The 64,872-nt window shown below is 40.5% G+C and overlaps 1 protein-coding gene across 2 annotated transcripts; it reads left to right on the forward strand.

Moving 5' to 3' along the window:
- Positions 1-9,171: 9,171 nt before the first annotated feature.
- LMNB1 (lamin B1) lies at positions 9,172-59,830 on the forward strand. 2 transcript variants are annotated; one of them, XM_069492044.1, is made up of 11 exons: positions 9,172-9,885; positions 32,247-32,403; positions 33,043-33,168; positions 36,216-36,386; positions 37,811-37,936; positions 43,550-43,770; positions 44,588-44,813; positions 46,942-47,046; positions 50,018-50,137; positions 56,287-56,394; positions 59,019-59,830. In XM_069492044.1, the coding sequence occupies exons 1-11, from the start codon at positions 9,527-9,529 to the stop codon at positions 59,058-59,060; spliced, it is 1,761 nt and encodes a 586-aa protein (XP_069348145.1). In that variant the 5' UTR covers positions 9,172-9,526; the 3' UTR covers positions 59,061-59,830. The 2 variants fall into 2 exon arrangements, with proteins under 2 accessions (XP_069348145.1, XP_069348146.1); XM_069492045.1 differs by having other exon boundaries at positions 9,172-9,289.
- Positions 59,831-64,872: the final 5,042 nt, after the last annotated feature.

A 64,872-nucleotide genomic window follows, 5' to 3' on the forward strand; every position in this document is an offset into this window, starting at 1 on the left:
GAATAAAGCTACTATGAACTTCTTGTACAAGTCTTGTAGTGGACATATGCTTTCTTTGTCTTGGGAATAGAATTGCTGGACCACAGGGTCCATTTTTACCTTTACAAAGAACTGTCAGACAATTTCTGAAGTGGTTGTACTATTTTACACTCCCAACAATATAAAAAGCTTCAGTTCTCCTCTACTCTCTGTATATGTAAATCAGAGAGGTCCCTATTTGTTTTCCAGTGTCATCTCTTTCCAGACACTTTAACAGAATATTTTTGGTATCGTTAAAACCCAGGTATATGAGTGATCAAATTCTGGATAATTCTTGTCCAGTTACCAAGATAAATACTCAACATATACAAATGCAATATAAAAGATCGAGTCATCGTACGTTATGTGATAGTTTTATTCCTGAAAAACTTGTGTGTAAAGCTAATTTTTGTAATTCAAATCATTTACTGAAATAACTCTTCCCCATGTCAATGTCAAATCTTCCACTTGTAGGATGTCCTCTCATGCTGTCCTTTGTCCTTTGGGCCTTTGTCATTTATGGCTTAATTGCTTAACCTAACCTATTCACATGTATATATTTCATTTCTACAAAGAGATCCAAGACAGTACCTTCACTGAGAGAAGGAACCAGATCTCATACTTTAAACATCTCAAAAAATCTCAAAGCATCCAGGGCAGTGCCTTGCACATAGAGGTCCTCAATAAAGTTTCCCGATTAATTGGTTTGCTATTTTTATTTTGCTTTAGGCAAGTGATAACTGTTATTTTATATTTCAGCTTAAGTAATTTATTTGTCTTAATCATATGGTAATTTCCTCAATTTTCCATTTTTCTTGACTAATGTAACCCAGGGCTAAGTTAGGGTTGTTGACCGAAATCCACTTCCCTTACCACTTTACTAATTCCTAGTATAAAGCACCCCCTACTTGGTGTGGTTTGAAATAAAAAGCACACCATAAGGAGATAGAGACTCCATCTGGGGTTTCCCTCTAATCCTCCCTGGGGACTTCTGCTTGCCATTTACAGGTCTCCACAAGGTGCTGAATCCATCTGCCAGTCCCCGAGGGCAGACATTCTTAGAAGCCCAGCTCAGAGATCCTCTTGTCTGCTCCCTTCGTCCTGACACAGAGACCTGCCCGGTCCTTGGCATTCCTGCACTACTTTGTCCATGTCTTTTTAGTACTTGGCACCCTGAGACATCATTTATTATACACGTGTTTGCCTGCCCGTAACTGGACTGTTGAGTGTCTCAAAGCAGGGATCATGTACCTTAGCCATTCCTTGCTTGGCATGTAGTAAGTGCTCAACAAATGTTTGTTGAGTAAATGCATGGATTAATGAATGAGCAAACGAGTATGCCTTTTTAGGTATACTTAAAATATCCTTTTCAGGTATCTTTAAAGGTAAAGAATTTCTATCTTAGCTGTTTTTGGAATATGCAAATTAATAACAAAGGTCTGTATTGGAGAATTTTAGTCCAGAAAAAGACTAGTTTAATTCTCTTACTCGACATCCATGAGGTAGTTATACAATATGTTGCTTTTGTTTGTCCAGAATCTCTTTATCCCTTTTTGGGATGAACTCCCCATTCTTGCGGGAATTCCATGCGGTTTGCTGGGGCCAGCCTAGACTCTTGACTCTCCCCTCCCCTGCATAGTCAGAAGGTGGTATTTGGTATTGGTACTCTGAGCAATCAGAGTACATCCTGTCCCTGGACACAGTAATTGGAAAAGGGCTGGGCACATGACCCAAATGGGCAAATCAGTTTTCCAGAGGTTTGTTACATTGTGAGCCAGCAGGAGAATTTAGACTTGAGGTGCCCAGAAGCCATCTTTCCTACTTTGTGGAGAGAGCTTATGTTGGAATAAAACCTACAAATGGAGAAAAGCAATGTGAAGAGATGGGGATTGAGCTTCTAGTCTAGATGCCAATATACTTGAATCCAGAGCCACCTTTGCAATCTCCCAGCAGTGTGGACTAGTTTAGGTTTATATATCAATCACATTCAAGTTTGATACCCACTAGCTGTTTCATCTTTTTTGTCCCATCTGAGGTTGATTCTAAGTCTTGGGATATGTTTAACTATGAGGATTGCTACTTGCTTCTGTCTTGCTGTCTCCATTCTGGGTTGGTGTGGTGTTATGATACATTGGTTTTTGTCCATGGTTTCTGGCTCGTAACTCCCATAGCCTTTGTTACAGTGTTTTGTTACAATGTTGGGTGTGTTAGGCCTCTGGAGAAGGGCTCAGGAAACAATCTTTCTGGCTTTCTCCTGCCCTCCTTTCACCTGCCTTAACGCAGAACTCTAATCTTCTCTTGCCCTTCTGATTGTGGGTCATAAGACCCTCATTCCAGATAGGATCCTGCCCCATGCCCTGGTGGTGACATGGTTGTCCATAAAAACCCAGGAGGACCGGGTACAGAGAGCTTCCAGATGGCTGAACAAGTGGTGGCTCCGGGAGTGTGGTGCCCCAAGAGGGCATGGAATCTCTGCGCTCCTTCCCCCATACTTCACCCTGCACATCTCCGTATCTGTATCCTTTGGAATATCCTTTATAATAAACCAGTAAACATGTTTCCCTGAGTTCTGTGAACTGCTGCAGCAAATTAATCAAACCCAAAGTAGGGGACATAGGAGCCCCAACTTGAACCTGGTCGGTCAGAAGTTCCAGAGGCTTGGACTTGCAACTGGCATCTGGAGGAAAGGGACAATTTTGGGGACTGAGCCCTCACTCTGTGGGACCTGATGCTGTCTCTGGGTAGATGGTGTTGGAACTGAATTAGAAGATGTTCTGTTGGTGTCCACTGGTTGGTGTGTAGGGAACCCCCCCCCACATTTGATCACAGAAGTCCTCTCCTGTGTTGATAATTATTGTGGTGTGAGAGCAGAGGAGAAATATGGATTTAGTGTTTTTCTGAAGCAATTGGCTTTCTCTAGATGCAACTGATCATGATGCTTGAGTGTGTCGGCCTCTGTTATGTCTGTTATCAATGCTGAGTTTTCTGTTCCACCATAGTTCCACCATGCCTCAAGTGGCCAGTCTAGCCAGGTCAGCCTGCACCATCCCTGCATCCCTGTCCCAGCCACTCATTCCAACCTGCCAGCCTTCCTTGGACCCTCCGCACCCTAGTTATGGGCATAGGGTAGATTAGTCAGAGTTCCCCAAAGGAAAGAGCCAATAGGGTAGGTAGGATGTGTGTGTGCGTGTGTATTATAAGGAATTGGCTCATGTGCTTATGGAGGCTGACAAGTTCAAAATCTACAGGGTAGGCCAGCAAGCTGGAGATCCAGGAGGAGCTGATGTTGCAGTTCAAGTCTGAAGGCTGTCTACTGCTAGAACTTTCTCTTCCTTGGGCCGGGGAATTGGTCTTTTATTCTACTCAGGCCTTCAACTGATTGGATGAGGCCTATCACATGATGGAGGGCAATCTGCTTTACTCAAAATCCACTAATTTCAATGTTAATCTCATTCAAAAACACCCTAACAGAAACACCAAGAATAATGTTTGACCATGTATATCTGGGCACTGTGGCCCAGTCAAATGGACACAGCCTAACAGAAGTTTGGCTGTTCTGCACTCTGTTCCTCATACCCATTGCTGCCATCTTTTGGGGCTGCTGACTAACATAGTTGTAGAGAGGCTGCTCTTGGATTTTGCTCTGCTGCACCAGGAGGGAGGAAACAGGGGACTTGTCTGTGAGGTACAAACCATCTCAACTCTTGGATCCTTAACCCCTACCCTCCACTCTGCGCAGGGCTGGGATACAGAAGCATGCATCCCACAGTGCATCTGGCTTCAAACTCTCTTTCCTTCCCCAGCCATGAGGCTTTACTGGGGCTTGGGTGGTGGGAGTGGGAAGATGATGGGATGTAGGGAACTGGTTCAACTAAGTTGCCTTTCTTTTTAAATTTTTTCTCATATCTGCATCAGAGCCATTGAATGAACTTAACAGCAGAGACAGGCCTGCTTATCTTTAGCCCTGGCTTGACAATGCTGTCATGGGAAGACTGGCACCCCAAAGTTGTGGTAATTGGTGAAAAAGAAAAGAGCACACTGACACCTGGTCGAAACTTTATTCTCTTATTTCACCATATTAGGTACGCAAATATTTTCTTTTTCTTCTTCCTTTGCTTTCTTCAACTCAGCTGCAGGGAAACAGTCCTCTTACCTTTTCAGATTGACCCCAAACCCTAAGTCTTATGGGGAAATTTTAGGCAACATTAGAGAGGAAGGCTGGTGGGGAAGATATTTTAGGGGAGAAGAGTCTAATTTCTATGGTCAAAGAAGTATTTTAATAAATTTAAATGTTATTGGGTCAGAAAGTCATACATCAACGTAAACAAACTGACCGACTAAAGACAGATAATGAAAAAGAAAAACTCTTAACTCTTTGAGCTGGGTCAATTCCAATCAGATCAGAAACAGCTTAATTATGTGAAACCTCACACTTTGACACCAGTCTTTATTGCTTTTCTTACCACTCTAAAGGCAAAATTGCAGACTATGGGTGAAGGGTTATACCTTTGTAAGGTAAAAACTGTTAAAAATCAGATGCATAAGTGCTAGTTTAAGAAATTCTTTAAAATACCTCAAAAATAATTTTTAAAAAATCTTAAATGTAATTTAAATTGTTATAGTGTTATGACCATATTTTGGCATGAAAGAAAACTAAAATGCAAGAGTACAAATTGCTCTTTCCTTTTGACTGAGCCAAAGGCTATCCATCAGTAAGATGGAACTACTGAGTTAAAAGAAAATGACTCCCCCAATCCTACTGCTGCCAAATGTCCAGATCTTAACAAGTATATTTGGAAAACAATTTTGAGCAGTATATAAACTTCAGGCGGCCCTGTTATGAGAACAGTCCTATTAAAGATGATGAACATATTTTAAAACTACTAAGCTTTTTTCTTTTTTTTTGAGACAGAGTCTCACTCTGTTGCCCTGGCTAGAGTGCCATGGCATCAGCCTAGTTCATAGCAACCTCAAACTCCTGGGCTCAAGCGATCCTCCTGCCTCAGCCTCCTGAGTAGCTGGGACTACAGGCATGCGCCACCATGCCCGGCTAAGTTTTTCTACATATTTTTAGTTGTCCGGTTAATTTCTTTCTATTTTTTAGTAGAGACGGGGGTCTGCTCTTGCTCAGGCTGGTCTTGAACTCCTGACCTCGAGCGATCCTCCCACCTCGGCCTCCCAGAGTGCTAGGATTACATGCGTGAGCCACCGTGCCTGGCCATAAGCCATTTAAAAAAAAAAAAAAAAAACACAAAAGTCACAATCAGAGTTGGGAAAGATTCTGGATAGTCACTTGACCTCCTGAAACATGATTTATTCTTATACTTTTATGATATCTGGAGAAAGTATCAATTTTACCAAGGATATTAAGTGAAACAACCTGGCCCAGTAGAAGTCTACGTATTTATTTCTTCATTCAATCATTTAGCAAACATATATTGAAGAGAGATCCTTTAGCAATTTTTGTTTCATTTTGTATTACAGGCCTAGCTATCCCATTTGTTTGCAATATACACTCAGCTAGCTGTCACTACCCTCTGCTGGGACAAAAGTGGGTTACTGCTAGCTTTCAGTCTTCCCTCTTCACTCCATCTTCCCACTCCCAGCCTAATCTGGCCACTTCTGCCCAGATCTCTTAAGTATCCTATATATTTTTCTGTCCCAGATCCAAATGACCTACATAAAGTACGACAAATATCAATAAAGTTCTCCATATGTAGTGAGATAGCCATGTATTATAGAAGTACAGAAGAGGGAAACAATTGCATGGCATGTTGAGGCTTGGTGGGGATGTATAAGGCAAGGCCTAAAGAGCATGTGCCCTGACAAGTAAATAAAGGTTTATGGCAAAAACAAGGCAGGATATTGAAATCACCACTATCCTAGTAAATGCAGTATTGTTACCAAACTTACATAGAATTTGTTACTTCTCTGCTAATTCATTGGGGGAAACTTGGGAGATGATTAGATTTCAGGAATTATTTGAATGAAAATGGCTGGACCAACTTATTATGAAAGAGTATGGAAGAATGGACCAAATAGGCCACACTCCAGCTAATCGGTATGGGAAAAACCCAGAGAATAAGGGAAGTGTACATTTAGTAAAGTACCTGACCAGTAAAGTGCACAATTGCCTAATTCTAAGTCTAAGAGATTTTCTATTCTTTTTGATTGCTTTGACTGGAGATTCGTGATTACTATTAGTAAGAGTTACTATTTAGCCATCACATATGTCTAACACGTTGCATATATTATTTTATTAAAACTTTACAAACTCCCTGCAAGGTAGGAATCATTCCCACTTTCCCAAGAGGAAACCAAGGAATAACTTTCTTAAAGTTATACAGCTACCAATAGCAAATCCTTAACTGTCTGACTCCAATGTATTTGTTGTTTCAGGTAATAGGAAATAATGTGAGTCTCCTTAAAGAATCTGAAGATTGAGGGACTCTTATCAAGAGAAATCTTCATGGGGTTGAGAGCAGTAGAAATCATTGCTGAAATCACTTCACATACAGTCTTTTTTTTTTTTTTTTTTTTTTGGAGACAGAGTCTCACTCTGTTGCCCAGGCTAGAGTGAGTGCCATGGCGTCAGCCTACCTCACAGCAACCTCAAACTCCTGAGCTCAAGGGATCCTCCTGTCTCAGCCTCCCGAGTAGCTGGGACTACAGGCATGCACCATCATGCCCGGCTAATTTTTTCTATATATATTTTTAGCTGTCCATATAATTTCTTTCTATTTTTAGTAGAGGTGGGGTCTCGCTCTTGCTCAGGCTGGTCTCGAACTCCTGAGCTCAAACGATCCGCCCACCTCGGCCTCCCAGAGTGCTAGGATTACAGGCGTGAGCCACCGCGCCCGGCCCACATACAGTCTTAAAACTTCAAAAATGGACACGGTATGATAGAAAAAAATAATAAAAAGAAAATTTCCAAATATTTTTGAAAGACTGAGGTAAAGAGGAGTAAGGAATGAAAACCTGGGGCTGGGTGTGGTGGCTCATGCCTGTAATCCTAGCACTCTGGGAGGCCGAGGTGGGAGTATCGCTCGAGGTCAGGAGTTTGAGACCAGCCTGAGCAAAAGCAAGACCTGGTCTCTACTAAAAAAATAGAAAGAAATTATCTGGCCAACTAAAAATATATATAGAAAAAATTAGCCGGGCATGGTGGTGCATGCCTGTAGTCCCAGCTACTCTGGAGGCTGAGGTGTAGGATCGCTTGAGCCCAGGAGTTTGAGGTTGCTGTGAGCTAGGCTGAGGCCACGGCACTCTAGCCCGGACAACAGAGTAAGACTCTGTCTCAAAAAAAACGAATGAAAACCGTAAGAGCAATGGATTGACCGTACCAATCCATCATAGCAGAAAGGGCCTCAGTGAATGAGAGCATGCAGATTTACATTTCAATTCTGATTCCACAGCCCTGGACCCAGCACTCATATCTTCAGGCCTCATTTCCTCATGAGTAATTTTTATTTATTTTTTTCCTTTTTTAGAGATGGAGTCTTGCTATGTTGCCCAGGCTGGCCTACAACTCCTGGGCTCAAAGGGCTCAAGGGATCCTCCCCCCTCAGCCTCCCCAGTCACTGGGACTACAGGCCCATGCCACTATGCCTGGACAGTAATATAGATTTTTAAGATTTTCTTAAGTTAGTAAGATTATCTGAATATTTAAATTAAAATCGAGGCTTTTCAACTCTTTAATCCTCAATGAGGTTAAGGAAGAAAGTATTATAGAAAACAGACAGGAAATGGAACCATTAATAAGGAGAGTATCATCAGAGTGCCAGAAATTCACTGAGGATGAACATGCTGCCCAGTGCGCTTTACTAATTCTCACATACGACTTGATTAATAGTTAAAGAACATCCTGGTCTCCATTGCTGCCATTATTAAGGTAACTAACCTTTAATTACACATACATTCCTAATAGGTTGTGAAGTGGCCGTCCAGTTAAGGTTATAGTTAAGGGCCAGACTCTCAAGTCAATTAGAGCCCTGGGTTCAAAGGCAGTCCTGTCGCCTGCTAGGTAGCCTTCAGGAAATTCATCTATAAAATGGATGCATTTTCAGAGATAATATAATTCCCACACCACAGGGCTGTTGTGAAGACGGATGGATAGTCCATGAATATTCCAGCGCAGGGTACATAGTAAGTCCCAATAAACGCTAGCCTAAAAATTAAAAACATTTCAAGAGGATTAATGGACTATTAGGAATATTAATAGCTGCCAAATGACAACTTCGGGGCCCCTTTTTAAATCAAAAACGTATTTCAACTTAAATTTTCACAAGTTCAGATTTTTATGCATCTGATTTTAATGAAATATGATAACAGTTTATGCTATTTACTCACAGTCACATGTTAATCGTTTGTGAGCTGTTTTTGATTTTACAAACCCTTAAATTGTTAAGAAACAAACGGATTGGGACCGCGCGTCAGCATGATTTAAAATCAGGGCTGCTGGCTTCAAGACACATTATCTCAATTTCATGGGGAGGAGGAGTTCTGATACACCGTTTTCCTCCGAGAGAAAAATAAAGACTTGCGCTTGGAACCTGCAAGCACCGAGCTTTGAACCTCGGACTCCAGCGTCCATTACGTAACGCCACAGCGGCGCGGCCAGGAGGCCAGTTTCCCGAGCCCTGCCGTGGGGCGAGGGATAAGGTTACTACACCGCGGACGTCCGGGCCTCCGCGAGTTTCGCCAGTGTCTGTTAGGGACGTTTACATTTGAATTTCCCTGAACCGCCGGGCGTGGGCGGCGGCGCAGACCCGCCCCGGAAACCCCCGGGCTCCTTCCCGCCACTCGCAGGCCCGGCCCCTCCAGGGGTCCCTGAGGGGCGGCGGGAGGCCCTGGAGCGCGTTGGGCCTACGGCCGCGGGGACAGCAGTGCCGGCCGCCCCTCCCGCTGCCCTCAGTCCCGACCCCGCCACGCCCAGCCCGGCGCGCGGAGCTGACGGTTGCCCGAGGGCTCGATTTTAAATTTACAGGCCCGGCCCCCGAGCTGCAGGAGCGCGCGGTCCGCTCCTCATTGGCCAGTGGCGGTCACGTGCAGGCGCCGCCATGTTGGGGAGTGCGGCGCCACGGCCCGCGCCACCTCCGCCCCTCGCGGCTCGCCTCCAGCCCGCCTCTCGTGGCCCTCCCCCCCCCGCCCGCCGCTCCGCGCAGCCTGCGAGGAAACAAAGTGCTGAGGGCAGGAGACTCGGCGGCGGCGGCGGCGCGCACCCTGCTCGGCCTCTCGGTCACCCTCGCTTCGCATCTTCCCGCGTGTGTGCGTGCATGTTTTCCTACAAAGGGCATTTTACAGCCGATTGATTCGCAGTCCTCCCCCTTTGCCCTTTGTGCCGCTCCTGCCATCCCAGGTGCTTCTCCGCTCCCTCCATCGCCGGCCTCTGTACGCGAGCGCAGGTCGCAGGTTTGTGCCTTTGGTCCGGTTTCGTCCGAGTGCTGCCCGCGGCTTCGCCGCCCCACGCCCCCGTCGGCCGCCTCCGCCGATCGCCCCGCAGCCTACCATGGCGACCGCGACCCCCGTGCCGCCGCGGACCGGCAGCCGCGCGGGCGGCCCCTCCACGCCGTTGAGCCCCACGCGGCTGTCGCGGCTGCAGGAGAAGGAGGAACTGCGCGAGCTCAATGACCGGCTGGCGGTGTACATCGACAAGGTGCGCAGCCTGGAGACGGAGAACAGCGCGCTGCAGCTGCAGGTGACGGAGCGCGAGGAGGTGCGCGGCCGCGAGCTCACCGGCCTCAAGGCGCTCTACGAGACGGAGCTGGCCGACGCGCGACGCGCGCTCGACGACACGGCCCGCGAGCGCGCCAAGCTGCAGATCGAGCTGGGCAAGTGCAAGGCCGAGCACGACCAGCTGCTCCTCAAGTGAGTGGTCGTTGGCGGCCGCGTTGGCGCTCGCCAGGAGGGGCGGGGGGCCCAGCGACACCCCGGGGTTCTGCCCTGGCCGGGAGAGCGGAGGCCGGGGCGCCGACGTGCTTCGGAAGGAGCAGCGTCTCCGTCTCCGGAAAGGGGAAAGAATCTAGGATTCATAGCGGGGCAGGGGGCGCGGAGGCGGCTCGAGTTGTAGCGATGGGGGCCGTGATGCCGTGTCTCGGTCCTGGATACCCAGGGGGCCGGGCGAAGTGCGCGCCCGGGGCTGCCAAGAAGGAGCGCCGGCTTCGGACCTCGGATCCCGGACGCGGGGAGCGAGAAGGGCTCTCCGCGCAGAGAGGCGGTGGAGCGGCCCCGCAGGCCCCAGGTGCGGGGTGCTGAGCTCGGGCGCGCGCTCGAGTGCGCGCCCCGGTTTCCGGCCGGCCTGAGACAAAGCGTCTGGTGGATTTGCCGTGCAGGGATGGCCGGCCGGGAGGACGGGCTGCCGGCCTCAAGAATGAATGAGCTCTGCGCGGGAGGAAGGGGAGGGACTGGCCCGGAGCAGCCGCGTCTCCGGGGGTGGGTCCCGCTTTGGCGCGCTCAGTCTTGGCCCTGTGACATTTTGCGATGGTTCTGCGCCTGCCTTGGGCGGGGAGGGCGGGAACGGGTTTGAAGTGCGCGCCTGCAGCCCGTCCGGGGCAAGGGAGGTTTTCAGATGGTTAGCTTTTTCTTGGGAGAGGTGTCCTGTCTTTCTGCGAGGACAGGCGCGGGCTCTTGGGTGCTTCTACGCAGAGAATTCCGAAAGCTGGATTTGTGCGTGTCACGGCCACCGTTCTTGGAGTCGAGCATCACCTACCCCTCAGGCAGTGGTCCCCCTCCCCAGCTATTGCCTTCCCTTAATATAGTCGTGTTTTCGGGTAGAGACCGTGCTTAGTCCCCACGTCTGTTATTGTGCTGAAAGTAAGCACATGTTGAGTGTTTGAGAGAGGGAGAGCTACCTTGTAATTATTTCACCCAAGGGGGTGTGAGTTTTCAGTCCGGGGCAACAGGATAAACTTGCACACCTTTGCTGACCTTACCTAGATTTTCTGATGAGCAAAAGCGGCGTAATTGTCATCACTAGGCAACAAGTGTTGATGTCATGCTTTAGGGATTTGCTAAGTTTGAGTCCTGAATTCATGGTGTCTGTCACCACTGCCAGTTGAAATTTCTGGAGGTCCCTTATCCTGACTTTCTGTCAGGATGTCACGTCTTTCTGTCTGTATCTGTATAAATGTCTCTGCCACAGTCTCTGTGTGAGTTGTGTGTGTGTGTGTATTTCTATTTCCCCTTCCTAGCAAATATTTTAAAAACGGTTCACAAAAAAGTATGTACACGTGGTAAAAATAAAACAGTATAGGCTGGCTTATAGTGAAAAATGAAAACTGTCCTGCCCCTTTGCAGGAGACAATCATAATTCTCCCTTCTTGGTTTTATTTTCTTGGATATTTAGTTCTATAACTCAAAAATAATACTATGCTTATGTTTCTATTTTTTGGACTTACCAACTCTTGGGGTCATCTTTTGAAATGAGAGGTCAGTCACTCACTATTATCTACATCTTCCTCCAAATTTTTGCTACTGAATTTCTTCAAATCTTAGATGCTGTTGCTTGTAAGACTTACTATTATGTGTACCATTTAGAAGAAAAAAACATCAGGGCCACCTATGTAGGATCCATTCTGTTGGACCCCTCCCGATTTCAAAGATGTTAAAATGTAACACAGATCACGTATATCTGGTATGTTACCCGTCACTGTTCTGTGTGTGGAGGATACAAAGATTAAAAAAAAAAATACTGTTTCTAAGATACATACCAACAAGCAAATAAATATCATCTTTTGCTGGTGTGAAGCATTTTGTTACTGGTGCTTTTATATTTTTCTAGGAGTTAGCCACTGAAGGTTTTTCACACAGTAGCAAGGCTGCCACCTGGCTGACAGTACTTGTAAGTGTATGGATTGTAAAATGCATGCTGGTTTCCTCAGAGTTAAAAAGTGAGAAGAATGTGTGTATTAGAATCCGTGAAATAATATATGTGATGTAATTTAATAATTGATGCTCGGGGAATAAAAATAAAGCATAGTGAAGGGATAGTGTGATTAAGGAAGGCCTGTCTGAGGAGTTGACAATTGAAAATATTCTGAGGTATCAAGTAGTGTTTTGGGATTATATTTCTCTTAGGTTTTGTGCTACTGTATGCGTATTCCTATTATCAATAGTAGATGTATTCTCTTTTCTAACATACTATCAATTGCTGAAAACATTTTAGTTTGTTTTGTATTTGGATCATGACTTTTCTTGTACAGTTTGTTTCTAAATAGCATTTTATTTTTCTTGTAAGAAAACTTTGCCTTCAGCAAATCTGTAAACTTTTTGAAGATATCTAATCAGAGTGTCTGTGATCTGAGTCTACTTTCATTCCTGGAGTTCTCTGCTCTTAAGATATGCTTTGCCCTGATATCCTGAAATTTACCTAAGACAGTTTCCTCTTGGATCACATATTTTCCTTTTCCTTGATTTCTTCTTTCATTTTGTTGGAGAACATTCTTAAGTAATTTATTCAGAAAGGATGGCAGGAGATAAATTTTCTGAGTCCTGTGTGTCTGAAAATAACTTTTTCTCATGCTTGACAGTAGCACTAGGTATAGAATACTATTAATAGTTTAACATTTTTCCAGAACTTGGAAAGTATTTTGCTCCATTATCTCCTGACATCCAGGGTTTTTAATGTCTGTCTAAAAATGCCAGTTATTTTCTTTTGCTGTTAATTGTTTTTTCTCCCCCTTCCTGAAAGCTTTTTAGTTTTCTCTTTAAACTACTTCCCTTCTGTTAGAGTATCTCTTTTTCCTCCTTGGTCACATGTTCTTTTTTTTTTTTGAAACAGTTTTACTTTGTTGCTCGGGCTAGAGTGCCATGGCGTCTGCCTAGCTCACCACAGCCTCTAATTCCTGGGCTCAAGCAATCCTCCTGCCTCAGCTTCCCCAGTAGCTGGGACTACAGGCATACGCCACCATGCCTGGCTAATTTTTCTGTGTATTTTTAGTTGTCTAGCTAATTTCTTTGTATTTTTTTTAGTAGAGACGGGTCTCGCTCTTGCTCAGGCTGGTCTCAAACTCCTGAGCCTCCTGAGCTCAAACCATCCACCCGCCTTGGCCTCCCAGAGTGGTACCTGCCTTGGCCTCCCAGAGTGCTAGGATTACCTGTGGGAGCCCAGCCCACGTGTTCTTTTTGTTTGATTTGCTCTTTTTCTTACTGCTGATTTTTGTCTCCTGATCTTTATTTGTCTACATTTGCAAATGAAGGACTAGGTATTGGTTGAGTATTACTGCTGCTGTTGTTCAGGTAGCTCCTCCCCCTTTCTTCTGAATGGGAGAACAAATTAGGACCTTTTTATATTTGAGTGGGGTGTGTTTTAGCCAACTTGCTGGTGAACCTGCAGTTAAGCTAAGCGGAGCTACGGAGAGCCAAGTACAAAGCTGTTCCATCAGTTAATCCCTCCATAGTAGGCCTGACTTACTTTCCCCTGCAGCCTCCTGTGTGCATGCTCTGTGATATGTACTTTTAGAGTCTGGTGGGGAGGCCAATGCCTGTGCTTAGTAACCCATCATATTGGAAATTAGTTATTTTTTTTTTTTTTAGCAATCACTAGGATATAATTTTGAAAAGGAAGAAATATTTTATTGTCTGTTTGGGTCCATTTAGCTTTTGTATTTGTTTAAAAATAATTTTCTATATTCAATTATTTGTTTGGAGCCTGAATGTTTTAAATTAGGTATAATCATCATTTAGGTGGATTTAGATTAAGAAATCAGTCTTGAGAGAATTATAGATTCCAAAATTACTTAGTTTCTTTTGGTTGTTCGGCACACTAGGTACTTCAAAGACAGAAGAATTCATGGAGACACTTGGTCCTGCTGGAGAGAATTTGGCAACAGCTTCCAGGCAGGTGGTCTCTGGATCCACAGGAAAGCAGATCTCATATCTATCTAAGATACAGTTGCTCTGATTGAGTCCAAGTGTAATTATATTTTACTGGAAGCTTTTTTTGGGAAACAGTTTCTAAGAATGATGATGAGTGCCATCAGTTAATGCTTTAAACAAAGAGTAAAGAAAAATTGACTTATTTCAGAATTTTACTATTAACTATGTGGGAAAGCTATATATAACAGAAAATTAAGTATGTTCATTAATCTTCAATAAATGATTTTGTGGATTTATACATTTTGCTACCTCAGTGATACCGGTTCACAATCTTTTATGTAAAACCCTGGTGGCCAGATGTACTTTGTAAGTAAAAGCCATTGCAATTTTAAGACGGTAATATAATGCACATGCTGTATATGATACCCCCAGTGGGGTCTGGAGTAGCCCTCCATCATGAATCATTTCTGCAGGGAAAGGTATTAATAGTCATAGTAAGTGGAGAAAGACAGACATACTAAAAAATAGCCTTCCACCCATTCAGGTCAGGTTTTGCCACCAAACAAGTTGATGAAAATTTTAGGTGTTAGAACTCTGGAAATGCAGATAAAAGATTGTGAATTTGTATTTTTAAATTGACTTCCAAGAAGTTCACTTGCACTCTAGCCCGGGCAACAGAGTGAGACTCTGTCTCAAAAAAAAAAAAAAGTTCACTTGACTTACCAGATTCTAGAAGTTGTCTTTTATTCATTTGGTTTATGATAGATATTAAAGCTTGAAAAGCTGCCAAATAAACCCTAAAGTTTCTCTTTCTGAGACCTATGAGTTAATTAGGAAAGTGGTGATAGGGATTTACTAATATATAACTAATATAATAGATACCGTAGGATTGTTTGATATTCTGAGCAAGTGAATTTACTGTCCCTTTATTTAAAAAAAAAAATTTAAAAAGGATATTCCAAGAAATACAGTTTTTTTTTTTTTTTTTTTTTTTGAGACAGAGTCTCACTCTGTCGCCTGGGCTAGAGTGCCATGGCGTCAGCCTCGCTCACAGTGAGCTCAAACTCCTGGGCTCAAGCGATCCTCCTGCCTCAGCCCCCCGAGTAGCTGGGACTACAGGCATGCGCCGCCATGCCCAGCTAATTTTTTCTATATATTTTTAGTTGTCCGTATAATTTCTTTTTATTTTTAGTAGAGACGGGGTCTCGCTCTTGCTCAGGCTGGTCTCAAACTCCTGAGCTCAAATGATCCACCCGCCTTGGCCTCCCAGAGTCTAGGATTACAGGCGTGAGCCACCGCGCCCGGCCAAGAAATACAGTTTAATGCATAATGGATGTTAGGCCTCAAGGTCATGTTTTCAAATTAATCTTTGAGATATATAAAAGTTTTGTTATTTAAGCAAAATTTCTTAACTTTTTAAAACAAATGGTACTTCTTTTTAAAATAACTTTAAAAACATTTTTTTTCTGAGACAGGGTCTTGCTCTGTCTCCTGGGCTAGAGTGCAGAGGCATGATCATAGCTCACTGGAACTTCAAACTCCTGGGCTCAGGCAATCCACCTGCAGGCATGTACCATCACACCTGGCTAATTTTTCTATTTTTTGTAGAGATGGGGGTCTTACTCTTGTTCAGTTTGGTCTCGACCTCAAGTGGTCCTCCCACTTGGCCTCCCAACGTGCTGGGATTATAGGCATGAGCCACCATGCCTGGCCAAAAATAACTTACTTTATGAAAATAAAAGGTTTTTTTCAGCAAATAGAATATTAAAATGTAACGTTGATTGTATTTTTTCATGGTATGTTTGGAGCTGAAGATTTGTAGACTTTCTAGCTCCATCTGCAAGCATTGCCACTTTGAGGAGAATGGATTTGAGGTTTAGGGATTAAGCCTACATATTATATTCCTTTGGGGAACACAGAATTCCTCTGATCTTGATTTATCACTGTATTAGTAAGGAAACTTCGATTCTTGCTCTTGCCTAGGCTGGAGTGCAGTGGTGTGGTCATAGCTCACTATAACCTCAAACTCTTGGGTTCAAGTGATCCTCCTGCCTCTGCCTCCTGAGTAACTGGGCCTACGGTGTACATGCCACTACGCCTGGCTAATTTTTAAAAAGTTTTTTTGTAGAGGTGGGGGTCTTGCTATATTGCCTTAGCTGGTCTCTAACTCCTGGCCTCAAGCATGAGCCACTGCACCTGGCCTAGTAAGGAAATTGCTAATGGGAAATTTGGATTTGTGTGTTTTCATTAAAAAATGCATATAGGCTGGCACAGTGGCTCACGCCTGCAATCCCAGTGCTTTGGGAGGCAAAGGCCAGAGGGATCACTTGAGAGTTTGAGACCAGCCTGGGCAACATAGTGAGACCCCTCTTTACCAAAAGGAGAAGAAAACTGCACAAAAACACTGATATGCTGCTAACAAGTGTAACATGGGACATTGTAGCCTGAGATAGGGTGGTATTAAGCAAAGCACTACATGAGAAGTTGCAACTTCATTCTTATGACTGAACAGATACTTTTTAAGTCTTTGAATCTGCCTTTCTTTATCTATATAATTGGGATAAAGAGTAAGTAGTAGTTTTCTGAATCTTAGAAAGAGTTATGAAAAATGAAACTCAGACTTTTTCTAGCTTGTCATTTGCTCAAATTACATAGCATACTCATACATAAATATAAGCTATCTTTTCTATGGGGGTGGGGGTTTGCTATGTATTTGAACATACTATATATTTATTCTGTTGGCTATCTACATATTTTGGTCATAGATAGAATGAAATTTAGGAAATGCCTATAAGGTTAAATGATATCTGTAGGGTTGTTTTAACATTCATGTTCTTTTTTTCAGACCTAAAATAATAAAAAATGCTAATCTGCTTTAGGGAGTTTTCTTCATACATGGGATGATTAATTGAACAACAAAAACCTTACTCATCTTATGTATTACTTTGTCATTTTTTAAATGTACTGGTTGTGCTCTGGTTGAAGCAAGTTGATAGTATACACCCCCTGGCCTTAATATAAGAGCTATGTGGCTGTGCACAGTGTCACGCCTGTAGTCCCAGCACTTTGGGAGGCTGAGGCGGGAGGATTGCTTGATGCCAGAAGTTTGAGATCAGCCCAGGGTAGCATAGTGAGACCCCATCTCTATTAAAAAAAAAAAAAATTATCTGGGTGTGGTGTGGCACTCTAGTCCTAGCTGCTTGGGAGGCTGCGGCAGGAGGATCACTTGAGCCCAGGAGTTGGAGGTTGCAGTGAGCCATGATGGCACCACTGCACTCTAGCCAGGGCAACAGAGCAAGACCCTGTCTCAAAGAAAAAAGAAGAGCTATAGAACTTCGTGTTAAATATTACTTTAATTTTTAAGGGAAGGATTTGATTGGAAGGACCAAACCCCTAGAATCAGTGTGTTAAAGTCTAGGAAGCAGGTCCTAAGTAATTAAACTGTCATATTTTCAGTTTTTTTTTTTTAATGAAGGGAGGAGTGAAGAGGGGAGTTCATTTTCCTTTTATTTATTTATTTTTTAGGTGTTAGGTTCAATTATTAATTAAATGTCACCTAATTTACTGGTTAAATATATTAACCACTGTAAAATTGGTAAAATTACAGTTGTACCAATTTTTGATACCACCAGCCAGTAGATGAGTATCCATTTACTGTTTGGAGGAATTTAATACTAATTTCTGGAGGTTCTTTGGAGGTTTTTTGTTTGTTTGTTTTTTTGAGACAGAGTCTTGCTTTGTTGCCTGAGCTAGAGTGCCGTGGTGTCAGCCTAGTTCACAGCAACCTCAAACGCCTGGGCTCAAGCGATCCCCCTGCCTCAGCCTCCTGAGTAGCTGGGACTACAGGCATGCGCTACCATGCCCAGCTAAGTTTTTCTATTTTTAGTAGAGCCAGGGTCTCGCTCTTGCTCAGGCTGGTCTCGAACTCCTGAGCTCAAACATCCTCTCGCCTTGTACTCCCAGAGTGGTAGGATTATAGGCAAGAGCCACCACGCCCGGCCTCTTTCTAGTTCTAGATCATTTTTATTATCATGCTCATTAGTGTAAAGGAGTAAAAAGATTCTGCATTCTGGTCATAATCTTAGGTTTCTGCTGATATTTTTGGTGTAGACATAGGTTATAAATGAGGCTTTCCTTAGCTAATCTACTCAGTCCTTTTTAAATTTATTTTTTTGCCTTCATTTGGATTTATTGATGATAACAGAATTAGTACTTTTACTGCTAGATAGTGTCTTGAATCATCTGATTTAAGCAACTAATTTTGAACAGTAGTGTTGTTCTGTAGGATTATTCTGATTCACCCACAGAAAGCAGGCTCATAGAGCACTGTGACCTGTGCTTGGGACTTAAAGTCATACACAGGACAGTTGCTTTTCAGATCCCTTTGGGTGCTACTTTTGGAAATGGTACTAGATGTGTGTTTTTCACATTTGTATTTCATAGCCCCCAGGGAGGTAATTTAGGATTTGTCAGCAGGGTGCAGTAACTGAAACAGTTGTTTGAAATACTGAGGGCTTCATTTGCTAATGAAAATGTGAAGATGAGTTACTGAAAGAGACCTTTTTGTCTTTTGTTCCTTCTTAAAAAGCTCCTTTCCTACCTTACTCTGTGACTTAATGATTTAGAAGAAATTAAAACCTCAAAATAAATCTTGACTATTCATGACAGAAATGTTCTTTCATTTTTATTCTAAATGTATTTTGGTGGAACAGGTGCTTTATGTCAGGCTTTGAACCAGATGCTGGGGAGAGATGAAATACTACGTTCCCGTTGTCAAGTTGCTTACAGTCTAGTGGGGAAGGCAGAAAACCAATGCTATAGTATTGTGATACTATAAATGTAGCACACTAATAAAATGTGTTAAGTGCTGTGATAGCAGTATCCATGTGGTATTATGGAGACCTATGGAGACGCAGATTGCCACCTAAGCAGGCCTGGAGCCTTGTGAAATTTTGAAAGACCTCCCAGGGGAATTGGGGAAGTGATGATGTCTGAGCCATGTATTGGGAAGTAAGTAGGAATTTACTTCTAAACGGAAAATGTTAGGAGAGGGAGTTGTGATGAATTTCAAATAATTCATAGTACTAGAGCCATATATATGGGGTAAGGGAGGATTACATTTTAGGTAATGAGGATCCTCAAGAATTTCTGTGTTGTGGAGGGAAAAAAGAGTAGAGGTAATAACACTTAGTAAAGACGCTTGGGGAGTAATGAGGAGGCAACCCTTGAACTGAGGTGTAGGTAGAGGAGAGAAGGTAGATGTAAGAGATACTGGGCACAGGGTCTGGGGAGAATAAGGAGTCCTAGGATGTTTGCTTCCATGCATGAGTACCTGGGTAGACTGTGTTGCTTCTTAGCAGAGATTGGTGGCTAAGGAATAGGTTTGGAGGACCCTACTCAGGGTTAGTGGTGTATGTGTTGGACTTTTAGGTGGAGATGTCAGCTGGCACTTTGGAGTACTAAGAGACATGGAAAATGTCTACATATGAGGACTAGGTAGAGGAAAGAGAACCCACACTGGAGATGATAAGTAATAGAAAGGTAGGAAAAGAGAGTTGAGTCATGGACCAAGGAGATTATTTTTCAGTTTGATAAATCCTAAAAAGTAGCCATTGTCTTTGGTGCCTGGGAGATGATTGTTGACCGTGAGGAGAGCCTTATGTTAGTGAAAAGTAGTGGAGCAAAGCCACTGGCCATAACTGAGGGGCAGTGAGAGGAAAGACACCACGAGTTTAAAACACTTGTTCAAGAATGTTGGCAGTAAGAGGAGACATTCTTAAAGGTTGATTTAAAGTTGATTCTTACTCCGTGTTGTTATAACAAAACATTGGCTGGGGGACCAGAACACTTATCCTTCTAAGATTCTGTACTAAAAATGTGATCATTTCACCCCCTTTGCTTAAAACGCTTTAGTAGCTTCTAGGATAAAGACTAAAATCCTTAATACTACCTAATAGGATGAACATAAAATTTACCATCCAAATTGGGATACTTTTGTGTGTGAAGAGGGAGCTATTAATAATTATTCAGGGACAACTGGCATAAATGGAAATTGTCCTGGACAAATTAGGACATATTTGCCCAGGTCAACCCACCTAAAAGTTCTTTTCTACATGGACTGGCCTGTCTTGACGCTGCAGTTTCATCTCATACCATACTTGAACTTGCTTATTCTCCTCTAACCGTGAAATCCTTTATTCAGTCCTTTACTACGCTCCTCCTGATATGGGCCTTTGCATGTGGGGTTTCCTTTGGACTTCTCTCTTCAGTGCATTGGCTTGTACTCATCCCTCAGGTCTCCACTCAGTGTTCATTTCCCTGGGGAGGTCATCTTTGACTTCTCTGATTCAGATTTTTCTAATATGTTCCTTGAAAAAAAGCAAAACCTGTGACTGTCTAGCAACATATGTGTGCATGATTTAAGGACTCTGGAGTTCCCCAGGACTTTTCTTGAAAAAGATTACCTTCAGCTATTTTCAATGCTCCTTTGGTATTTATCTCCATATCTAGATGACAGTGGGACATTGTTGACTTTGCCATGTTGTCTTGAGAATACATATTTTTTTCCTCTTTAGGCTTTCAGTAGTCATATGTTACATTTTAGTTTAGATCAGTTTTTGGTATTTAAAGTATTAATTCAGTGCATTTTGCTACAAATGCTTCTGTAATACCAGTTAGCTCATGTGACTGGTAAATAGAGAAATGATATTATAATTGGAAGTTATATTGATTTATATGTACTTTTTCCTAGTAAATCCTAGTAAAGGAGAGCCAGAATAGCAAGAGTACAGTAATAATCTTTAGAACGGAAGAAAGAAAGCCCTCAGCTCTGCTTTCAGCTTTAAGAAAATTAGAAGTAAGTGCCTGTGCCCAGGGTTCTCTCCCCAAGAGAGGCACATGCCTAGCTTTGCTCTTTTAGCCAGTCTTATTCTTGTGTTCAGAGCTCTGCTCCTGCCTCTGTTGTCCCAATTCCTGCAAACCACCATTTCTACTCTGTTTTTATGCAGTTAAAAGCAGCTCTTGATGCAGCTCTATCCACATTAAAGTGCCTGGCATGTCCAAGTTATCTCTTGAGGTGCTAATTATTGTTTATGTTATTGCTGTTGCTCTCGTTTCAAAGCTGTGTAGGTTTTGAGTGGTCTATTCTAACATTGTTTCTCGCATTTGCTCTGTTATTTTTAATATGTGCAGAATGCAGGAGTTTTCAGAAACATGGATTAATATGTTATAGCAGAAATACTTATACAATATAAACTTAAATTTATGTAATATGAACAGTATAAACCAGCAGAACTCAATAGTGTTGTATTAATATGATTAGTTTTTCTCCCTTATTCCACCTTTTGATCACCTATAAAAATAGTATTTTTCTCCCACTTAGTTTTGTATAGTTGTATAGAAGGACTCTATGCCAATTGTTAAAACATCAAGTTACTTAAAATCATTAGATTTTCTATTCATTTTATTAAAGAATTACCTTTTGGAGGCTTGTGTTCTGGAGTATAGAATTCTAGGTTGTAAAAGATCCTTCCTAAGGAATTTGAAGGTAGTTGTATAGTTTTCTAGCTTCCATTGTTACTGGAGAAGTACTAATAACTGAAACATTTACAAGCTTGTAGGATTTTCTTTTGGTCCAGTTCTAAAATTTCACAAGAATGTTCCTTGATGTGGATCTCTTTCCATCCATTGTGTTGATCATTTTGTTGGATTTTTTTTGGTCCGGAAATTTATGTCCTTCGGTTCTTAGACATTTTCTTGAATTATTTTACTGATGATTTTCTACTTTTATTACTTCCTCAGACTCCTGTTATTCAAATGCTGGGCCTTTTGCATTGATCCTTTGGTTTTCTTACTTTTTTTAAAAAAATATTTTTCCTCTACTAAAAGATGTTCTTAATTTCACCTTCCAATTTTTGCTATCATATTTTACATTTCTATAATAATAGCTTCTCTTAATGTCTCTTTATAGCATTCTGTTCTTGTTTAAATTTCATTGATGCAGTACTTGCCCTTGTCTTTTCCGAAGTCGTTTCCTTCATAGTCCCTCTTTGTTTTAAGTTAATTTCTTTTTCTATTTGTTTAAGTCTTTGTATTAGTGCAGCGAACAGAAACCTAGACATTTTAAGGCAAACAATTTAGGATGTAGGTGCTTAGAAAAAATTATTAGAAGGGCTAGAGGAGCAGGCATGATCCCTAGAACATTGTAGAAATGACCTTTGGGAGCTTTTATGTCTGAAGCCACCACTAGAACCACTGAATTTTTAAAAAATAGTATATAGCTACAATTCAGGAAGCTGCCACTGCTGTTGCTATAGGAACTGCCTGATAACACCCAACGAACTGGAGATGGATATTGGAACACTGTTTCAGAAAAATTTCACAGACTAATATCCCTTATGAATATAGGCCCCCAAACTCCCAACAAAATGCTACCATACCAAATCCACAAACATATAAAAAGGATTATATACCATCATATCATGGAATTTATCCTAGGAATGCAACGTTGGCTCAGTCTGTGAAAGTCAGTCAATGTAATACACCATATTAACAGAATGAAGGGGCCAGGTGTGGTGGCTCATGCCTGTAATCCCAGCACTTTGGGAGGTTGAGGCAGAAATATCACTTGCAGCCAGAAGTGACCAGCCTGGGCAGCATAGTGAGACCCTGTCTCTACCCTGTCTCTACGAAAAATAAAAAAACATTAGCCAGGCGTAGTGGCGTGTGCCTATAGTCCTAGCTACTTGGGAGGCTGAGGTAAGAGGATCACTTGAGTTCAGCAGTTTGAGGTTGCAGTAAGTTGTGACCATGCTACTGCACTTGAGCCTGCGCAACAGAGTGAGACCCTGTCTCTCAAAGAAAAGAAAATTAAAATGAAGGACAGAAATCATATGACCATATCAGTAGATGCAGAAAAAGCATTTGACCAAGTATACCTCCCTTTCATGGTAAAAATATTCAAACTTGGGGTAAAAGGGAAATTTTGCTAAAGAATACCTATGAAAAACCCAGTTTATATCATACTCAGGTGGTAAAGATTGAAAGCTTTCCCCCTAAGATTGGGTACAAGACAAAGATATCCACTCTCACCACGTTTATTCAACAATGTACTAGAAGTTCTAGCCAGAGTAATTGGGCAAGAAAAGGAAATAAAAGGCATTCATATTGGAAAGGAAGAAGTAAAATTCTGTCTTTGCAGATGACATGATCATATGTAGAAAATCTTAAGGAATCTTTTATGAACAAAAATCTCAGAGCTAATAAACAAGTTCAACAAGGTTGCATGATAAAAGAGCAGTATAAGAAAATCAATTGTATTTCTAGCATTGAACAATCCAAAAATGAAATTAAGAAAATAATTTTATTTATGATAGCACCAAAAAGAATAAAATACTAGTAATACATTTTACAGATGAAATATAAGACTTTTGCACTGGAAAATGTTGAAAGAAATTAAAGAGGACCTATATAAATAAATGGAAAAGTATCCCGTGTTCAGGGATTAGGAGACTTAGTATTGTTAAGATGACAGTTTTTCCCAAATTCACCTACAGATTCAACCCAATCTCCATCAAAATCACAGCTGCCTTTTTTGTGGAAATTGACAAACTGACCCTAAAATTCATATAGAAATGAACGGGAGCAGGATAGCAAGAACAGTCTTAACACTTAACCTTCTTGTTAAGTGGGGTTCTCAATCTGTTGGGAAGCCCTATGTATGTGTGGGGCTTCTTGACCAAGCTTTGTTGTAGGTGAAATGGCCGGGTCATTTCACTGGGGACACTCAGTGTCATTATCTTCAGGTCTTTTCTCTTGGTCTTTCACCTTTGTCCGAGAGGGAATAGGCCTGGCAGTAGTGTACTGTAAGCTGAGGAAGGTTGGGAAGGGTGGAAATATGAGCATTCTATCAGAGTTCAATGAATTCCTCTCGTGTGCCCGCCCCCCTCCCCCCGTTATGGAACTGCTGCCTTTGGTTGTGCTGGGTGACTAGGAGGTCCTCAGAGAGAACCTTTTGTCTTCTGCTATGGTGGATGAGGGCCTTGGCCCAGAAGCATGAAGTGGGGGAGGGGTCTGTTTTGCTTCTTAAATAGATTTTTAACCGGTTCTCCTACTTCAGGGTACCAGCGTATTTCTTGCTGCTGGTGGTGGCTGCGGAATAAATTAGGTTGCTTTTCAGATATCCCTGTGTCTGGCTCAGGATTTAGCACTCTTGGGTTGGCTAGGTTAGTTTTCACCATCTGCTTTCCAGCTTCCAAAATTTTACCACTTCCTCTTCAGTTTTTTTCAATGAGAATTTGTGCCTTTGCTGTTTTTAGTTGGGTTTCTGGAAGGGGTAATAATGGAGTCATGTGTTTAATGTGTCATTTTTTCCAGAAGTCACATCATGTATTCTTGAAGTACTGTGTACTTTCCTTTTCCTAGAACTTGTCAAGAAGGTTTCTGACAAGGTTGATTTGTTGAGACAGTTTTGAATGATTGCTTGATTCCCTTATTAGAGTGGGATCTCCTTGTGGACAGGGGTAGTGTCTGATTTTGCTTCCTGTTGTATTGCACGTTTCCTAGCACTCTATCTATAGGCTCCCGGAGATAATTATTGACTTAGTTATCATTTTTGTAGGAGGCTGTTTTCCGTCCCACTTTATGGGAGGGTTACACATGACTCATACAGGAGCAGTGAAATAACAAGTGATACTAGTATTAGTATTGCCGAATAAAATGTAGAGTTGGAAAGTGGTTTTCTGGTGTGAAAAAATGGCTGTTGGTGGTAACAAGAGGCATACAATCAGTCTGTATCTGAGCATACCACATAAAATTATCATCTCTCCCTTCCCTTTCTACACTCCTTATTCTCATTTATTTTTCTTCAAAGTACAGATTATCCCTGACATATGTGTCTTTGTTTATTGTGTGACTTTCCCCATTAAAAGGTACCTTCATAAAGGCAGGGACTTGGTGTATTTTGTTCATTGCTGGTTTCCAATCACCCAGATCAGTTCCTGACACATAATAGATAAGTGACAAAGTAGTTGTTGTTGGCTTTTTTTAAAGAAGGAATTTAAGTTATTTTTATTAGGACTTGAATCTGTAAGAGTCTATTCTATACTCTTGTGCCTATTTATGTATATCATGTTGAACTTCTTTTGTTCAAAGAAATGGTTCTGAGGTCCAGTTTCAAATCTCATTTAGTATTTTTCCTAATTTTACTCTGATTCCAGTTAGGGTTTGCCTGAATCTGATTAGGTTGTTGGTAATTTGTTGACACATCAGTTTATTCAATGAGTAGCAGAATTTTATTGTCACTGGAAACTATCCTTTGCAGCTTTTGAGTTTGTGCAGAAGCATCTTAGTCTTTTTGCGTATGCCAGAGAAGACCCCTGTTAATAGAAAATTGCTATCACAAGACTTTCTGGAGTTTTTGTGTATTAATTACATTTATTTTGACTTTAGGGAAGTTCATTAATTTTCCATAGGAATAATACTGTGGATCACATCCCTTTCCCTGTGGAAGAGAAGATAATTTGAGGACAGTGTTGAAGATGATGAATGAATGTTGGAGCAAATGCATATTTAATATGCAGTTTGAGCCTATTATGAAATAAGATTATCTAGTTTTAGGACAAGGTTTTTATGTGGACTTATTAATAAACTTTACTTTAAATTCAAAATAAAGTTTATTTGCCCTCTGAAAGTCTACCGTGGCTAGATAATAAAGGGCCTGTTGATTCCGAGCTCTGGGTGTGAAGAGATCCCCAGCAACTGGTAATCACTTGAATAACTCGCTAGTGTTGAGTGGCGCTCAGCTGCGACCAGGCCGCTGTTCGGAAGACCCTTATGGCGTATGAAAACGTGAGCGTAGCTTAAACAGCTGGGCCTGATTGGCCTGGCTCTCTGTGTAGGGTGGGTCTGTTTTGAAGGATATAAAAATCTTTGTTTCCTGGATATGATTAGAAATAACAGTTTTATGTAGAATGATTTCTATTATGTTATCTGACTGCAGGTGAAAAGCTAAATGGCTTTCTCCTTTCATTCCCTGTAATTTATTTATTTTCTAAATATGAGTGGTCTTGAAGTGAAATGTAATGATTGGTGCTGACAAGAAACTGGCCAAGGAAATGTTAATAGAAGGACAATAATTTACCATTACCTAACTATTAATAATTAAAACAGTTCTGTGAACTTCAGATTATGTTCTAAGTATTTGTCCCTGTAGGTTTACTTATTGATTTGTTTCACGCTAATTCTTTGTTCCCTGTTTAAGTGGTCAGTCTTATTTTTCAAGTGCTTATGGTTATAGTATGCTTACTAATTCATTTTCAAGTAGTTATTGTTACTGTATACGTACCAGGCCCTTAATGCTTTTCTGCATGGTATGTATGTGGTATGACTTTGGGGAAGATGTGCTCTACACTTACTACCTAGTTATAGTGCATTTCCCTAAGAGGCCCATTGAGCATTCATTTTTCCAGTGATTCTATAATTGGGTACAATTTTCTGATCTCCACTTTCTTACTGATAGGACTAGTCTGGAGTAGGGTACACTAGCCATAAGGATACCTGGGGTGGGGGTGGAAGACTGAGTCATCCTAACAAAGAGAGGGCTGAGGCCAGGTTCAGACACTGAGTTCTAGAACCACCTAGTTCAGTGCAGAAGCCAGAGTTGAAGTGATTAAGATCATCAAATCAAGGTCAAACTGGTGGTAGGTTGAAAAACCAAGGTGGTTAAAAGAGTGGAGTTTGTGTCATTGCTGGTGATAGAAGGTGGTCAGGAGTAATTCAGAAAGTGTTAACCAACTGCATTTAGGTTAGTCCTGTAGGCCCCAGGAGAGGGTAGGTGTGTGTCCCAGACAGTACTGTGTTTTATTGGGAAAGTACAACCATAGTAAATCACTAAAGCTATGCCTGTAGGTCTTGAGTAACTGCTATAGAATGTTAACAGGCATATAGATGTATCCTTTCTAGCTGATTTTTTAAAAATGGTAAGATATTCAGTTAGATCTGGTTACTTGATGTGACTGGTGAAATTCAAACTTACTTGAAGTGAAAGCTAACTTTGTTTATTGAGGGAAGAAATTCTTAGAATAGAGTGCCAACTACATTTATAAAACTACTTTTTTTCTGGCTGTAGTTGAAGTGTGGTTCTTAAAACATCTAAAGTAAATGGATGTTTTATGACTTATTTTCAGGAATGTGCATATTTCTGGCATTAGATACATAGGTGGAATTTAAATGAAGACACAGGAAGGTCTCTATCTGGAGGCAGAAATAGTTTAATCAGGCAGGTCCATAACACTGAACAAATCCAGTCAGGAAATACAGTCAAACTAAATGTGTACTAACACCTTACTGATAGGTTCTAGTAACTTTGAGTTTCTATACATCCCGCTCTCTGTTCTAGGACATTGTCGGACGTCACTCTGTACTTCGGTGAGAACTGCGGCGAATTCATATATGTATGTTTTGGGATGTCAGTTCTGCAGGTTTCTGCACTCTGACCATGTGCTAATAATTACACTCGGAATTCACACATCATATTAATAAATGAAAAATAATAACACAGTTAGAAAATGATGACAAGATTATATTCAAAATGTTAACTCACTGCACGATCACCATGTGTCCTTGCTAGCTCATGTGGCACATAAGGCTCATTGATTTATGGCTCTTAACTGGAGACTTGGGCATAGTCTTAAGAATTTTTTCATGACTCGTCTAGCCTAGGAAATGGCTGGGAGATAGGGAGGACATCTAGGAATGTGAATTTTAGACATTACAGAGGCGTCCCAGTTATCTTTTTCTTCCCAGAAAAGATAGGATATTTTACATAGGATGAAAAAGTAGAGACTTTTTTTGAGGGGAGCGTGTGGGGGTTTCTTTTAACATTTACTAAAATGGTCATTATATATAGGTTTTCTGTGTGGAAGACATAGAAATAAGTCACGAGCTTTGCCCTCAAAGAGTTGGCCGTCTCTTGAGTAGCTAAGCACATCCACAAATGCAGGGATGCTTATTAAATGATCAGTGTAATGTAAGTACTTCTGTGCAAGGGGCAGAGGTAGTGTTCGGCTTTCTTCCCTTTATTAGCTACTTTATGAAGCATTGACTTTTGCACTGTTAATACTGGGGACTAAAGGAAGAAGAAGAGAAATGTGTGAACACGGAACATTTTGTTCGTGGAGCTGGAGGACTTTGGGTGCAGGGACCCCTACAAGAACTGTGTACCCTAAGCTCCATAGCCGGTGCGCCCACCCCAGTCCCTCTGCATCACTTTACCTCAGCGTCTGCAAGGTAAGCCTTTATGCCACCCAGACAGCCACACGCAAGAGTGTGGTGACGTGAGCAGGGAAAAAGTACTGAGGGTGCAGAAAAAGGAAGGAAAAACCCTGATAATGCTCTTAGCCGGGGACCCTGTCTTATTTATTTTTCTGCCTCTGGTGGTACATGGTACTCAGTAATGTTTGCCGGATTAAATAAATAGGTCTCCAAACTAAGGACCTAGACTGAGCCCCTTCCCCTCTGTCTCCACACACTCCATTGTACCTGTGTGTAAGTGTGCATGTAAAGGTTACTGTATATTTGTTTGGGATAAAAAAAAACAAAAGTGTGTTCACTACCTTCAATGAGAAGAGACCATAAATGACTCTGCACCAACGATGTTGGCTGATACTTAAGTGTCCTCCTCAGTGCCCAGTACAGCACCTGCTGTCCTGCACGTGAAGGCCACGGTGGCTTGTGTGGGCACTATAGGGCAGATCTAGATTGACTGTTTGGGTCTGGAAAAAGCTTGATTCTCTATAGCCAGAGGCTTACTACTTAACTCACCTGGATTGTTACGTAAAAGCAAAATTTTAAATACTGCTCTAAACTTAGTATTTAGCTTGCCTGCTCTGGTGTGCTTCTTTCTCTCATTCCTTAACAGAAAAATTGTTTTGAGCACCCAGCCTGTATTAGACATTGCCAGGCACTGAGAATATGAAGGTAAGCTCATTTTGCTCACAGTCCAGTGTAGGAGGCAGACATGAAATCTTCAATGGTGAAAAGAGGAAACCCTTGTGCGCTGTAGGAGAAAGATGCACAAAGTGCTAATGGAACCCAAGAAAGGTTAAATGACTTGTTGTGCTAGGAGAAACAAAGCAGGAAAGCTTTACAGAGGAGGGATGCCAGTTGGTCTTAGATTTGAGTGATAAAGTGAATTAGGAGTTGGAGTTAGAAATTAGAACAAATGGCATGGAGTCGGGGAGAGGGAGGTCCAAGGCCCAGAAGCTCTCCAGGAATTAGACCTGAAGGGCTTTCTAGGTGGCCATGTATGCCAAGGATCTTGCATTGTTTCTTGTTGTTCAGAAGTTTTCAAACTATTTTGCAGAAAACTAGGGCTGTTGGGATGGGGATTGATGAGACACTAGGCCCCATACTCTCCCTTCAATCATAGCAGCTCCGCATAAACACAAAATAAAACATGCTTCTTAAAAGAATTTATAGGCCAGGTGAAGCTATTGAAATGTGTTTACATGTGTGAAGCATGTGAAGTTTTGTTAGATTGGTACTTATTAAATAATAAAATCTTAAGCCAGCAGTTCTTTTAGGGTCATGTTGTCTTTCATTGGGTTATCTGCTGAGTTTGGTCTTTACTTACTATGTCCTGCCTTCTCATAACTTGTTAGTTCTCGTCTCCACTATCATCTGATTGAAGTTGATTTCCATAGTTCAGATTTTGAGTGAGAGGAAATCTGATTGGTTGTGGTCAGACAAATGAGATTGGCTTCCAGAGTCAGATACTCACCTCCAGTCCAATTAGATATAAGCAGATCTCTTTGAGGAGTTGTGGTTGGGGGTGGTTCCTTAATACAAAGATGTAGATTAGGCTGCTGCTCAAGTCTTTGGTGGGAACCACTCTTGCCTTTCTTGTGTACCTTTCAGAAATAGTCCCTGCATATATATGGGTCTGTGTGTGTATGTGTGTGTGTTGGTATATGCATGATTTTTTCCAGATGGAAGCCTAAGAAAAGATTAATTTCATAAATTTCTTTTGGAGGGAGGATCTTTTACTTGTCCCTTTTTACTTTTCTGGATTATTAGAACTTTCTAACGTGTACCTGTTTTAAAAACCTGTCAATAGCGGCTTTCTGGGAAATGAGATGATGGGCCCTTTTACATACCTCTCTAGTAGAGGGTGAAAAGGCTAAGTAATATTTAAAAGTCAGTAAATAAGAATTTGCTATTGCATTTATTTTGAGCCTGGACACATAGGTTAGCTTTTCTTTGCAATTTTAAGCACATTTAGAGCTTCTGATTTGTTCAGTAATGTGAAAGTTATAGCTTTAAGAAAGAATTTATAATGGAGCAATTTATATTTTCCCAGAATAACAGTGTTTTATGTGACTGAGAACTTGACACAAAATAGACAGTACCAGCATTAATTATGATTGCAATTAAAGCTCCTATAAGATTTCAACTGACACCATTAGATGGCTCAAGGGTACCACAAATAAATAGGTTATTCTGCTCTCTCCTCCTTTAGTCCACCATTCCGTAGCTTTTTTGGTCTTGATTTTTGTGGAAGAAATGACTGTCTTCTAGTCATCTTGGTGTATTGTCTTAGATTAATTTTTGGCTTCTTGTATTTTCTGTACTCCACAAGATAGAGAGTATCTTTCACTTGGTGTATGTGGTATAACATTCTGAGTTTTGAGCTTTGTGCAAATCAGTGAAGTCAAACACTCAAGAGTGACAACTGTATAAAATATGCCAGTTTCACAGGCTACTCTGTACAGTAGCCTGTGAAACTGGCGTATTTCATGCAGTATCATTCTTAGTGGACCATTTTGGTCCCTGGAAGGCACAGGTTTACTCTCCTGTCATGAGGCATCACATTGAGAAGTGCCACGTTATGATCTGAAATTTAAAAATTAGTGTTGCAGTAGAATTTTTGTAATTGCTAAGTAATTTCAAGTCAGTAGCTTTTGTATTGTGTAATACTCTATAAAATATGATTTTATTTTAAATCATATATATCCTAGCCTAACTCTGGTTATTTTACAGTGGGATGAAATAGGGGATCTTTCACAAGCATCAGTTCTGTTCCTGTGGAGACTCGGCACTTTATGAACTTGGCGTTTTGGCTGTAAATTATGACTGTATGGGAGGCTCCCCCCGCCCCTCTTCTAGACTAATCTTCAGTTAAAGCCTGCCATCTTGTGGTTATAAAAAATACAGGATTTAGGAAAACAATTACTGTGATATGACTGCTGAGGTTTTCTGTGTATAGTTGATTTGCCAAGATGAGTACAAAGTGAATAGTATTAAATCTTCTCTTTATAGTTGCTTATTTGGCCAATTTATTTCTTCATTTTATTTTAATATTATGAGATTATTTTAAAATTTTTATTAACTAATGATTCCTCTTTTAACTCATCCTCAAACATCAGTAGTAGAAGTACTCTTCTATAATAGTTCTAATTAAGAACAGATATTAAGAATTTTGATATTAAAGTTTTTCTTATATAACTGATATTAACGGAATTATTTTGATGAGAAATATAATGTTCTTTAAAATATAATTATTGGACAAAATATATCTAAAGGAATTTTAATTTTTTAATATAGAACTCCATTTAATAAAAGTGATATTTAGAGAAAAGTAAATCTCAATTTGAATCTCTGTTTTTTTGTAGTTAATTATATAAACTGAAATAATTAATTTTTCTGCAGAATATTCAGGAGGCCCTTATTTGTTGTTGGGAAAATCTGAAATCACCTCTTATATAGGAAATGGAAAGTGCTTGCATGATTGGGGTCATTTTGTTCTTATTAATATCAAAAAAGTTTCAATATGATATATTATTAAGTTATACAATTTTCTAAATAATTTCATCCTTATTTAATCTTTTATATTTTGATTTAAGTCTCATGTGCATCTTGGTTTATCATATGCATTATATGAATATTTAAAAATAATAAATTTCCATGTCTTCAGAAATATCTTTTCTTTTCTCTTTTATTTTTTGTAGAGGCAGGGTCTCCCCTCTTGCTCAGGCTGGTCTTGAACTCCTGACCTCAAGCGATCCTCCCGCTTCAGCCTCCCAGAGTGCTAGGATTATAAAAAATATCTTTTCTTAGTATGTTTCTTTATAAAACAAAGAGGACATGTATTCTCATTCATAGACAATTCTGGTACATAGGACCTTACATGTACTCCTTTGGCTTGGAGTCATTAGTAATCATGTGACATTGAAGGAGAGTGTTGTTATCCACCGAAAACTCTAAATCTAATGCTCTTGAATTGTTCCTCTAATTTTAGTGCTTTATGGTAACCATTATTTAAACTGCTTCTTTTGTTTCTCCCTTAAGCGGGGTGAGAGAAGGCCTCAAGTCAAGTGTATAATTTGATGCCTTGTACTTTTTCAAATGTGTTACAGTTATGCTAAGAAAGAATCTGATCTTAATGGAGCCCAGATCAAGCTTCGAGAATATGAAGCCGCATTAAATTCTAAAGATGCAGCTCTTGCCACGGCACTTGGTGACAAAAAAAGTTTAGAGGGAGATTTGGAGGATCTGAAGGATCAGATTGCCCAGGTAAGGTAAACTCTGTTCTTGAACCATATTTGGTAGGTTAATTGCCCCATCTGTCTTACACCATAGTTGGATTGATATAAAATTTATTTTGTTTTTTTATCTTTGAAATTTTATTTATTTAATTCTTTTTTCATGGCTTACCTAAAGAGAAGTCTTGGGGAATCTGACATGCAAGGCATCATCCACTCAGTTGTTCTAGTTGGATTATGCAGATCTGGGTACAACCCTTCTTCTTCTTCCTTTTTGTATATATGCTCACTCTGTCTCTTGCTCTCGAAGCCTATTTCATTAGTGCACCAAAACAGGAAATAGGTAGGAAAAGAGATGGCATAACACTTCTCCGCACACAGGAAAAAAGGAAAGTGGCTAGCTAAAGTAATTGGTTTGATTTTTGAAATCTGAGTCATAGGTCTGTTCTCTTCCCTGCTGCCAGTGACCAGTTTGACAGGTGATTTGGTGTGGCACTCTGTGGGTGGGACCAGCACATGAACAGCTGGTTTTGTGATAAGCTTTAAAACCAAGTAAAACCTTGATAAATGCATAGGAATTGTAATACTTGATTTGGTTTGTAGATATCTGAAATTTATTACTAAATGATTGCTGTGTAATTTTTATCACAATTCTTTTTCCTTGTAACAGTTGGAAGCCTCCTTAGCTGCTGCCAAAAAACAGTTAGCAGATGAAACTTTACTTAAAGTGGATTTGGAGAACCGTTGTCAGAGCCTTACTGAGGACTTGGAGTTTCGTAAAAACATGTATGAAGAGGTAACTATATATCATCTTACTTTTTAAAGGAATGGAGGGGTTCTAAAAAAGGCTTTATGATAGCTACATGTATAATTGTATTTTATTTGTGATTTCTTTCCCACAAAAATGTATCAGATAAAGAGACAATAAGGTTTGTGGATGGGGAGACATTTTGTAGGTAGATTATTCAAAGTACTGTTGCTTAAAAAGCTACATCTAAGAACTCAAGCTGTTATTGTAAACAGATACAATTTCATTTCATCTCACTTACAAAGGCTTGGTCGCAGCAGCTAATTACTGTCAACATGTTTGAGCATTTTTATTAGTTATCTATTGCTGTGTAGCAGATTACTCTAAAATTTAGCAGCCTAATGTCATGGACCTTTATTACTGCCGAGTTTCTGAGGGTCAGGAATCTGAGAACTGCTTAACAGGGTGGTTCTGTTTCCAGGTCTCATGAGGTTGCAGTCAAGCTTTTAGACTGGGCTGGAGGAGCAGCTTCCAAGCTCATTTGGGGGCTGTTGGCAGGAGGTGTCAGTTCCTCACCACATGGTCGTCTTCATAGGGCTGCTCATGATACGCTTTCCCCCCAACAGCAGGTGATAGAGAGAGAAAGAGGGAACACGACCAAGACAGTAGCCACGTTATTTTCTGTAACCTCGTCACGGAAGTCATATACCATCACTTCTGCTTTCCCCCATTGGTCGTACAGACCAACCTGATAAATTGTGGGAGTGGATTATACTAGAGAGTGAGTATCAGGAGGCAGCAGTTATTTGGGGCCATCTGATGTCTAGCTTCTCAGCATTTATAAGTGTACGTGTAAATTGCTAAATAGCATTTATGAGCCTTAACTGCTGTAGTCAAAGGGCAGGGGCACAACTTTAGCCAAACAGAGGAAGTAATAAGATTGAAGAAAGGGGCAAGTGTATTTCCTAAAAATTGTAGAGGGTTGGGATTAACCCAGGATAAAGAACGTCCTGTTAATGTTGTGCTTAATGTTCTCATAAGTAGGGTAATTTTGAAAACAGTAGCAATGATTTTAAAATAGGAATTCATTGTATCAGTTAAAGTGTTTTTTAATTGGAGGAAAAATAATTTAATAGAAACCTGATCATTTTTATAACAACAGTACTTAAACAGAATAGGTACTGTTGGTGCATAGTGCCTTAGGCAAGCGGTCAGACCTCAGACAACTCCTCAGTCAGTTTCTTTTTTAAAATGAAATAACTCATACTGCTATTTTTCCTTCAAGGAATGGTGAGGATCAAAGTGAAATGTGTGTGAAAGCTCTTTGTATACTATACTGAGATGCTGTCTTATAATTGTTATTAAGTATTGCTTTATCAAAACATTTTTATATGAAATTGACTTATATTTTTGTTTTGTTTTATTAAAATTCTTCCTGATCTGTCATTTAATTTTGATGTTGTATGCAGACAACCAGGAGTAGGGTATTTTTTTCTTTATAAAGTCACTGGTTCTGTATAAAATAATAAATGAAAAATGGCATCAGTAAAAAATAACATTTTTAGAGTGGGTAGCATCTTTGAATTTTGGGTTTTTGCCTTTTTCAGAATGTATTTTAAAATATTCCTCATAGGTTTTTGTTTTGTTTTTTCACATTGAGGATATAAGTAAATAGATCTAACTTCCTTATTATGAAGAGTTAAGAGGAAAAGAAAAAGGAAGGAGAAAAACAAAGAGCAGAGGAAGGGAGGTAGACAAAGGGCAAACCATTAGTAGGAGCTCTGTCTTTGTTGAACTAAACCTTTCATTTGCATGTTTTTGCAATTTAAGTATGATTTTCTTCATGAAGTAGATGTGAGCTCTGGGAGGTTGATAGCAGAATTGGAATTCTTATTTATTTATTTATTTATTTATTTTTTTGAGACAGAGTCTCACTCTGTTGCCTGGGCTAGAGTGCCGTGGCATCAGCTTAGCTGACAAGCAACCTCCAACTCCTGGGCACAAGCGATCCTTCTGCCTCAGCCTCCCGGGTAGCTGGGACTACAGGCATGCGCCACCATGCCCGGATAATTTTTTTTTTTCTATATATTTTTAGTTGGCCTGCTAATTGCTTTCTATTTTTAGTAGAGATGGGGGTCTTGCTCTTGCTCAGGCTGGTATCGAACTCCTGACCTCGAGTGATCCACCCGCCTCAGCCTCCCAGAGTGCTAGGCAGAATTGAAATTTTAACCCTGGTTTTCTGAGTTTCCTGATTCTGTCAAGTGCATCTTGTGCAGTGGTTAAGAGATAGATGAGGAAATGCATAGAAAACTGCATGCACTAAAATGCACAAACAGCAACTTCAGTGAGTTATAGCTCCCTCTTGTGGCTTCTTCAGTTATTGTCATTAAAGACAGATCTGTTGTATTTTCATCGCTAGAAGTTTGTTCTTAGCCAGATTCTTTCTCCATTCTAGTTTTATACAGACAGTTCCTTAAAACAGAGTGAGGGATCATGACTACTGTTTCTATTCTTTAATAGTGAATTTGTCATATGTACTTGAGTTAGTCAAGTAATATTGTTAATAAGATCTTGTATCAAATGATATTGATAGCTTAATACTAGCTTTTAAAAGAAGTTATGTAAATTAGCTTGCCCCACCTATTACTATATCTAAGAAAATAGTTTTATGGATACGTAAATCTTCAATTTGTTCTGACTGTTCACTTTAACTTCCCATGTGTATTTTTTCCAGAGGTGTCCTTAAGATTATCAATGAAACAATTTAGAAAAATAATTACTGTTTAGTATACTTAGCTGTCTATAGTTATCCATGATTGCATGGTACTTTAGTAAACCATCCAGGCCATTCCTTGCCTTTAGAGAAATAGCTAGGTTCCTGAGAAGAAAGAAAATTCCTATCATTTCTCATTAGTTCCATCTCAAAAATCTTATCAAATGAAAACAGAGGCAAAAAAGTATCCATTCACATGCCTACCCTAGGACAAACATGAGTTCATGTGTGAAACTTCAAATGGCCCTGATACCACTCAGACTAGTACAGTGCAGCCATGGAAAGTGACTTGGCTTTATGTCTTGTCTTTTTTTTTTCCTAGGAGATTAATGAGACCAGAAGGAAGCACGAAACGCGCTTGGTAGAGGTGGATTCTGGGCGTCAGATTGAGTACGAGTACAAGCTGGCTCAAGCCCTTCATGAGATGAGAGAGCAACACGATGCTCAAGTGAGGCTGTACAAGGAGGAGCTGGAGCAGACTTACCACGCCAAAGTGAGCACCTCCTCAGAGGGTTTGTTTGAACATTTACAGTCAGTCCTTCACAGTCACCATGAAGAACGTGACTATGTTTGTCTTATTCTCGTTTTCTTAAATGATTCCCTTGGCCTTCATGAATATATAGAAAATGGATTTTTCTTGAAAGTGCAGTTTTTTATAAAATAGATGTTACAAAAAATTATTCGAAGAAAGTAGGTTTATTTCAATTTTATTAGAGGTAAGGATTTATCTTTTTGTTCCATTGACTATTCATGTCGTGTCATAGTAGTCAAACCCAAGCCATCGGAAATGCTTTTCTTCCAGTAACAAGTGTACTGATGATGCTATCCCACACATGCATGTGTTAGTAAATAAATGTCAGACTGCATCTAGTTCTGGCTGCCACGTCGTCATTGTACATACATTGTGACCACCAAATTTGGGCTTTTTTGGCACAAGAGGCAAATGGAAAGTCTTTGTATTTCTTCCTCTGTTAACTGTTATTCATTTAAAAAAATATTGTAGAAACTTCCTACTTATTTTAGCAAACCATGCAAAAATACATAAAATCACCAATTAGTAAGGACTTTCCTGGTAAATGATTTTTACCCCATTTGTTAAATGTTATATGATTTGATTAAAAAGAGTTAACTAGTAAAGACCTAGAAGATTAGGGTCATGGAGTTATTGAAAATAATTTCCACTGCATGGCATTAAACTACTCATGTTGCTTTTTGTCCATTTTATGAAGCAGTAATTGACCAGTGAAAGTGAGAGGTAGAGAGAGATCTCATAAAGAGTACCTTCAGTTATCCAACACGTATTCAAGGCTAAGCATTGAGCTAGACACTGAAGGAGCTAAAGTAAGGATCAATAAGGTAGGGACACAGAAACATGTGCTTGAGACACACACACAATAGAGTGTTAGGGGCATTTGGAGGAACAGGGTATTGTTTTTACCTGAGGGACTGTTTTTGCTTCTGAAAGCAAGTGTTTCTGTCTGGTTTGAAATAATCTGTAAATTAGTATTTTTTGCTTTTATTGCTATATATTCTTTATTGGATTTGGTGGGTTAGGGATTTGTGATGTTTGTAGGAATAGTCAAGTTGCTATTTGTTTTGTTGCCTAATCTTATTAGATTAGAAATGTTATCCTAGATACCAAAGGATTAATGGATGAAATATTAAAGTAGTAAACTTTAGGTAAAGACCTAGCTGTATTAGCATTACTACAGCTCATTTTAGGAAGTGAGTCTTGAAGACAGGTAGACTTAAGGTCATTCAAACCATGTCAGCAAACTTCATGATGGTTTTCCTGTGTTTCGTCAGCCAGTTACCAGCAGGGCCTAGGTTTGAAATACCTTGAGGTGACTCATGCTTCCTTATTTGTTAGTTCTAATTCAGTAGATAAGACTGACTATGGTTTGCTGCTTCTTTTAGCTTGAGAATGCTAGACTGTCCTCAGAGATGAATACTTCTACTGTCAACAGTGCGAGGGAAGAACTGATGGAAAGTCGTATGAGAATCGAGAGCCTTTCATCTCAGCTTTCTAATTTACAGAAAGAGGTAAGCATCTTTCCCTAAGAAATTAAACTTGAGGACCACCTCCACCGTGGGAGGCTACCTGCTTTGCTCTGCCTGATGTCACTCTTCTTTCTGTTTGTCACGGATGATGGTATTATGGTCCATGGTTTTTACAATGCTTTTCCAAATTTTTTCATTTTGCATTGCATGAACATTGTTTGAGTAGATACTATTTGGTAATAGATAATATTATTCCTAATTAATAGATTACACAGAGCTAAGGGACTTGACCTTGAGTCAGCAGCCTGCTAGTTTATTCACTGGATTTATTTACGCGAGGACCCAGGATTTTTGACCTAACAGCCTCCTCTCTACAGAGTGCTATTCCTTTTTCATAATATTGGACACCAAAATGAAGGAAAACATACAAAAATTCTTTGTGGGTGGTGAATGCTTTGTGTTTCTAGACAAATTCTCTTAGTGCTTACAGTACTTAATAATTAGGATCTTGGTGGAGTAGCATTAATCTGCGTATTCAGTACGAATTTAGCTACTCATTCATTCATTGGTGCACCTGAGTGACCCATGGCGTTGTTGCTGGCTGTGTTGACCGGCTGCCTGCCAGGCTGATCGTTGGCTTCAGGTGCAGCTGTAGCAGGCGTGGGCACTGCCTCCGATCAGCTTCGGCCTGGGTGACGTTGGTGGGTACAGAGTATGCACAGCCATGTGTTCATTCAGGATGATTTAATAATTTACTACTCACCTTAATTACTTGGGAAGTAACTTCAGTTTCTGTTTTCCTTAAGGGAGAAAATCTTATCGTTTTGAATTTTCCACATAAGAAAAAACTTTATTTCATTTTACTCTTGATTAGGTTTTTCTTTCTTCCTTTTTGTTTTCTCTTTTTATCATTTTTAGTAAAACATTTTTCTAACTATGAAACTGAAGACATTTATGGCAGGAATTTAGAAAACAAATCACAAAAATAGGGTGATATAAAAAAATTTAGTTAACATAGAAGCTTTTACATTGCCTATCATGTGATTTATTACTTACAAGATAAATTTTAAAATTATTTTAGACCTGTTTTGTCCTGATAGTATTTTGAAGTTTTCACGTAACAGTAGAGCTGGAAGGACCTTTGAGTTTACTCAGTGTAACCACAGATCTGGCTGAGTTTAATGACTTGCCCAGGGGTTACAGGCTGATAAATGGGTTTCTCCCCTGGTTCTCAGTTTTTCCCTTCATATTTCACTCTCTTCAAAGAAGATTTTCTTTTAGGAATTTAGCAGATAATCTTTTTTCCCTTGTACCATATGTCTTAGTCTTTTTGGGCTCCTATAACAAAATATTAATACTATAGATTTGATAGCTTATAAACAACAGAAATTTATTTCTTACACTTTTGGAGGTTGGGAAGTCCAATATCAAGTTGCTGGCAGATTGGGTAACTACCTGGGGAGGGCGTGTTTTCTGATTTATAGATGGCGACTTCTTGCTGTGTCCTCACATGTTTGAATGGTAGATGAGCTCCCTTGGTCTTTTTTTTTTTTTTTTTTGAGACAGAGTGCCGTGGCATCAGCCTACCTCACAGCAACCTCAAACTCCTGGGCTCAAGCAATCCTCCTGCCTCAGCCTCCCGAGTAGCTGGGACTAGCCCGGCGAATTTTTTCTATATATTTTTAGTTGTCCAGCTAATTTCTTTCTATTTTTAGTAGAGACAGGGTCTCCTCTTGCTCAGGCTGGTCTCGAACTCCTGACCTCGAGCGATATTCCCACCTCAGCCTCCCAGAGTGCTAGGATTACAGGTGTGAGCCACTGCGTCCGGCCCACCTTGGTCTTATTTTATAAGGGCACCATCCTCAATCACAAGGGCTCCACCTTAATGATCTAATCACCACCAAAAGGCCCCACATCTTAATATCATCACCTTGAGGGTTAGGATTTATAGGCGGACACAAACTATATCACTATCTTAACAGGTACCTTTCCAAAAATAGGCCTCTCTGTTCTTATGCTCAGTTGACATTTATTATTTTTCTCTATTTAGTAAATTGTATTCTAGTTACCATTTCTCCCTTAATTTTACTTTCTCCTTCCTTTTTATGTTTGGCTGCTGCTTAATCCCCTTGAGTATCGTTGGTCCAGTTCTCTCGAGGTTGATCTTCATTTTACAGATGAAGAGACTGACACTTGTCTGTGGTTAAATAGCAGTGGGCTCTGACACGTGGTAGCTGTATACGATAAACATGGTCTTCTGACCCAAGGTCAGGGCCTTGTCTCTTTTTGCCTGTTGATTTTATTCCCATTTTTGCAAGTTTTTTTGTTAACCTCAGGTTCGTGGTTTTTATGTGATGTTAGGCAGGGCACCAGGCGTTTCCAGGAGCCAAGTCCTCAGCAAATAGGCGGGAAGCACCCTTCAGCCAAATAGGTTTTAATTTCTCTTTCTGGGGGGAATCCTTTCCTCGATTCGTTACTGATAATAGGTTTTATGATAAAGAATATATTTCAAGGAATATTTTTGTCAGTTGATAAATTTTAGCTTTAAAAAAATCATTAAAAACTGTTTTCTCTTAGTATTTTCGTATTGTGTCTTAATAGTGTTTGTTGTTGAGTCATATCAGTTTCATCATGCTGCCTGTTGGGCCATAAGAATTTCCTTTTGGTGTGACTCATATTAGTGAAGTGCTTCTTCAATTTTATTTGAAAATGACATAGCCTTTAAAACACTGATTTTAGAAGGTGTATTTACATAATATATGGATGGTATCGGTACTATGTTTTGGAATTTTATACATTTCGTATAGCATTTTTAGATTTTGACTTTGGCCAGATGAACTGGTTGGTCAGAGTCTGCTTGCCTTAGAGAAGAGTCTACAGTGTGGCACGTCAAGAGCACCTCTAAGTTTTTTTTTCTAACACTTAAACTCTGGAAACTTTTATTGTAGCTAAACCATAATAAACCCATACAGTTATGTCATATACTATAAAAAATAAAATTAAAAACCAAGACCATTATAAGTCATAATTTTAGTGTTAGAGGCAGCATCTTAGAGATAATCTGGTTAGATCTCTTCATTTTCCAAATGTGGAAGCTGGTTTAGTGAGATAATTACAGCTTGCCCAGAGTCTCTTCAAGAGATTGAAGAGGAGGCATTTTGAATGTACTTTTTTTCCTTTGGAGAAAAAGGAAACATGGGGAGGAAAATGGATTTCTGCATTTATAGCATAAGTTTTGCAAATGCAGTTAAATGCAAGTTATCGCAGGCATAGGAACTAACTTTGTATTAGCCATCTTAAGAGAAATGCCTGTTTGTAATACAGAATGTCATATGCTACTGTGGAATTAATCGATTGATCAATTATTTTTTTTATTAAAAAAATCTTTTTTTCTTGGCGAATTAGGCACCTCCCTGTGCCAGAATAGGTTCAGAATGACTCAAAACTGATTATTTTCAAAATAAGCTTTTTATTTTGGCGTAATTTTTGGTTTATGGAAAAGTTGGCAAGGTAGTACAGACAATTCTCATTAATCTCTTCCTCAGTTTCCCCCATTGTTAACATCGTATGTTACCATGGTACATTTGTCAAAACCAAGAAATTGACATCGGCATATTACTATTAAGTAGACTCCAGACTATTTGGATTTCACCAGTTTTTCTATTATCCTTGTTATGTTTCAGGGCACTGCATGCCTCCCCTGGTCTGTGACAGTTTCTCGGGCTTTCACTGTTTTTCATGACCTTGAGTCTTGAGTAGGATTGTCCCTCTATCCTTTAGACTGTTATCAGTCTGGGTTTGTGTGGTGCGTCTCACATGATTAGACTTGGGTTATGGGTTTGAAGTGCCCGTCTTGTCACATCACATCAGGAACTGCGTGTACATGATACGCACAGGACATCACTGGTGGCGTCTGGTTAATGTGGTGTTTGCCAGGCTTCTTTACTGTCGGCAGAGTTACTATTTTTCCCTTTCTATATTCTGTTCTTGGGAAGCAAGTCACTAAGTCCAGCTCACTCTCAAGGGTGAAGGGCAGAAATTAAGCTCTACATCCTGGAAGAGGATTTATATTTATTAAATGGAATTCTTCTGTAAAGATTTGCCTTTTCTTTCCCATTTATTTGTTTATATCAGTATGGGCTCAGGGGTACTTACTTTATACTTTGGGCTATAATCCAGTACTACATTATTTATTTCATTGGCTCAGGTTCACCTTTGGCCATTGGGAGTTCTGTGAGGTTGGCTATTGTGTCCCTTTGTTTTTAAGTACTTTATTGCTTTCTGGTATTATAAGATGCTCTAGCCTCATCTTGTATTTTCCCTGCCCCAGCCCTAGAATCTTCCATTTCTTCAAGGAGCCCTGGTTCTTTTTATTGGAGAATGACATACAGAAATTCAGATCTGGGACTGTGTGTGTTCCTTGGTACTGGGGTGGCACTGCTTCTGGGCCCTCTCATGGACAGAACTAGGTGATATGTGTATGTGTGCCAGCCCGTTTATACACACATTTATAATTGTTCTTCTGCCCAACATATGTCTTTACATTAAGCTAAACATGAGTTCACACAGATATCTCTGACTTAAATCTAGTACCACAGGATTCATTTTTGGCTTCCTTTCTGGCTTATCTGTAACTTTTCTCTCTGAGGGTGAGAAACCTGGTTTCTACCATGCATTTACTTACTTGTTCAGCCCCAGTATATGTCTAAAGCAGTTTCAAAATTTTGAACCTGTACCCTTGTGAGAAATAAATTTCCCAACAAGAATGTAGTGTTTATGTATGCTGTGTAGTTCTTTTTTTATCTCTAGCCTTCCAGATTTAATTTTTGCACAGTAGGTGCTCTTTCTCTCCTGCTCTGATGCACCTACTTGTGATTCTGAGGGCTAAGCTATCCATCAGTCTTTCTGAGTTGATTACTCCTGTCATTCTCTGAGGCCACTGAGATGAATTCTGTCATGGAGACCATAGAAGAATAATTACCCAGTGAGCTACAAGGTTTCTAAGAAGAACTTTCTGGTGTGGGTTGTGTCATTTCTAAATTTTTTATACCAAATGTAAAGTTTCTATATTTACAATAATATTTTACAAGTCACCCTATATTGTGTGTCGTTTGTGTGCTACCTGAGCATGAGATAGGGCAGCAATCCTCAAGGAACACTGTGCAGTGTTTATCACATAGTGCCAGTAGTTTGGTTTCTGAGTGTTGCTCAACATTTCTCCAAAACATACTTTCTCCAAACCATACTCTTTGGTTTCTTTTGTCAATGAGTTTTTATATCTTTTTAAGTTCTATACTTTCGTTAACTTATACTTTTTGAAGTAAAGGCCTTGTAGGGGAGCCAGACTTTTACTAAAACCACAGCTTAAATTTATTTGGCCAAATACGGAAAAATTATATGTACATTTACAAAACTTATATTTGGGGAATATTTCTTTTCTTAGTCTTTGCTTAGTCAATATTTTCCAGAGGTCTGTATTTTGTATTTGAGGACTTTAGGGTTTTCATTTCTTAAAATCTCTTGAATTCTAATGAGTTAGAGATTCCATAGGGTTTTATTTGTTTTTTCAGTTCAAGAAATGGTTTAAAATAGCTGCCTTGTGCTAATGTTGGAATGTTCTTAGAAAGTAAATGTGTTTTCCTTGAATCTTAAAAGTCTAGAGCATGTTTGGAAAGGATTCAAGAGTTGGAGGACTTGCTTGCTAAAGAAAGAGACAACTCTCGTCGCATGCTGACTGACAAAGAGAGAGAGATGGCAGAAATAAGGGATCAGATGCAGCAACAGCTGAATGATTATGAACAACTTCTTGATGTGAAGTTGGCCCTGGACATGGAGATCAGTGCTTATAGGAAACTCTTAGAAGGCGAAGAAGAGAGGTAAGGAACTCAAGGGTCACCCTACCTTACGGTCTGTTTTTTGCCCCTCACCCTTTTTATTAAAAGAAAAATAAATACAGACATTTTTTTAAACCGTTAAGGCAACTTTAAATGTTTTCTCTGTGATTTCTTTCAATACCTAGCTACAGAAGTGGTAATAGATCGTATTTCTACCTCAAACCAGAAAATGTCACTCAAGCAGTCTTAGTTTACTGTTATTGATTGTTATTATTATTAGTTGCTGCAGTGTGTCCAGATGGAATCCTTCTTTTCAGATTTTTAAATGTTTTGGTGATTTAGTATGTTGCAGAATACCAAATTTGCTGGCAGGAACTTTGTATTTCGAATCTCGATAGTGTATAAGTCCTTTTGATACCTGTTCTCAGAAAAAAGTTCCAAAGGGAAACTGGCTGACATAGGATAAAAAGGCGATTAACCTTAATATTACATGCATTGTGGTCATGAGAAAATACCAGCTATGAAGAGAGAGAAAAGTGCACTAAATATAGCAGGCATTGTGGTCAGTTGGTGGTAGATGGGGTGATCCCCTGCCCCTGTTTTCCAAACCTCTTGCATTATGGATGTATTACTTCTCTTCCTAAGTAAGACATTCAAAGTATGATTATTATTTTTTTAAATTGATGGTGGGCACCCTAGCATAAATAAGTTTATCTTAGTTAAGATGTACAGTTGGCTTTGTCTAACATCATAAGTAATGTTTTGCTTTAGAAGTGCATGTGCAGGATATCACTGTTTTTTTTGAGTTAAGACGGGCATATGTGTTCCATCAATTGAACGTTTTGTTTTCCCCGTGTAGGTTGAAGCTGTCTCCAAGCCCTTCGTCCCGTGTGACGGTCTCCCGAGCGTCGTCGAGTCGCAGCGTGCGCACCACTAGGGGAAAGCGGAAGAGAGTGGACGTGGAAGAATCGGAAGCGAGCAGTAGCGTCAGCATCTCTCACTCCGCCTCGGCCACTGGGAATGTTTGCATCGAAGAGATAGATGTTGATGGGAAATTTATCCGCTTGAAGAACACTTCTGAACAGGTTAAAACAAAAATAAAAAAACATTTTTTTCCAGCAAAGTTTGCAGATTGCTAGGCAATCTTGCCATTGTAATAACTCCTGAGCTTTTGTTTGGATTCAGTAAGTCTTCATGGAATAAGAGTTTTCATCCTCTTGTTCTCTTTTTTTTTGAGACAGAGTCTCGCTTTGTTGCCCAGGCTAGAGTGCCGTGGCGTCAGCCTAGCTCACAGCAACCTCAAACTCCTGGGCTCAAGCGATCCTCCTGCCTCAGCCTCCCGAGTAGCTGGGACTACAGGCATGCACCATTATGCCCGGCTAATTTTTTCTATATATTTTTAGTTATCCAGCCAATTTCTTTCTATTTTTAGTAGCGACGGGGTCTCGCTCTTGCTCAGGCTGGTCTCGAACTCCTGAGCTCAAGTGATCTACCTTCCTCAGCTTCCCAGAGTGCTAGGATTACAGGCGTGAGCCTCTTGTTCTCTTAAATTCATGAAATAAGTAAAAATAGGAGGAGGAGCAAGAGGTGGTGCCCTTCATGGTTTAAAGATTTTCTTCATTAACTCTTTCCAGAGCCAGAGCTGTTTTTCACAGGTATTCATTTTGTCACACTGGTCTCTCCAAGGATGAATTATTATTACTCCCTGCTCTAGCTAGCTTTGTGAAAAAGTTAGATTGGATGAAAATGGTGGATATTCTTTTATAACTATTAGCTTAATAAAAGCTTTATGAAAGAAGGAAATATGAGCCCAAACTCAGTGTATTAAGGGAGTATTTTTCTCTCCAAATGAGTGAATGCTAATGATTTAACTTATGTCAAGAGTGGTGTGAAGCCCTATCTTGATATAATCTGCTGCAAGTAAACAAAATACTCATAGCAGGGATTTCTGACGTTTAGGGATGGGGCTTGCAGGAGCTCAGTAGGGATGGTCCTCCCTGGCTCAGCATCTTGGAGCTGGGGGCTGGGAAAGGGTGTGAGATGATGCTAGAGGAAGGCACGGTCTGGAGGTGTACCCAGGGGCAGTAGGGTGGTGGATGTCACTTCCTAAAGCATATTTTCAGAGTCTACCAAAAATTGTGAGAATCTCTCCTTTTCTCACTAAAGTTACTAAAACTATCTTGTGTGTAGCTGGGCGTGGTGGTGTGAGCCTGTATTCCCAGCTACTTGGAAGGCTGAGTTGGAAGGATCCCTTGAGCTCAGGAGTTCAAGGCCAGCCTGGGCAACATCATGAGACAGGTTTTTTTGTTGGTATTTTTTTGTTTTGTTTTTGTTTTGTGTGCGTGTGTGTGTGTGTGTGTGTGTGTGTAAGACTATCTTGCATGTGGATAAATACATAATTTGAGTCAAGGAGCACTAGCAATTTTGATACAAAGAGAATAGGCTCTAAGGTCTCTCAGCCACAAGTTTAAAAGCTAAAGAACAGAGTAGCCTCTGTTGCTCCACTGTTGTAATTGTGTTTTTCAGAAGGCAGAGCAGCCAGGTGTAAAGTGATTTGGAGCTGACTCTAAGCCTGGTTTATTCTTGTCCTTGAGTTCAAGATGGATATAAATTAGTGTAGGTAATTAGTTTAATACCCTGCACCTTTCTTTAGATGCCAGGCCGCTCTGGGCAGCCTTGGGGCTTGAGTGCCTAGCTCTCCCTAGGACTGGCTCCTTGCAGCACTGACCCGTTTTTGTGCCCCTTATGCCTTACGGCGTAAGAGCTAAACGTGGGCAGAAGTGGACAGATGCAGAAGGAGACGGACAGATTTTCTTCCTTCTGTTTCTCAGCTTATGTGTCTATATTTTAAAAGCTTGAAGTAATCAAATGCTAGATGTTTATAATTGTGATTGTGACAGTTAGATACGTTACAAATTTGAAAGACCCACCTGATCTAGCAGTGAATATGACAATTTAATTTGGTTCATACTCATTCCTTCCAGTTTTGTCCTCTTTAAAATTAGTACCTTACTGATTAACTCCCTCATTATTGAAGTTACTGTTTTGCCAAATGATAAAATCGTGTTTTGTTTTTATAATAGGAAAATATGAATCATGAGAAGATAACCATAAAATAGTCTTGTTTATCTGCATGTATGGACTCATTTATTCGATTATTCCCTGACTTTCTTTATAATTGAAGTAACTTTGTTTATTTTGTTCTATGAATAGGATCAACCAATGGGAGGCTGGGAGATGATCAGAAAAATAGGAGACACATCAGTCAGTTACAAATATACCTCAAGATATGTGCTGAAGGCAGGCCAGACTGTTACGGTAAGTGAATTTAGTCACTTAATTTAACTTCATTGTCTTAACTAGCAGATAAAGTGATTCAGAAAACTTTTGGGCTTAAAGAGAAGCATTTTAGAAGTGGGCATTACATTTTTGACATTATTAGGGCATTATAATTGCTATTAGAGATTTTTAAAATTCTGTCCTGTTGAGAGTAGTGAAAGAATAGATTTTGAATTGTTTTTATCTTATGTATTCCAGTAGTTACAAAATAGCTTTCTCTTGAGTGATACTTATAGCCCAGTGTCATTCAAGAGATACTGCTTGACACAAAGAACTGTTAAGAAGTTAACACTGGTATATGCCTTAAACAGTAACCTTCAGCCTTGGGTGCGCTTCAGAATCATCTGGGTAGTGTTTTGGTATCCAAGGCCCACCTCACCTAGCTCAGCTATATTTGGGGCTGGGGTAGGGGCCTATATTTTGAGCAAAAGTCCTTCAATGATAGGCACCCTTGTAAAGAATCACTACTTTGAAACGTTGTAATTTAGGAAGTGTAACGTGTGGTTTTGCATAGTATCTAAGGTTCTAGATTCAGGGAATGGCTCTGTATTGGTGTGTTTTGAAACACTACAGTTTTAATAGTTACTGAAATCTTATAGCTCCCTTTTTAGAGAAGTATATGCTCCATTGAGCAAACAAGAGTTCTTTGCTTTTACTTAGATTTAGCAAACAATACAATATATTAATTTTGATATAGATTTTAAAGAAGTCACTATTTTCATCTCTAAAGAATATAGAGGTAACTGTTCCCTTCCTTTTTTGTATTCTTCTTTTAAAAATATTAAGCACGTTTTAAATGTGTTTATAATTTTATGATTGACACAAACCTTAATGTGTACGATCAAAGGCTCAAACTGCAAGTTTATACTTCTCTTAAAAAAGTGTATTCAGAGAGCTTGATACCACTTTGTGAAAAAATATCAGATGCTAATTTTATAATAATGAGTAAAAATGGGATCAACTATCTTAACTACACTATCCCTTCTTCTCTTTAGTAATTATTATAGTCAGAGAAAATTGCTCAGTCCCATTATATGTCTTCTGGAAGCTGCATAATGTGGTAAAAAGAATCTGACGTTTTGAGAAGATTCAGATCTGAGTGTGCTCTCTCTCTAAAGTGACGTGGAGCCGCTATGCCAATCATTTGCTTTCTCCCCTGGGAGTGTTACCTCCGGGACTCGATAGATACATTCCACAGGCCCAGGGGAAAACTGAATTGTCATATAAAATAATGTAATGCGTTTTTTTTTTTTCAGTAGCTAGCATTAAATATGATAAGAAGCTCTGTGGAACACAGTACTGATAAGTGATCTTTCTATAAAATTGCAGAGGCAAAAGCAAAGATCAGTTGAAACCTCTAGAACAGCAGTATGAGAATCACATGTGTAATTTTAAATTTTCTCCTAACTACATTAAAAGAAAGTAAAAAAGGAAGATGTAAAATTAATTTTAGAACTATATTTTATTTAACCCAGTATGTTCCAAATGTAATTAATTGAATGTATATTCAACATGTAATCAATATAAACAAATTATTAGGTATTTTACATTCTTTTTTTCTAATTAAGTCTTTGAAATCTAGTGTGTATTTTAACTTTACAATACAGCTCAATTTGGACTGGCCACATTTCAGGTGTTCAAAAACCACATTGTGTTGCTGTATTGAACAAGACGGCCGTAAGTCATGTTTGTTGTAGGTTAAATTACCCAGCAAGGTTATTGACATTTTATGATTATTACTGTTAACACTAAACCAACAATATGATTCCATATAGACTAGTGAGAAGTATTGCTTGAAATTAGGAAAACACTAGCATTTCACATAACCTGAAAGCTGGCCCAGATCCAGTTCTTTTTTCAGTTTCATCGCAGTAAATACCCCTTTCCATTTGTAATGCCCATTGAAGATCTGGAAGCTTCAGGTGAGCATCTAAAAAGTAAGGGCTCTCTCCTCATCAATAATTTCATAAATTATTCTCTCTGTTTTAAATATACTGCCTTTTTCATCTCCAGCCTCCCTTTTGCAATCATAAAGTCCTTTACATTGTGTAACAATTTGTGGATTACGAACTTCGCTACCTCTATTTTCATATGACCCTTGTAAAAGATCGTGGCGAGTGGTGTCCTACAGTCGAGGACACTGATGCTCCTAGAGGTGTAGTGGTTTGTCCAGGATTCAAACCTAGGTTTTCAGACTGCTAAGTTTTCTCCACTCTACCCATTCTTTTCTGCCAATAGATACATAAAAAATAAGGCAGAATTTCCAGGCTGAGAAGAGAAATGTAATTATTTCTTTTATTTGTTCAGTTTCAATAGCAGTTATATTTTCCCTTGAACAGTGGGTGATTTAGCCATTTCTGGCATTGTTTTCGGACCATAATTGCAGACACTCTGGGGTATTTTGACACAGTCTCTGGTTGGAGACATACCAGTTTCCATCGGAATATCCTAGGTAGGCTGTGTGCTACCAAAGGTCTCCTCAATTCCTGCTGTAGGCAGCTGGGGGACAGTAGGGAGGGGTCAGACTGCTCTGACACGGAAGGAATCGCTCTGACGCTAAGGCTGCTCTTCGCTGAGTGAGCCAGCCCCTGTATGTGGGTAATCAGTTGCTCCTCACAGCAATCCCACCTGTGATAGGCACCATTTCTGCCCTATTCATGGATGATGAAAGTTAGGTAACTTGCTCAAGGTCAGCTGGCGTGTAGGAGAGCTAGGGTGTGAGTGTGGCAGCTTCACTTCAGGGCCCTGCGTATCATCATCTTCATTATCAGATGGGGAAGCTGAGCTTTGTGAGTTCTCTTGGACACACAGCTAGTTCATGTAAAACTCTGACGCTAAGGCCTAGTTCTCAGACTTTTGGAATCCAGTGTTTTAAGTCTCATCTTTTTGTTGTCATTGGCATGCCGGAGAGCTGGGTTCTGGGTGTACTGATGACCTTTCTTTTTTCCAGATTTGGGCTGCAAATGCTGGTGTCACCGCCAGTCCTCCCACCGACCTCATCTGGAAGAACCAGAACTCTTGGGGCACTGGCGAAGATGTGAAGGTTATCTTAAGAAATTCTCAGGGAGAGGTATGGCCATTTCATCAGTACCACCGCAATGTCAGTTTCATCTGAAGGTTCACCATGGAAGCATGATTTCTTTTCAAAAGTCAAATTGAAATGTGAAGTACCTGATGGCTTACATCAGACCAAGGCTGCTAACTAAATCGAACTAAAGCTATCTTTAAATTTGAGGAATAAATAGGAGTGTATCACAGAGCACTGGTCATTAGCACAGGCTCCAGAGTCAGACTATTTGTGTCCAGTGTCTTTCTCTGCTGCACACTGACTGGCTTTGTCACTTTGGGCAAGTAACTTCACCTCTCTTAGTTTTCCCCTTTAAAAGTGGATATTAGTGAGACAGTATAAATGAGATAATATTAATAAGACGATCCTTAGGAAACACCTGAAACAGTATCTGGCATAATGTATTTATCTAGTAAACGCTTATGTTATTAACCTTTCTAACTCTCAGAGTGCATGAAACTGAGTTTGAAGATTGTGGAGTGCACATCTGCTTGGTGTGTATGTTTTCAACATGTCAGTCTTACGAATTCTTGTCTAAGAACTTTACCTCCCCCCACTACCATGTAAAGACACCACACACCCTGTCAATATTAGCCTTAGAAATACTGCTTCCTGATGAAGCAGCTAAAGCGTGCTTTGAAGCTAGTAAAGCATGGTTTCATCCCTGTCTTTCCCTTGTTAACCAACTTATCTGGGTGCCCTACAGAACATCACTGAGCCTCTGTAGAATTTAAGAGTCCCTTCTTTGTTGCTGTTGCCATAAGCATGTTAATGGAGCTTTCTCGGTGAGTGAACAGAGTAAAGAAAAATCAGGTTGCTGTGTGGATTGTAGGGAGCAAAAACAGGCAGAGGTAAAGCAACCGAGGAAGGTAACTTAGACTGAGATGGTTCTCTAGGTAGAAGAGAGGGGAACTGGCTGCAGAGACATTTTGGAGGTCGACTTAGTAGGCTGTATGAAAAGGGCGAATGTGAGGGTGAGAGAGAGATGGCAGTTGTTGACTCCTGGCTTGTTTGCTTGGGACGCTGGGTGGTCCTGGTGCCAGTTACTGAGGAAGCTGCAGGAGGGACAACAGGCTTGTTGGGGAGAAGGGTCGGAAGGGAATCAAGGGACCTCCTCTGGCCATGTTAGGTCTGAGATGCCAGTTAGGTATCCAGGCGAATGAAGATGGCTAGAGGCTGTTGGAATATTTACTTGAAGCCTAGAGATGTTTGGGAGGCTTCATGGCATAGATGGTATTTAAAGTTACGGGACTGGCTGACCAGAAAGAGTTTGTCAAAATTGAGCTAGAAAATGTTGACATTGGGAATAAGTTACAGCAAAGAAGGTAGGAGGTGCAGCCAGCGAGGCAGGAGGAGAACAGTGAGTGTGGTGTCAGGAAAACCAAGAGAGGAAAGTGTCTGCGAGGGAGGGGAGTGGTCAACAGCCCAAGCCACAGTGTCCCCTTTGAGGTTCCTTCTCTACTCCCATAGTGCCAGCGGCAGACCTTACCCACACAGTGCTTGTCGGCTTGTCCTTGCTTACTAGAAGCAGCACGCTGAGGGCAGGAGTCTGTGCTGGACGTTGCTGGGATTGTGCCTGGCACATAACAGGCAGTAAGCATTTGCTGGATAATTTTTTTCTTTTTAATCATACATGGACCTTCACTGAAGTTCAGAGAAATAAAGTAACAACAGCATTTATTATGGGAGTCTGAGGTGTTCACATACAAAGTCCTGGTCCTGGCCATCTTCCCATCCATCCCTCCTGCAAACATCTGTTGTTGAGACTGCTCTCCATGAGGAATTCATTGTCTGCTGAATGAGGAGTGCCCTTGGTCTCAGATGGAGATTAAAAATGAACCAGCATCTGATGTTTTCACTGTAGATCTTAGTACAATTGTGTGAGAATGATTTTTGGTGCATCTGGGGAATTCACTTCCAAATACCTGCTAGGTTCTCCGGGTACGGGGTAGGTTACAAATACCTTCCAGACTTAAGGTGCTGGCTCTTCCTCCCGTATTGTGTGCTGAAGCTCTTGCTCATTTCCTGTCCTCAGCACTTTGGAATCCTACCCAGCTGTCGTGGGTGCTGCCACCCAAGTGCTGAAATTAATTGCAACTCCTATGCTGGTAGTCCCCCCTGATGTCTGAAATTGGCAGAATACATGTCTCTTTTAAAACACTGTTAAGATTAGTGATCTCTGGCTGGGCACAGTGGCTCACGCCTGTAGTCCTAGCACTCTGGGAGGCCGAGGTGGGGGGATCTCTTGAGCTCAGGAGTTTGAGACCAATCTGAGCAAGAGTGAGACTCTATCTCTATTAAAAATAGAAAAATTTGCTGGGCATTGTGGCGTGCACCTGTAGTCCCAGCTACTCAGGAGGCTGAGGCAGGAGGATCGCTTGAGCCCAGGAGTTGGAGGTTGTAGTGAGCTACAGTAACACCACTGCACTCTACTCAGGGTGACAGAGTGAGAATCTGCCTTAAAAAAAAAAAAAAAAAAAAAGATTGGTGATCTCAGATTGACAAGCACTGTTATAAGGAGTATAGGGCAGATTAAAGAGACTTTTTTGTGAGCCATGGAACATAGTCACCATTTTTTTCCTGTGTGAAAATGTGTTCCAAGTAAGAAACAATCTTCCAGGAGTGTATCTGGAATGCAGCAGCAGGTTTAAAAGCACACAAAATAAGATGATATAAACAAAGCAGATACCGTGACACGGGCTGTCTTAAGGCAGTCTTGCCGATGACATAACTGAGCATAGCTTCCCTTCGTAACTCAAACACTGAATATTAGATTATTTGGTTGGGTGGTTTTTCTGTTTTAACAAACTTCTACTGCCTTCTGCTTGCTAGGCTTTGTTTTAAGTGAATGGTATCAGAAATGAGGAGAGGAAGTATTATGAATACGGTTCTTACTTCTGTGATCATTAGACAAATCCTTTTGGCTTTTACTCATTCAATTCTGTAAGACCATGTTTGTTTATTGGTAGGTACCAGACCATATTAGCAATAATCTATAAACTCTACCATAAAGACCACTTCTCAATAAGAGTGTAGGTAATTGGCTTAAGTCAGTTTAATTTTTTATATAGCCTTTCTTCCCGCTGGGGCATTGGAATTGTCAGAAAACCCAATTTAAGCTGGCTTAGAAAAAATGCAAATTCTTTGGGTTCATGTAATCAAAAATTCAGAGAGTGGGCTTTATCCAGTGGCTCAGAGGGTGTCCCCAAAGATCCCATCTGTTGTGTCTCCTCCCTGGGCCGCCTCCCTTGGGAGTGCGGGGTAGCGGCCAGCTGCTCTCGGAGGGAGCTGCGTCATTCCTGTGCGCTTTTTGTGGGAGAGGGCAGCTTCTCCTCTGAAGTCCACATCCTGGGCTTTGTTTGTCCTCATTAGACCAGCTTGCGTCATGTGCCCAGCTCAAACCAGTTCTTGGTGTCAGGAGGATGGAGTTAGAGCTGGAGTCCTCCCCTGTCCACAGCTCGAGTGCACTGGGCTGCCTGTGACACGCGTGTGCTGCCTGGGGGATGGGGGTCCGGGGAAAACTGGGGGCTCTTACCTAGGCATGAGGGAAGAGACAGGTGCTGGCTGGTTAGAAACAGCAACTGTCACCATGGCAAAATAAGATGTTTTTCTATGAGGGAAATAAAAAATAAAGCAGTGTTCCTCCACACCTTCCAGAATATAGATGTAACTCAAACTGTTGTTCATGCAAATGATTATTTATGTATATAGAGATGTAACATATAATGTATAAATAATTGACTCCATCAGTAAAAGATCACCCTGGTTGGTAGCATTGGCTGATTTCTGTGGTGAGACACCCCAGCTGTGGCTGACTTCAGGCTTCCGACGTGCTGTGGCTGACACGGAGCTGTGCCGAGGTGCGCGCAGTCCGCAGGCGCCGCCGGCTTCGGTGTGCTGCCGAGGAGATGAGCGCGCTTCCGTGCCCCGAGCCTTCGAGCAGGGCGCACCAGCAATGTGTTCCATGGAGAGAGTCAGACCCGTTACGCGAGAACATCGATGTGTGCCTTTCAGGATACTTAGTTACGGTCGGGCACCTTGCTAAGGGGATTTGGTTGCAGGGTGGGATAAAAGCATTTCTCTATTAGCATCTTGTTTAATAACATTTTCCTGGGTCTAAACTTCCCAATAACTTTTTGGTTCTAAATTGTTGTTTGTTTTACTACTTTTCTATCTAGATTTCTAGATATTATTTAAATGCTATCTCATTTTCTATACAGACTTTCTGCATTAGATTAATTGGGTTTTAAATGTTTTCAAATGAAAAGTGCTTAACAAATAGGCCCACAGTAGAAGTAGTTCTGTTGAAGTAATTCATAATTAATGAATTTGGGCAAGTTGCTGTTTACCAGGCTTCTCACTGAAGCTAACTGCCTTAAGTTACATCCCGAGCCTAAGAGCCCGTGTTTGCGTATGGGGTGCCTGCACTGCCCTGAGCTGCTGGGAGCTGGGATGTGAGGATGCTGCAACAGAACATTTTCTTTGACTCCTTTTTCATTTTAAGATGAGTTGAGAAAAGCTGGGTACACGCAAGGCTTTTTGAGATTTTTTTTTTTTTTTTTTTGAGACAGAGTCTCTGTTGCCCAGGCTAGAGTGAGTGCCGTGGCGTCAGCCTAGCTCACAGCAACCTCAAACTCCTGAGCTCAAGCGATCCTCCTGTCTCAGCCTCCTGAGTAGCTGGGACTACAGGCATGCGCCACCATGCCCGGCTAATTTTTTCTATATATATTTTTAGCTGTCCATATAATTTCTTTCTATTTTTAGTAGAGATGGGGTCTCGCTCTTTGCTCAGGCTGATCTCGAACTCCTGAGCTCAAACGATCCGCCCACCTTGGCCTCCCAGAGTGCTAGGATTACAGGCGTGAGCCATCGTGATGGCTCACGGCCTTTTTGAGATTTTTTTTCTGTTTCATGTGCTGCTATCTCCTAGACCTAGTTGATATCTTGGTTCAAAGCATTGCAAATGATCTAAGCAGTTAATGTGCTTTTGCATTATTACTAATTTGGTTAAAACAGACTGATACTTGTGAAATGGCTGTTTGCGTTTGTAAATATAGAGTGATTCCACAGAATTGAAGTTTCTGGCTAATTGAAGGACTGAAAATAGCCCATCTTTCCTGGTCCTGCAATAGTAATCAAGTCCCTACAAAATACTGTTCTACTACCTTACTCCATTTACAAAATATATCCTTGGGCATATTTAAAATTGAAGTCTCATTTCTATAGCACTGGGTTTTGGTTTTCTTCTCTGCCATTTTAAACTAGCTGGGCTATGTTAGATAAGCTTTCACTGAAGTAATTTTAGTGTTCTCCTCTGTGAAGTTATCTTTCTTGAGTGACCTTAGGACGGGGTATAGAGTAACATTACATGCTCTGCAGCACTCTCGAGCACACACTCATTTACCTGCTGCCGGATCGTCAGGTTAGCCTTGTGCTTAAACAAGAACGCTGCTGCATTTGTGCCAAGGCAGAATTTTCTACAGGAAAGTAATCTGTACTTGAGCCTTTTAGTAGGAAATGGAAATAGTTTCTTTCTGCAAGACCTCTACTGAATGATAGGAGATGTATTTCTGTACAGAATACATTGGAACCTCACTAGTGTGTTATTAGTAAATAGGGCTCATCTGTCTTGATTCCATTTCATTCAAGAGGAACCAGTTGCTGAAGGAATGAAAGGAGCTTGTCCTTTTCATCTCACTCATCAGGTAGCTCTTCTGCCGCGTCGTCCCTGAGGTTACAGCGTTGGCTTTCAGCTTCACTGTCTTCAGCATTCATTTAACACCTTCTCTTTGCTGGCAGCTAAGATGTTTAAGCTGAATTCATGTTGCATTTTATAAAGAATTTAGTACGCCAAATCATTTGCAGAATTCTTAGTAACAAAAAGGGATTAAAAAGCAGCGGAAATTTCTCAGCAGGTATTTCAAATTGGAAACCAATAGCTCCTCTGCAGGGAATATTGAAAGGTCTAAGAACTGCTACTAATTATACAGAAATTCCAGTTCACTAACAAAAGTTACTGATGGAATGACTTTTTTTTTCTTTTTAAATAATAAACAGGAATGCTGGTTCTTAAGCAAAGATTCCTCTCACCTGCAGCTTTTGTGATTTTAAGTACAGTTTTTAACTTAAAATTAAATTACCGTTATTTTTAGGAGGTTGCTCAAAGAAGTACAGTCTTTAAAACAACCATACCTGAAGAGGAAGAGGAGGAGGAAGAAGCAGCTGGAGTGGTTGTTGAAGAAGAACTTTTCCACCAGCAGGTATTACTTTATTTTAATATGTTTATTTTTACAGAATTACATGAAAAACCAATAATATGGTTTGTTCCCCCTCCCCACCCCATTACTTGATGAATCAGAGCAGTTATTTACTAACTAGGGTTTGTGCTTCCTAAAGGGGTACTTTCAAGTCCTGGAATAATATGTTAGCCCTTCTTTTTTGATTTTTATTTTTTTATTCTATCAGATTTCAGTTTTGTCTTTTGTCTTCTAACGCATGTAATATGTTATGGTAGGACATGCATATACTAATAAATAAGCATATATGGATTAGATCACATGCCCCAAAACTTATTTACTCTGTAGGGTTCTGTGATTAAAAAGTTTAGATCACGAAATTAGAGGAAGTATCTACATATAAACTAAAAAAAACAAAAAACAAAGTAATATTCAACTTCAATATGAAATGAAATTCTTGCTATATTAAGTTCCTAATCATTATCTAATTGCAGGATAGATTTTAGCTGATGCTTGGACTTTTGAGAGCCCTTGCAATAAAGAAACTCCAAATTTCATTTTAATTATAATTAAATTGAAGTTATTAATAACTAATGAGCCCTCAATTTATATTCTCAAGCTGTTTGAGTCTGATCATTAATCAAAATTCCTGCCCTTATCCTGATAGGACTTTTGTCTCCATGTCTCCAGATTTATAATTTTAGATTTGCTTTGCTTCATTAGTCCCAGTCCTACTCTAATAAACATTCTTCTATGTGTTTAGCCCCTAGGGTTGAGAAGGGTTATATGAGGTAGAATGAATTTTTTACCTGGATGTTTTCTCATACATTTTGGAGCAATATTTAAGAACAGCTGTTTTACACTTGGCTTTAACAAGAAACAAGCACAAGATCCATTTCCTGCCCTTAACGGGGAACATCATGATGACTAGAAGTAAAATAACAATAGAAGAGGATCTCTCAAGGTGCCAGACAAGTGGCTCAGAACATGAGATAACAGGGCAGACGCAGGAGAAGGCTCTCCAGGCCACCAGAGTAGTTGAGAACTCTTGGAAGTGATGCTTGTTCAGTGTTTTGAAGGATGGGAAGTTATTTGGGTATTAGAGAGAGGTCAGATGATGGTGTTTTGAGGGTGTTTGAATTATCTATATTGCTACATTTACAGACTACCTGACAACTTAGAGGCTTAAAACAGTGATTTCTGACTTCCCATGATTCTGTGGTTTGACTGAGCTCAGCTGGGCAGTTCTGTTCCACATGGTGGAGACTGAACTCAGTTCCGTTTAGCTGGGAGTTTGGCTGGGGCTGGAATATCCTCCAGGTCTCTTTCCATGTGGCTTATCATAATTTAGCAGGTTAGCCCTAGCTTTTTCACAACATGGCAGTTGGCTAAGAGGCTAGGTGGAGAGCACCAGGTCTCTTAAAGGCCAGCCCAGAACTGGCACAGTGTCCTGTCTGCTACATTCACTTAGGCTAAGTCATAAGGCCAGTCCAGATTCCAGGTGAGGGTAGTCTCTCCATCTCTTGCGGGGAGGAGTGGCAAGGGATTTATGGTGATCTCTGAGTCACTACAGAGAATGTGGCAAGACTTTAGCACCAAGTATATCTGTCCATCCAGTTGTTTTTGTAGGGTTTATGTTAGAGATAATGAAGTTGAAAGATGGGTGTTAAACTGACTGGAATGCCTAGGCATTGTAGCTTCTGCACAATTTGGAGCAAAGGAGAAATTCAGACACATATTTTAGAAAATCACTGTGCAAACTGAATCGGGGATTAATTCTAGAAGGAGATTGCAGAGACACTGAGGGAGTGTATAAGTGGAGATTTATTAAGGCTTAACGACTAACTTGAGGGTGGGAGAAGAAAAAAGACATCAAAGATGTGTTGAGGTTTTTAGCTGTGTGATCCTAGAAAATAATGATATCAAGGTTCAACAGAGGAAAGGTGGAAGGGCAGAACAGCTGTTTTGACTTCATATTTGAGGATGAATCCAATGGCTTTTTGCATTGATGAGAAGTTTTTTGGTGACCTCCAAGAAACTAGTTTGAGTTCAATCAGTGGTGAGTCACAAGCCATATTATGAGGTTTTAAGGAATGAATGGGTGGTAAAGATGTGGCTGGAGCAGCCATGTTGAGTTCACATTTGAGGACAAATCCAGTGCAGATCCCCTGGCTATGGAGGTCCAGTATCCAGCAAGCCATATTCTCTGATGCGGTTATTCAAATGCAGTTCACTGACCTGTTTCCCAAGTTATCGAAGGAGCTTATTGAAGGGTGGTTTTCAACTTCAGCCACATATTAGAATTACTTTAAAATGATATATAGATAGATACCCTTCCCCAGTTAAATGAGAAATTCTCATTTAATTGATGTAGGGATCTCGAACAGAATTTTTTTGTTTTTTTTAAACTCTTCAGGATCTAAATGTGCAGCCAGAGTTGAGAATCACTATTCTGGAATTTGTTGGAGTATTTTAGGAAAGAAGTCCATAAGAGAACGTTAAAAAGGATAAGTGAGAAATGATAGGGGCCCATTTGAAGTTAGGTAATACAGATTTGTAGTATCCATGTAGTTAAAGATTTCATCTCATTTTAGAAAACTGTGATCCGTTTTTTTAGCACTAATTTTTTCTTCTGTTTTCCTCATTAGGGAGCCTCAAGAGCATCCAATAGAAGTTGTGCAATTATGTAAACTTCTCAAATCAACTGTCTTCCTCAAAATAAAGAAGTATGGTAATCCTTACCTATATACAGTGCAGAGCCTTCTCAGAAGCACAGAATATTTTTATATTTCCTTTATGTGAATTTTTAAGCTGCGAATCTGATGGCCTTAATTTCCTTTTTGACACTGAAAGTTTTGTAAAAGAAATCATATCCATAAACTTTGTTGCAAGATGTGAATTATTGACACTGAACTAACTGTGTACTGTTTGGAAAGGATTCCTCAATTTTTTGACATTTTTTTTGTATGTGCATTTTTTTTTTTCTTTTTTAATTTCTTATGGGAAGGGTGGGGAGGGTAAATAAACCACTGTGTGTCTCGGTGTAATTTGAAGATTGCTCCATCTATATTAGCAATCTGCTCTTGATTATTCTCTGCTATATATAATGGTGCTGTGAGGGAGGGGGGGAAGCATTTTTCAATATATTGAACTTTTGTACTGAATTTTTTTGTAATAAGCAATCAAGGTTACAAATTTTTTTTAAATGGAAAAGAAATTTTGTAAGAAGGCAATATTAACCTAATCATCATGTAAGCAGTCTGGATGAAGGATTCCGCAAAACTTTGTTTTATGGTTACTTCTCTTAGATTCTTAATTCATGAGGGCAGTGCGGGGGGAGGGGAGCTGGGGGGAGGGAAGGGTTTCGCTATTAAAATGCATTAGTTTGTGTTTTTTAAGATAGTGTAACTTGCTTAAATTTCTTATGTGACATTAACAAATAAAAAGCTGTTTTAATATTAATCTGCTGTCCTTTTTAAACTCTTCAAGAATAGATTTTGAGGAGAAAAGTATTGTTTCTGTTCTGCTTTTGATAAAAAATGCCTTGTTTGAACTAGATTTTTCTTTAAGGCTTTGACAGTTGAAGGAGATGAACACAAATAAGGTATTTGGGGCTTTCAGTACTCCATTGTCATTAACAGCAATAGTACTACTAATAATAAAAACAGTAATAATGGCTCATGTTTTTGAGCCAGACAGCATAGCATGCTCAGTGCCTTATTACATTTTTTAGCTTATTAAAAATAAAGCCTTTCAGAATCTCTTTAGGAAAACCAAATAGGGACAGTCTTCGTTCCTTAAGGAAAAAATGGAGAGAATATTTTAGAATCTAGTTTTACTGCCTTTTAAAATAGTAAGGGAAGAGAAATTGATTAAAAGCCACCTTTTGAGGGTAACATATGAAGGATATAAAATACAAGTGTGTCGTGTGGGGTGGCTTCATTATGTATGGCGATAGTTAGGTGCCATTTGCTGTGGGTTTGGGCGGTTTTTGACTTGTGATTGCTTTAGCCAAATGAATTCATCTGCTAGAAGGTAGAACATCTGAACCCTCCCTAGAATGAACAGAGGATAATATTTCAGAAGGTAACCCAGAGTCAGAGTTTGCTTTTCTCTTAAAATATTCTTGCAGTAATCTGTGCAAAGACTACCAGCTTTCACTTGAAAATAACTCGCAAAGCCCCAGAATTATTGTGCTCCACAGATTTACTGCATACTTTGGTGCCGTCGCAGACATAAGATAAATGCTGGGTTAGAAATTCTGTCTGGTAAAGCAGATAAAATGATAACTTCTCAACACAGATTTATCTTCTGAGCGAGAATGGCAGTACAGTATACAGCCGGACTTGGTGGTGAAACATTTTGCCACAAGATGGGGTTCTTGTCATCCAAGTATGCTCTAGGTGTTTTATTACTGGATAAATTAGGTAATCAACATTTTAATTAGTTGGGCATTAAGGAAAATTGACAGCTGAATAGTATATATGCGAGTGAAATTTAGAGTAAAAATCCAGGATTCAATTACCACGAATAGCTTGGTACCGCTGGGTTTGTGGCAGTAGGTTGTTAAGGCTGTTTGGACTGACAAACTCTGTACTAAATTGAGGTTTTTCTGAAACCGGGCTGCACCCGTTCCCACAGACCGAGAGAGCCAGAGCCAGGGGACCCGCTGCTGCTGTCTGCGTCCGTGGGGTTGGGCACGCAGCGCGTGTAGACACACTCTTGGATTATTTGACTGTTTTATAACAAGCGTGGGTTCATTTTCTCACCTTGTTTTGTCCTTGATATTCTAGTTTCACCACTATGTTTATTTTTATTTATTTTTAAACATGCAGCAAAGTTTATTGAGGAAGGGCGAGATAGTTTACAGAGCAAGAGCAGGACACGCTCGCCGCAGACGACGAACGGGCCCCCTGTCGTAACAAAAGGGGCCGTTCCACCACTGTGTTTAGATAACAGGTTTATTTTTGTTCCTCTTTGTTGAGGTCTCAACTGTGCTCCTCACTAAGAAAATTTTGGATGTTCTTATTTCGTTGAATATTATCTCATATCCCAGTTCTTTGCTTCTGGGATTTCATTTAGACTTCTACTGAACATACCCTGTTTTATATGTTTCCGATTTCTCTGCGCTGTATTCTCGAGAACTGCTTTGTATTTATCTCACTAATTCTGTTCTCAGCCCTGTCTAATCTGTTGTTTATCCCAGCCATTGAGTTTCTAATTTCATCGCCTTTACTTTTTATTTCTGAAGTTGTCTTTGATTCTTTTTCAAATTTGCCTGTTTTTTAATACTCATTTTTCATTATAATTTCTATTCTTTTAAAAAATCATTGAAATCATATTTATTCTATTTTTTTGAGTTCTTGGGGATGCTGATTTTTCTGTTAGCTGCATCTGTTGCCTCTCTCTAATAGTGGTTTTCTTCCTTGTGGATTATGAACACATCTTCAGCGAGGGCTGTTTATTTTGTGAATGACCCATGTCCCAGTTTTTGATGGGATTGCTACACAGGAATTTGGGACTTTAATGGGCCAGAATAGGTTTAGATCATTTGGGGTCATTTTCTCACCTTGTGGTGATATAAATCTAGTGCCACACTTGTGCGTAGGTGTTCTCTTTTTTTCTCAGGTGACTTCCTCCGGCTGCCCCAGAGCCCCGCAGTAGTTTCTCTCTGCGCTGGCTGGCGGGCAGCGTTCCGGCGCTGGATGCTGCAGGGAGCCATGAAGATTCTGTGCCGTGTGCACCAGCCTCGGTTCTGAGTCCTCTGCCATGCATGGACCCAAAGCCGTGTTTTCTGTCCCCAACTCCCAGTGCCTAAGGCTTATATTCCAGATTGTGAATTTTTTTTTATGTGTGTGTGTGGCAACTGGGCATTTCTTGTCCTTTCATTTAAGTTTGATTAAAACATAAATTTAGTTATAGTTCATCAATATTATGGTGGAAGGATAGGGTTGCCCGTGTTTAGTCCACAGTCGTACACGTATGTATCTATGTCTGTGTATTTCTAAGGGATATGTTTATCCTAAATCATGTTCCTCTTAGTTTCAGTCTCCCACTCTCCATCCTTTTCATCACATCTTAAATTATAAAGAAATGTATTTGAATGCCCCTTCCTTTTTTGTCAAAACATGTTACGAGAGAAATGGAAAAAAATCTTTAATAATCCATACCTTCTGGATCATTGGCCTCTAAACAAAATGCAGATTTTTTTTTCTCTTTAGCTCTACTGCATGAAATGGCAACATGGATATGAATTGTAGGAGGTGCCCCCAGACGGGAATGTTTGCTAGAGCCCAAACTTTTGAGTCTCTGGAGCAAGGTTCTGGTAACCAAGATACTTACATGGCCAACCGCAGAATTCTGAAATTGGGATGACTGTCCTGCCCTACCTATCCAAAGAAAAATTCCAAAAAGTACCGAAGGAGGTAATACTAGGATTCTGTGTTTCTTCTGTTTGGCTGCCTTACTGAAGGGACGCTTGGACCCAACTTAGGGAAGAATGAGGAAAGTAGGCAAAATACATGCAAAATTTATAAAAGTCATATTTCAAGTTGTTGGGGGAGGAGCGCTTCACATTAGCAGTCTGGAATGGGAAGAAAACTGGGAGTGGATGCTGCTTTGCTGTTTTGGAGGGTCGTAGAAGTAGACCAGTAGCCAGTTTGCCCTGGAGGCATGTGCCAGTCTCAGTGGAATCACCCCTTTCTACCTCCTGCCCCTCACTTCCACAGTAATGCATTTTCTGTCACTTGTAACAGCACAGCAGATCTTGTCCTCTGCTAACATTTCTCCAGAGACAAAATACACCTGTCAGTTTAAGAAGACACCCTGTTCAGTAGCTTAATTACTTTGTAACAATAAAACACATATTCGCGAGATTTATTATGTACTTCCTACACTCGTCTGAATCGGAACTCTCGTTTAAGTGCCAGCCAAGTGTGCTCTTAGAGACGCAGCTCCCGTTCCATTCTCAGGGTTTGATGCTTTGGCTGTGTGCTGCTCCAAATGAGCTGTGGCCTGTGGAACTTAAAAGATTTCTCTGCACTTGTTTGCCATTTTCTTAAGTACTGGCATTGATTTCTTTGATTTGAAATAAATTCTCACTTGCCTTTTAAACCTCATTTTGTGACCCATTTGGACTACAGCTGGTGGCCCTCATGCTCTGCCACTGTAGCATCTGCTAGTTGTCTGTGTTCCTCCCTGGCCCTGTCCCTGGGGGCAGACCTTACCGTGTAGGGTGCTGGTACCTTCGCCAGTGTTCGCTTTCCTCTGTTTCCTGAGTTGACCTGGTTACTCTCACATTGTCTGGTTTGTCTGTTGAACACATGCAGGTATTTCCACAGCCCCCTTCCTTACAGTCCCGAGTCCCAGGACTTAGGTTTAGCCACAAGTGCTAGTTGAAGTGTCCACTGTGACCAAAGGGACAGATGGCTCATTGTGTGAGTAAGTTTCATCCTGGCGAGAACCGGCTTTCTAGCGTAGTGGTTGAGAGAGATCTTCAGATGACTTTTCTTATCTGGTTTCCCAAACTGAGTCCCAGGTCACTTGCTCTTCTCTTCTCACCTTCTCTCTTTTGTCCACATTTGAGCCAAGGATCCTCCCAGCTCACACTGCCCGTGAGCAAGCACTACTTTTTGACTCAGACCCTGACGGTTTAGTTCATTCTCTTCCAAAGACGGGGTCATGGCCCGGCCTTCCTCTTCACTTCCAGCTTTCACGCCTTTGTTGTGCTGCCTCTTCCAACCGCAGACATCGAGACGGGGCTGACCCCAAGCTCTTTCTGGGGACAAAATTTTCCTATGAACTGTTTTCCCAGCTACCCAATCAGATTTCTCTTTTAAATGTTGTCTTGCTGAAAGAAAAATTGTTAGGAAATTTGAGTCCTACAAAAAAAAAAAGAAATGCTGAAAACATTCAAACTATGTCATAAAAGAAATGAAGAAATAGTGAGCCTGGTCTCCGCTCTGGGAGCTGCTGCGATGGGTCACCAGGAAAAGGAATGCTCGTTATTAATAGCCCTTCCGGGAGGGGCCTCTTGTGTAGAGCGAAGGGTCTGGGCCCAGAGGTGGGTACGTTGTGTGACTCAGGATGACCTTACACCAGAGATCCCGGAGGGGCCTGAAGCAGGGCCTTAGTTGTATCATACAGCTGGGGACATTGGGAAACCGGCAGGGCGGGATTCTGGACACGCAGTGCTGCTCTGGCCTTACGTGGGGAGCACAGATTGTCAACATGTCGATCTCTTCCTTACACAGGGAGACTTTCACAGGAGGGCAGAAAAGCAACATAAGACCCACCAAGAGGAAGGAGGGAGAAAGCAAAAGGGGCAATCATTCCCTGAACATTCACGAGGCCAGGCACTGCTCAGGGGTGTGTGTCAATCAAACATGACCTTACCTAAAGCTCCCAGTACCAGTAGGATCATGGGCCGAGAGGGTGTCATTTATTCACTCATTCATTCAGCTACCATTCGCTGGGGAGTTCGGTTTTCCCGGGCGCTGCCTG

The sequence above is a fragment of the Eulemur rufifrons genome, chromosome 17, assembly GCF_041146395.1.
Source record: "Eulemur rufifrons isolate Redbay chromosome 17, OSU_ERuf_1, whole genome shotgun sequence".
Taxonomy (NCBI): Eukaryota; Metazoa; Chordata; class Mammalia; order Primates; family Lemuridae; genus Eulemur; species Eulemur rufifrons.

Coding starts and splice junctions, on each gene's coding strand:
- LMNB1 (XM_069492044.1), top strand. CDS start 9,527: ATGGCGACCGCGACCCCCGTGCCGCCGCGGACCGGCAGCCGCGCGGGC. Junction 9,886..32,246: donor CACGACCAGCTGCTCCTCAA/GTGAGTGGTCGT, acceptor AATGTGTTACAG/TTATGCTAAGAAAGAATCTG. Junction 32,404..33,042: donor TGAAGGATCAGATTGCCCAG/GTAAGGTAAACT, acceptor TCCTTGTAACAG/TTGGAAGCCTCCTTAGCTGC.